The sequence below is a fragment of the Taurulus bubalis genome, assembly GCF_910589615.1.
Source record: "Taurulus bubalis genome assembly, chromosome: 15".
In the NCBI taxonomy this organism is placed as follows: Eukaryota; Metazoa; Chordata; class Actinopteri; order Perciformes; family Cottidae; genus Taurulus; species Taurulus bubalis.
The window spans coordinates 6,016,559-6,088,647 of record NC_136603.1 but is presented as its reverse complement, the minus strand read 5'-3'; the positions used below and the strand labels follow the sequence as shown (position 1 = coordinate 6,088,647).

General features: G+C 40.5%; 1 protein-coding gene across 1 annotated transcript; it reads right to left on the bottom strand.

Annotated features, from left to right (window-relative positions):
- Nucleotides 1-24,833: 24,833 nt before the first annotated feature.
- htr2aa (5-hydroxytryptamine (serotonin) receptor 2A-a) lies at nucleotides 24,834-69,912 on the bottom strand (the record flags this gene model as incomplete). Its single annotated transcript, XM_079231056.1, has 3 exons — nucleotides 24,834-25,696; nucleotides 46,441-46,641; nucleotides 69,453-69,912. The coding sequence occupies 3 exons, from the start codon at nucleotides 69,910-69,912 to the stop codon at nucleotides 24,834-24,836; spliced, it is 1,524 nt and encodes a 507-aa protein (XP_079087182.1).
- Nucleotides 69,913-72,089: the final 2,177 nt, after the last annotated feature.

Here is a 72,089-nt window from a genome sequence, read left to right as displayed (position 1 = left end):
GCTGGTCTGCTGTGGCCTTCAGGCGTCTCAGCATGCAGCCGTCAGAACTGCAGGGAAGTGATGCATTCATGACACGCTCTGCAGGCTCACCCAGGACAAAGGGACGAGCCCTGCTGTTTGTACCGGGCTATTAATGCTCATTCTATGACTGGTCTTCATAAAAATAATAAGCCTTTACTATGAGAAGAAATACATTAGATTATTTACTTTGTTTAATGTAGAAATGTTTTATTTGAAAATGAGAGAACATCAGAAGTGGAAGATTTTACTTTAAGTATTGGCATCAAAATAAACTTTGGCCAGCCAGGCTAGCTGTTTCCCACTTCTTCCAGTCTCTATGCTAAGCTAGGCTAACTTCCTGGTTTCTGACCTAGCACACAGACACACGTGAGGCATCGATCCGGTCATTAAACTCGTGTCAAGAAAGCGAAGAAGCAAATATTTCAGCTTTTTATTGACTTATCTCTTCCAAGAGCTGCAGGAATTTAACCCTCTTTGATCCGCTCACACCAGGATGCAACACGAGTCATTTGGCCACCTGGAGTCAGAGGAAGGAAGCACATGTGGGAGTCTGTCAAACTTGGATGAGTCAGAAAAAAACGGTTACAAAGGGTTTCTTTAATAAATACATAGTATTGTGCTAATATAAAACAGTTCGGTTGGCAACGAATAACTTTCCCAATCCTAGTGTTTTCACGTGGCATTATTGTCGGTGCCAGTGTAGCAAAGGTAACTGGAGCGCCTTTTGTTTTCTGCATAGCTACCCTCTTCTGCTATGCTTTCACCTGAGCCTTCATCTTTCAGGGAGATCAAGACCCAATGGCAGACAGAATTTTATATTGAAATGTAGGCTTCTTACGGTCATGGCAAACCTGGAAAAGCCCTTGAATTTTAAAATGGTTATTTCCAGGCCTTGAAAAAAATAAAATCCCCAAAGTTTTGTTAAAGTCATGGAAATGTGTTATATTCATGTGTTCATTTACGCTGAGTTTGAAATAATTAATATGCTTTTAAATGAAAGACGCTCAAAATATAAGCAGGCATACATACAGGCATCTATTTAAATGTTTATTCTTTTAATCAAACTATTGTCTCATTCACTTGTCATTTAAGGTATACTGTATGCTTTGTATTCTCATTGTTAGTTTAAATACTAAATGTTCTCATTTTTCATGTTTACACCCAGATTTCACTAAATGTTTGGTCATGGAAGTTTGGTTTAAAGTCATGAAAATGCATTGGTCAGAATGTGTATCAATCAACATCTACATCATAATGATACGTTAAAGATACTTGCTTATTGCCACCGTAATATAAATATTTTGATATATCCCCTGAGCTTAACTTTCCCGTCTGCTGTTGTCATTTTTACTTTCCGTGGAAGTGAAATCCGGAAGTCGGCGTTCCCCGTGGACAAGTTAACCCCGTGTTCAGCCTTCTGTGTGGACTCTTAACTGTTTTGTATTAAGTTGTTTGTGTGGGAGCGCTGCTTCCGTCCCCGTAATGACGTTAGCATCCGTTACAGCTGTAATTGTTTCCAAAGAATTCATCGGAGCCCCCCGGACACGACAGCTCCTTCAGCCCGTTACCATGGAGACCGCAGCTGCTGTGACATCACGGGGAAGGTGATCGGTTTCAAAATCGAGAGGAAATATTATAAACACTTTATCATTAATCAATTTATATCATCTCAAATAATACATATTTTGGTAGCACTTTATAATAAGTACACACTATTTAGCATTAGTAAAGCATGAATAAATACTTAATTCATCTTTTATAAAGCATTATTCCAACATGAATACTCATTAGTATGCAATTCATAAACAGTTTCATTCTTGATTAATAAGCTTGACTATTATGCGTTTCATGATTGGGTTTTCATACTTTATAAATGATGGATTCCCCATTTGTAAATGAAGTGTTAAGGACGTATAGATGATTAATAAGATAATTTATAAAGTGTTAGTAAATTATAACAATTAAATGTCATTTATTTATACATATAATGATTTAGATATGCACTTTATAAACGTGTGTTAATACTGCAACACATGATTAATTCAGGTAGTTACTACTCATTAGTTAAGTATGTTCTGTGGCCTCATCTAAAGTGAGGACTATCTATGCTGTCAAACACATTTATAAGCAGCGCCTCAAAGCTAACACATGTCTCAGTTATTTTCAACAGAAAAGGGACATTTTTCTTTTACATTTTTTTAATTTAAAATGTATTTAACCAGGAAAAGCCTCATTGAGATTAAAAATCTCCTTTACAAGAGTGTCCTGGCCAAGACAGCAGCACATTAAAACAAAGTTTCAGACATACAACATAAAACAGTGACAGAACATTTTTAGATCACAGCATGAGTAAAAACAAGTCTGCAGCAAATTCCAAGCCACAGGAGCAGAAAAGCCTAAAAAATTTCTGATAAATAGACACAACACAAAGTGATGAAGAACATTAATATGATGGTGATATACTATGGTTGCATACTAATGAGTATTCATGTTGGAACAATGCTTTATAAATGATTAAGTGTTTATTCATGCTTTACTAATGCTAAATAGTGTGTACTTATATTATAAAGTGTTACCAATATGTTTTACATTGGATATCATACTTTCCTCTCTGCTGTCAGGTAATGTTACATATCACTGTTGTACGCCATCAAACGGTTCAAGAGTCACAAGTGATGCATTTTATGGCAGTAGATATCAGAATAATCATTTCAGTGTTCCATGTCTTTAGAGGGAGATCGAGAGTTTTTACATAACTGAAAATCAGCAGAGTACAAACGGTGCCACTTTACTGTAAAAGTCACAAAAGGCAATCTGTCTAAATTGACCTTAAAACTTCCAACGCAGCACAAGCCTGAACTGAATGTCATCACATTAACAGAAAGGCTGCAGCAGCACGCGGTCAAACACAGACAGGGACGATAACTGTGGGTGTAGTTTCACCTTTTCAGAGCTCTCTATGAAGCGAGTCAGTTAATTATCAGTTTGTATGCACAACAATTAAAAATCAATTGAATAAATAATGAGGAGGAATACCATTCAAACTGTAGAAATCAGAATTTTTCTCCTCTCGTGTGTGGTGAGAAAAATTGTGTGAATTTTCACCAAAACACTTGAAACAATGTCAAAGGAAAGTGGACTTAAATACGGTCTGTTAGGCGGTTTTGCTCCCTCTGAATACTAGGAGTCTGTTCTTAAAAAAATATATGCAACACGTCACAGAAATAGGGCCCAGATACAAGCTTAATTTTGTAAGAATAATGTAAGAATTGCAGAGAAACAGAGCTTAGACTTGAAACGTAACATTTGCTGAAGAGATGACTCATTTTGAAACTGAACATTAAAGAAGACCTTGCAGGTGTGTCACCAGGAGCTGATTGAGGTGGAAAATGCCAAGAGTGCAATTATTTTTTTTACTGTAAACAAAACTTACAGGAGTTACTTATTACAAATTCAACTCAACAAATTAGTAATTGTGGCAGTTTCTGAGTAAATGCAGTGTTGTTTCTAGCTCAAACTTAAAAAATCTGTTGTTAAAAATAACACTTTTCTGAGAGCCTCTTATGAGGTCAATGACATACCTGCACACAGCAGGGATGCACCTGTACTTGAATGCAGCATCTCTTTTAATTGACTCGCCTGGCAAAACTAAAAGCTGGTCGGCTTTGTCTAAACTGTCACTGAGTCATTTAATCAATGGGACAGTTTAAAGGTTGACTGACATTTTATTCTGATTGTTTGTTGTTTCTCTACATCCAGAATGAGTCACCTGGCTGTTCGACAGGTGGGCATGAAAGGGTTGTGTTTCTGTGCATGAATGTGCAACCAAAGTAACAAACATATTTGTCTTTTAATGACTGCAGTGCTTTGTTCACTCTCAGCACTCAAGCTGTAAAAAGCAATGTTTTGCTCAGCAGCATTTAGCTGCTAAAGAGACATAGAGTGCCCTCAGGAGTGTGTTGAGACCAAAAACAGCTAAAATAGAGTGAATATTAGAGTATTCATTCTTCACGTTGACACATACACCGTTGTTTCTCAGTCTTAATATTGGTCACTTTTCATACTAAATTATAAGCAAGAGTATGATTTCCACTTAAAAAAAAAAAATCATGGTAATCATTTTTCTGAAATCTCTGAGCCCATCCTTACAAGTGGAGGTGTTTTGTACCCAAAAGGAGGAGCTGCAGACACTACCATCTAAAAACAGAACAAGGGACGGTGCTCTTTGTAGTTACCATAGGCAACAACATTATTTCATTATCAGGTCAGGACATTTTTTTATCGTAACATGTTCCATTTCAGACGCATTTCAGACTCTTTATTTGCGTAGATTACAACATTTACCCTAAGTGAACATTAAATAATATTTAATTTACATATCTATACATACAATTTCAGAATACTTAAAATATAAAATAAAAAAACATAACAAAAAAACAATTGTCTTAATGTATGAACTGGGGAAGTTTCTTGGTGATTTATTCACTTTGTTCACCTTTAATATCTTCCAAAATATAGTGAGTTATGCAATAATTTCTTTAAAGGTTAAAGAGTTTTTATCTTTTATCTCCACTTCAGGAGCACTTACATACACCCAACTTTCCATTTTCATTCATATCTTTATTCTGAAGATTTTTACATAGTTGTTTGTATATATCTCATTCAGTCTAAAAATATGCAGAAAATGTATTTTTCATGGCTGTTAATATGTTCTACTTCATGGAGTGATTCAAAGAGATATCCAAAATTACCAAAGTAAAACTCTTTTACTTTAGTATATCAACAAAATTGTTAATGCCTCATTTGCATATAGTAGCATTTCAGAAAACTGATAACACAAAAAATCATTAATCTACTGTGGACGTTTTTTTTTTTTACCCTATTCACCTGTAGTGTATACATTTAGTATATTAATAAAGTGGAAGTTTGAATAGCAGTGGTATGTATTTATTTTTTGATTCAAAGGCATATATTTGACTTCAGGAATGAGGGAACACAACGAAGAGGCTGATATGATTCTTTCAGTTCTATGATGATGATGATGAAATATATGCCTTTGAATCAGGTTTTTTTTTTTAATTACTAGTATCGACCTGTGCATAGTTATTGGATTCTTTTGCCTCTCCAATATGAATATATATCCATCACTCTCAAAAATCCAGTATCGGTTGGACGATCTCACGGATTTTACATCCAGGCTCGTGTGAAGAAATCAATCAAAGCAGCCAAACACAGATGCAACTTATTACAACATACACAAGTAAAACACGTGAACGTGACCTTATAGATAAGATAAGATAATCCTTTATTAGTCCCTCAGTGGGGAAATTACAGGAGTGTACAGGTGTAGAATAAATAGAAAGAACAACCCCAACATCAAGCCGACAGAGTGAGAGTCCTCATACTGTGAATCTGTCTCTTGACCTTTGTTGTATGTCATACTGTCTGTGAAGTGGCTGTTAATACAGACGGAAATAATGACGGGTTGGTCCCTTATCTTATATTTTAAAGATGTTTCGTTTGTAAATTTGTGTGGACAAATAATTAAACGCACCTTTTGATATAAAGCAGCACTAGCGGCAACATCCAAAATGACCTGTTTCTTTAACACTGATCAGAATTACTCAAAGTGGCTGCTCACTATTCTGCAGCACCGCCGTCTGACATCATCAATAGGACAAGGACTATATTCAGTATTGTTTTAATGTTTTTCCTTTCTCCAGCTGTTATATTTAGCAGTACACCTGTAGTCAGAGTGCACACAAACCCCCACTGAGAAACATTTATCTTCTCACTGCTCTGGTTTGTATCTCACAGCTTCCAGGTGTGCAAGATAATTAAACTGTCTGATTATACAACAGTAACAAATGGACTGAAAAGTTTACTCTAAAACCAAGGAAACAATTATAACATCAAATGAACGTCACCCAGCTACCCACATGTGTAGACCGCCTTTGCAGGAAACCTTTATTTGTCTGAATTTCGGCTTCGGAGGGAAGATTTCCTCTCATTTTACACAACAATCCTGGAGCTGATTGTTTGCCGAGGCTGATAAGATGGCTTCTTATTGGCTGTAAGGAACCCAGACTTCTGATGAGGTCGCTGCGCTGGCGAGTTGGTAAACACATCCATCAAAGCGTGGAGTCCTGACCCCATCATCAGAGCAGAACCTCCCCTCAGCTCTGACTGATACTCGGGGGTTAGGTCCGCGACACAAACACTCGATGTGTCACAATACGAATCTTCTTTATCATGGAGTTGTTGTCGGGGATATTGGTGCATGAATATGGGGAGAAGAGAGACGCATGATGAAGGATGTCTTGGCCACTCCACCAGCTGTGATGCACAGAGACATGATGGATGGATTTCCTGGTAAAGATTGAAGTGGCCTTTGAGATGATGGGATTTTACTGTTCCGTTACCAATGCTGGCTGTGTGTCTGTTGAGACACCACTTTGAGGAAACTGAAATATTGAAGAAACTATTTAATACACCGCCATGAGATTTTATACAGACATTCATGTTGCTAAAAGGATGAATCCGACCACATTTGCAGCAAAAGTACATATAAAATGGAAAAATAGATACAAAACAAGGTACAGACATATAATGGAATACATTATTACACTAGTGTAAACAAGGGTGAAGTATTATTTTTCTTTTTTGCGTCTTCTATGTAAGTTGCTTGCTACTGTGACAAACTAATTTCCCCTTGGGGATAAACAAAGTATCCATCTATCTAAATATACTTCCGCTTATACTTTCCTCAAGGTTCTTTCGCTCTTTCATTTTGTTTTCCGACTACAAGATTTAAATTCTTAAAAAAGAAGATACAATCTCTGCACAACTTTCTCTCTCTTTCTCACTGTATCCACCTGTCAGGGTTCGTTTAATAATAATTAGGTCCTCTTCCAATTACTCGTGTCTGAGGGCAAATCACAAAGTGTCCTTTTATGGCTGCGGGGCTGAATCCGTCGTGACCTCTGTCACTGAAGGTGAGACGTTGTTAATAAAGGTTAATTGACGGTGTAATTGTGTTCTTCACACATCAATTTTATTACCTGTTATGTTCTTAACGAGGTGAAGACATCATTGCACCAAAGTCATTTGCTTATCATTATTCATCAATTCCACTGCTTGTCAAAAACCAAGCGAGTCTATAACAATAACGGCGCAGGCCGTTAAACTCGGTGAGAGCATCGCCGGTTCTTTCGTCTCGCTGCTCGTGGAAGTTTTTTTTTCTCCATCGGTGTTAATTTATCTTTCCAAGCGTTGCGCCTCCTCGCTCCGATGACTGAAGAGAAGTCTGGATGCCAGGGGGTCTGACTTTAATAACGTACAGACACACCAGAGCTGAGGTGGAGCACCGTGGAAAATAACACTGGAGGGAAATGGAGCGTGAAAGTACTGTACTATTAACCAGGAAGGTGGCACACTTTTCTTTTTATATTTTGGAGGCGTGCGAATGGCTGAACGAAGCTTTGCTGGGAGGCACCTGGAGAGGACGCAGTTCCTGCTCTCTTCAAGAAGAGGAGGATGAAACTTGACTGCCACACAGAGTTCTGTTGTTAAATAAAGTAATGATCAAACCTCTTAAAGCAAACGATAACAAATTATCAAACAACTTTGGTACATTTGTCTTGTAGCTTGACATAAGACACCAACTTGAACACGAGAGACATGCAATATAAATATATAACAAAATAAGAAGAAAAATAATTTACATTTTAGGTAAGTATTTTCTTGAAAAAACAAGGCTAAGAGGCTGCAGTCTTAGCAGCTGAGATGAACGCAAACGTTGACCTTTCATAATAATCTAATTCCAAGTTTTAAATGTGGATATAAAGACAAACATGTGGCAGTTTTTGGACAACGTTAAAAATCTTGTTTAATAATTTAGTAATTGTGGATCTGCACATGGAATAATTGTGCAAAGTGTTCATAAATGTGAAAAAAACATTTTTCCCCAATCCACTTCAGTGTTATCATATTGTTATATATGTATTTATTTCTTATATAAATAACTGAATCAAGTAACTGAAAGAGTTGTATTGTACTCATTAGATTGTGGCCCATCGGCCAAAGCACCTTTTCCTTTCTCTTACTTTCATTTGGGGGATAATCATGATCTATATTTTGGAAATAGATTTCCCATAATTTTGAGAGTTTAAACAGGAAATATAAGAGTAAACAGGAAGAATATATATCTGTTTACATCAAGTCAAATTGTCCCCATTGCAAATATGCTGAATCAGCCATTAACAGTTCCTGTTTGCAGTGTAGCCGTGACTGTACAGAGAAACATCACCCGATTACTCCGATACTGAAGAACATAAAGTGTGATAAAGTTTTACAGCTACAAAGAATTTGTTTTTATTCATGTATTCAGAGCGATGAGTCCAAAATGAATTCTGACACAACAATCAGACGCTTAAAGGTTTTAAAGAACCCTGAATGACTCCAGGAACTGACAACACACCTGCTGACTGTGTTCCTGTCACCTGACCCAGTATCTGTGCCACAAAGCAATGCTGGCAGGTTGCTGATTTAAAGAGTTCACAGATTAAAGAACAATATGTCCCTTTGTATCATTTGCAGTCTGCAGGTTTGCTGTGAGATCAGAGTCCCGTTTGAAGCAGGACTCTGTGATGTGTCAGAGCACGTGTCCCGACGTTCGGTTGATGACAGAAAAAGACACGGATTGGCTTGCATCACAGAGCTGCTGTGCACAGCCCACAATGTTATGTAATTTGTGTTTTAATCCTACAGTGTTGAGAACCCACTTCATCCGTCATTGTTAGAAGATTTGCGGTGGAGGAATAAAACCATGAATATTTGCTCATGCGTTTGTACCAAGGGGAATTTTACACCATCTTTATTTAGTTGTAACGTGGGCGTTATGCGCAAATGAGCAATGTTCGGCTTCCCTCAGTGTTGCCAGCGTCTGGAGCTCCCGGCCCAGCCGCCAAACACTGCCATGACACAAAGCCTGTTTAAAATAGGTCATATTAAGTATAAGATCAAGGTATCGTATTTCAGTTTTACTTTATACTCCACAGCATCCCAGAGGCAAATATACTTTTTTACTCCACTGCACTTGTCTGACAGCTTTAGCTACTTCAAATTAAATGTTTTCATCGTGTATTTCTAGACGTGTTGGTTTTGAATGTTTGTGGTAAACCGAGGGATGAAGTGTTTCTTATGTGTTGAGAAAATTCTCTTACTTCTTAGGCACAAATAAACTATTTAAAAAGCCACTTTGATCAGCTGGAAAAGTGTCATTACAGATCTGAAAATGGCTCATAACCTCATGAAAAGTGGACTTTTATAGAGATCCTCGCAGGTAGAGCGATGCTGCAAACATCGTAGCATCAAGATGTTTGCAGCCTATCTTGTAGAATATGATGCATTGCTGTAGATTAAACTACTCAAAAGTATAAAAGGAGTTAAAATGAGCTCAACCTTAAACATCGACAGGAGTAAAATGCACACACATACACATTAATGCAGCAGTAATACAACTACTACTTTTATGTTTTGTACTTAAAGTACATTTTGTTTTCCACTCATCGACTTTCAGGGGCGAACCTGCTTTCAAAATGAAGTATTAGTACTTTTACTGAAGTAAAGAAACTCAATACCTCTACCACCACTGACAATGTGTTGCCTCTTTCTATACAAGAATCTGCATATTTCATATTGTAAATCAACAATAATGCATTTCTTGCAGATGAAAACCAAACGCAGCAGTAACTTGCGAACAGAAGACTTAAATGTGATAAAGAAGCTGTATCTTCATCCCGTTTTATCTCCTGATGTCCTCCACACGCTCTCCAGGCTTTGATTTAATCTCTTCTTTAAAACATCCCAAATATTGTACTTTTTCCTCTTCCGCTGTAGTTTTATCAGTCTTGTAATCTTCTGCTGCAGAAACGCCACGTTCTCCCCACTGGCATCATATCTTATCTGTCGCTCCGCAGATTGTTAATTCTACTCTCACTTTATATAGACATGCACCCGAAAAGAAACCAAGCCTGACTTATATTTTGCTTGTCATTATGCAAAAAAACGTCGAAGTTCGGAGGATGCTGCAATATTTGGTTATTGGAGAAGTTTCACTTTTATTGCATCTCCAAACTGAAGCCCGAGCAGCCAAGAAAACAGATTTTTTTTTTTTTTGGCTTCTTTAAAAAATAAAAAAAATAATCCCACATACTCTGTCCACATCTTTGTTCCAGACTTTAATGTCTTAACTCAGCACTGTTGTGCCTGATCACAGTCTCACGAAGCTGCTCGCGAATGTAGACTCTCATTTACCTCCAGTTCTGTTAATGAGGTTACATTTTCGGTCTCGTTGTTTGTTTTTTAGCGAACAAAACTACTTTGAAGAGTTACATTTGGTTAAATGAAAAGAATTGAGGTTTCATCAATGAAATAATTAAACATGTTTGGTTCAGAGCACAGACTGAGGAACGAAACCAGACTGAGGCTCTGACAGAGAGACAGGTCGGCTCCAGCTAAACAAGTTAACAGCCAGTAATGGCTCCAAAGATACAACCGCTACACCAACAGAGACAATCTGACAAAGTACAGTCGCTGTGAGGAGGATTGCTGATAAGCAGCTGAACGGGTCAGCAGGGAGACTCGGAGGAGGCGGCAGCAGGTGAGGAACACAGTCTGAACCATTTCAGAAAACCCACTGAAGCTGGGGAGAATCTGTCCCCTCTCTCTCTCTCTCTCTCTCTGTATATCCACTGAACTATGAAACAGCTAAAAGCGCTCGTGTCACTGTCTCATTTAGCACATCACATACTCAACGAAATGATTACCTTTACAGCTCTGTGTGTTGTGTCAAGAAACACAAACAGCCAAGAGGTTGAAAACAGAATATACGGTAAGGCAACACACACACACACACACACACACACACACACACACACACACACACACACACACACTTGCACTTCTATTCAGGTCTCCTGCTTTATTGTTACAATTAAGAGCATGCAAAACCATTAACACCAGTAAAATAAAATCTATATTTCACTTACTGAATAATAATTAAAAAGGTAATAAATTGAAACATTCTTTTTTTTGTCACTCATTAGTTTTCAGTCCCTGTGTGTTGAGTCTATTGAACCCAGTTTCAGCCTCTAAAAACAATAAATAGAGAAGAGACGATGTAGATTCATTGGCCTCCATCGATAACTCATCAGTAGGGAAGCTACCGAAATGGTTGAAAAGTACATGCAAATTATAATGAACTGTCCAAAATAAATCAAATAAAAAAAGGTTGCCCAGTTGAGAAACAAACCGCTGAAACCCAACGCAACCCTCGCTGCAACTGCGCTTCTCGCAGACGGCGCAGAGAGCGTGTTCTGCTCTCTGCCCACAGGGGGCAGCGATGAGCCCATTACAACCTGGTGCAGCAGAATGAGCTGAAAACAATAAACTCTGACACGCTGCACAAAAGGTAAAGATTCAGGCATTACTGGAAGTGTTTAACCACAGTACGTGTTGGTTTTATCGTCTCTCACGCTGCCGCAACGTTTGATACAGCAGCTTTATGTCCCGTACCCGTTTAATAAAACAAACAGAACCCTCTCTCTCTCGCTGAATGCGTTCTTCTTCTCTCGCCATCGCAGTGTTTCTTGTTGCCGTTTCTCTCTCGGCGCGTTGGCCTGATTCCCTGCAGGCCGACGCGTTTCCTCCCAACCAGTGATTTGCAACGTGAACTCACAACCTTTTAATATCTGAGTCAGACGGAGTAGAACATTGCTAGCATTGCTTCCTGAACCCGTGAGTCATGATTTACACACTGTGTCTTGCAGTGAATATTCATTCACAAATAAACAATGGCATCACATTTTAAAAAAACGGAGCTGGACTCGGAGAGAGATTCACAACGTGAAACGTTTGGTGAGCGGTTTGGAAATAATTAAATTAAAAGAAATCATAATTAGCAAATGCTTTGAAAAGAGGCTTTTGGGCATTGAATATGAATCAGCTAAAGTGCATCCAGAGCTGCTAGCATGTTGACTCAGTCTTGTGTCCTGCAGTAGATTCACACGTTGTTTACTGAAATATTATTAGAATAAGAGAGTAAAACTGAACTGCACCTGTGTGTGTGTGTGTGTGCGCTCTAAATTCTCAGCTGATGTTTTGTTTTGATACTCCTTTATTTACAGGGCCAATTATGCAGCGTTTCCCAGCATCCAGTGCAGCAGCAGAAGACTGAAGAACTGAATAAAGTCACCATGACAACCTCTCTCTCTCTCTCTCTCTCTCTCTCTCTCTCTCTCTCTCTCTCTTTTCTTTATGCAGAACCGGTCACATCACCTGCGTCCACAAACTTTTGCACCTCTCCAGTTCATTTAAACAGAGGCGTCTCCGTCGGTGGATTTCCTCTCGGCAGGAAAAGTGTTTTTTGTTTTGATTTCAACTCGCGCTGAACTTTTAAGATGCATTTTGGCTCCTGGCTCCTTCGGTTTCATTTCGTTATTTATTCTCTGTGGACGCGGGAGACGAAGAATTATTCTTTTGAGAAGGCTCTGAATAATGTTGTTCCTTTTCTTGTCAATTAAATGTCTGATGTTTTCTTTACTGTTTGTTTCTCTGCTTTCCTTTCCCCCTCCTTGATTAGTTCTCTATTGATTACTTTGAATCCTAAAAAAAATAAATGTAGTCTGTTTTTCTACAGTTTTAAGTGTTTGCCCTTCTTTCCTTTGCTTTTCTTTCTTCGTATCCTTCTCCTTTAGTCTTTCCTTTCGGCCTTCCTTCTTTCCTAATCGTTTCGTCTCCTCGTCTCTCATGCTGTCTCTCATATTGTCATACGCACAACAATTAGAGAAGCCGCCATTGGCAATACAAATCGTAGATCTCGATCCCCTCCAACAATGCCCATTAAAGCATATACATAATAGATATTTTTCTATCGTCCATGTTTTTCTTCCTCAAACATACATTATAATCGGCACAATGTGGGTTATCATGACTCATTGTGGGAATCTGTCAGACAGCATATGGGCATGTTGGGTTTTACAGGGCCTCATTCATCTGGACAGTGCCGGAGAGGCACAGGCGCATGGTAATGCTATGAATTGTGGGTAAACAGGCAGTAGCGATGGCTGGATTAACGTAATCTGGTGGTCAATCACAGCCGGGGCTCTGCAGGCAGCAGCAGGAGGAAGAGGAAGAGGCTCATCGTGTTGTTGGACGGAGAGATGAGATCTGAGAAAAACAGCGCAAGGTGAAAAGACAGAGGATCACCAAGGAGAGTACAGTTCATCATGAGGAGAACCTGAATGTATGTTAAAAAATTCATGACGAGTCATTCAATATTTGTTGAGATATTTTGGTTTGGACCATGCAAGGCTAAAAAGTTATATTTATTTAAACTAGGCGTCTAAAAACTCTATTTTTTTACCTCGAAATCACCAAAGAAGTGCAAAATGACAAATGTTACGTTTTTTTTTTCCAGATTGAAGCATGGGAGCAAGAAGTGGGTTCCTCTGGTTAGTTGTTGATGCGTAAAGATACAATTAATCAATCAGAAAGAATTGACGGAGACAGAGAACCGGCTTTGTTCTCATGTTGCGGGGTGGAAGTTAAAATAAACTCAAAGAAAGTCACCAACATGTCCTCACGCACACGGTGGGCGTGTGACTGTGGGTGTGAGAGATTCAGTTCAGCGAAGCAAGCTCTTTATTTTCTCTTTTCGTGAAGCTGCGTTGTTTTATTAAAGCATGTCAGTCTGTCTTCCTCCTCTTCCTCCCACCTCGTCCCGCTCCACCATTCTCTCTCCGCGGTTAATAAAAGTCGAGCTGTACGAAGAGGAGTTCTCTCCAGGGAAACGTGTTCACATGAAGAGATGAAGAGATGTTCTACATTTAAAAAAAAAAGAAGTGATAATCACCACTTAAAAAATGTCCTCGAGCTTCTTCCAGAAATCGCATTCCACTGAGGACCGTTTCCCAGTTTTAGATTTTAACATTTCATCAGAAGATTGAATAAGAGGGCTGAGCGGCTCTTCTGAGAGGAGGTTGCATGTTCTCCCCGTGTCACGGTAGTTTTCTCCGTGTTCTCCGGCTTTTTCCCACTTTCCCAAAACAGAGGTTAAGTTTAATGATGTCTCTTACTCTAAATTGCCCATGGGTGAGAGTGAATGGTTGTGATAGCCTAGAAACATGTCTAGGTGTACCCTGCTTTCACTGTTTTTTTTTTGCACGGACAAAAAATATGGATTTAACAGTGGCTAAACTTGACAAAAACACGACATATTTCGGCGCTGGATTGGTGTCGTTGATGCAAATACCGTGGGGATGAGCTGATTGCTCATACAAAATAGCTTTGCAGTGACTACTGTATTCATTAATTCACGGATCAATCCGCTGTGAGCGATGATGAGACTCCGGCCGATGTGTCGACGACATCACAATGATGAACAGCCGCGCAGCAACAACAACAAAAAAATCGAGCCAGTAAATCGTAGCCCTGCTAAGTGTAAACACTGTGTGAAAAATGGAGTAAAAGCAGCAGCAGATGCTGATCAATAAACCTGCAGAGCCCGAACGCTGAGGCAAATATAAAATATAATCCCCTGTTAGATGTCCGTGGGGAAAAGACAGCGAGGAAAGGATCTTGAGACAGTAAATGAGTCAAATGTTTGGGATCAATTTTGTGGTATCTTCTCCTGCCAACATGCCCTCGGGTTTAGTCTGATATCCACTCTTGTTATATTTGTTTACTCAGAAAAGTTTCCTTCGGGGGATTCAATATATAACCTTAAAAAGCTTTTGATAAACTCCCGATACTAGATACAGTCACAATTTATCTTTCTGCCGTGTTCACTGAAGTTAAATTCATTAGAGTTCGCCTGGAGGAGGATTGAAGTGGAAACAGGAGCTTTATAAGATGTTGAAACTAATCTCATGTCATCGATGTGAAGAACGCTGTTTGTTTCGTTTACAAAGAGCTGAGATAAGAGCCTGCAGGACGCGTATGGACATAAATGAAACAGAATAAAGGCTAAGAAGAAGAAAATAATCAAGAATCAAAGAGTAATCATCATCATCAGATGAGCCTGGTCTCCTAAAAATTACGTTTATATAACGAAACTGCTTCGTCAATTACTGTTTACCCATCACAAATATGTAGATGGATCTTTGAAAATACGGTATAGTTATGTGGGACAATATTTGAAGGACTTTAATGCCATTAACTTTAATGCCATTACCTCAAGGTTGTGGATGTCTTCCCCCAGAATTTAATCAATGTTATTTAGATTTGAGTTTTTACACATTTTGCATTCATTATAACCTCGTAGCCACAGAAATAGGACACAGCCGCTCTGAGAGGACGTGGAGCCGTGCTCTGCGCTGAATGCTAACATCAGCAGGTTAGTTTGCTTCCTCTTAAAAATAACCAGGAAAACAATCACTCGATTGATGCTTTTCTTGAACCAGTGGACACCCTCAGTTACTCCAGAAAGCACTCGGGTCAATGTGTGCCAATTATTTTGTGACAATATACATGAAATATGTGTGCATATAAGCGTAACGGGTGTGGTTAGGACCCAGACGCAGTACGACGGACACAGAATCGCTGAGCAAGCTTTATTATAGGCAGACAGATCAGGGTCAGAACCGGCAGAGCCGATACAGAAACTGCAGTAAGCAGAAGCTATTTCAGTGGTCGGGGACAGAAGGCTATATGGAGATTTACCGGGACGAAGGCAAGGTGGAGGAGTTCAAACAGGCCGGGTCGGCAACGGGGAAACAGTCGGAGGGTAAACGCGAGAAAGTCTGGCATAATGCGTAGACCGATCTGGCCCTAAATGTGTGTGTGAAGCTGGGGTTTATGTACCAAAGGGATTAGGAAAATGTTACATTTACATATACATTTATACAGGAATTATAATATTTTAGAGCTCCCCCTAAATTTCCGACCCTGGTCTCTTCTTCCCTCCTTGATCTTTCTCTTCTTCTTCATCTTCTCTCAACTTCCTGTTTCCTTTTGTATCCTCTCTTCTACCTCCTCCCATCTTTCCTCTCCTCTTTTCCTTCTTTTCTTGACCCCACTTCTCTTCTCTCTCCCCTTTCACCCTTGTCTCCTCTCTTTTAAGCCACCATATCATCCTCTCCTGTTGTTCCTCGTCCTTGAACTTTAAAAAAAACTTTTCCCATACATCTTGTCTTGTCAGGACCTTTTGCCTTTTTTTTTTTCAAACCCCTCTCTCATTTAATCTTTCTCTCCTCTCTTCCTATGTTCTCCCTCCTTCCCTTTCTCTGATTTGTAATTAATCCCCTCTTCTGCCTTCGCCTATCTCTGGAGGGATTTGTGAGGAATCCTTTAATTACCTTGTGCTTACTAAAACCACTTAAAAACTAAACTTTTTACCCCCGATAACCTCGCCTAAGATGACCGCACCTCAGAGGGAAGTCTGGAAGGACATTAGGATTTATGCACTTTGGACAAAATGTGTACCGTCTACTCAGTTGGCATTAGTAATCCCATGTTTGAAGGCTTCAAACTTTCCCAGGAAGTTAAGTATTTACTGATTTTGCCTCATCTGTGTTTTTTCAGTGAGTGAGCCGAAGAGGGGAAAATATTTAAGAGATCGCCCGTTTGAATAATTTATAGCTTGAGTGAAACACTTAAAAAGAAGAGGAAATGAGTGTGTTTTTAAAGGGTAATGGTTTGTGTGTGTGTGGAGCAGGTGCACCAATCAGAGCAGTCATGCTGACTGACATTTCACGACCATGATGGATTATGACCCTCCCAGAGGATTATACATTCACAGCCTTCATGATCTTCCAACACAAACAACACCCATCCATTAGTTCAGACACCAGGGAGGATTCCCATTGTGTGTGGGGCGAGGGGGGCAAGAGGAGGGGAACGAGCCGGCTCATGTCAGAAATACATCAACCTAATGAGAGTGCAGTCAGTTGGTTTCTGCAGGATTATTTATTATATTTTTATCTGCGCTCTCAGCATGCCGCTCTAATGACCGTTGGATGGACTGTCATGAAGGTTTGTACGGATATTCATGGTTCCCTGAAGAATTTATTGGTCCTTTTGAATTTTCCACTAGTACCAGCATAAATTGAATGTTTTTTATTGAAATATCTCAACAACTATTTAGGAAGATTGTGATTAAATGTGGTTTAGACATTCATTTCCCCCTCAGGATGAATTGTAATTATTATCAGGTCAATATTTAAAATTGTACAATTCTTTGATGTACAACCAAATACCTTGAAAGCTAACATTCCCATCAGCCTCAGCTGTACTTTGTGTTTACTGAAAATTAGCTAATGCATGCTAAAACTAAAATAAAAAAATACAATGGTAAAAATGAAACCTGCTCAACATCAGCATGTTCCTTTTTTCAAATGTTCTCAATTTCTAAAAATGCCTCAACTCCACAAATGTCCCCACCTTTTAAAATGTTAAAATGTCACGCACTTATTTTGAAAATTGTACCTCTTTTCAAATATCCTCTCTTTCTAAAATCTCTCCACTTTCATTGAAATGTCCCAACATTCCAGAAATGTTTGCACTTTCTTAAATGCCCCCACTTTCCACAAATGCCCTCACTTTATAAAAATGTCCTTACTTTCCAAAATGTCCTCTTAAGGCATTCAACCCAGTTTGGTCCTCACAAAGATACGATAACCCTGAGGAGCAAATGCAGATACACATGTTGCTTACATGAATGGATCAACAAATATTCATATTATTATCATTATTCAATCAGGCTCAGATGAAAGCTGACTTTGTAATTACTGTACTTTGTGTGTGTGTGTGTATGTGTGTGTGTGTGTGTGTGTGTGTGTGTGTGTGTGTGTGTGTGTGTGTGTGTGTGTGTGTGAACAGCTCGTGCCCTGTGCTATTTTAAACAGCAGAAGACAGATGGGGAAAAGATAAATTCTTCACAAAGACAAATTGGATGGTTGGACAGAACTCGCTGTGGGCGCATCAGATTAGTACGATATCGGACTCTCTCTCCTCCCAAAGTTCCAGCTTGTGCTCTGAATTTATTTCAGTCTGAAGATGAATCATTATAATGAAGCAAAAGGAGAAGTAGGTTATTATTATTATTATTGTTATTATAATAAAAAGCAGTGGTGTAGGGGGAGCGATGTTGTTAGGAGAGGACATTTTGTTGTTTGTGATGCAGAAAATAACTGAAAATAATATGCCTGAAAATAAAATGTAGACATTGTTACCGACTCAGTTTTCTCCGTGTACTGTTATTTGGCCCTTCAGGGTCTGAAAGTGGGCACTGTTTCAAGGCTTAAACTGGCATTAGTCCTTATGATGGTCACAGTGTAAGTACTGTAAAGTATCACAGGGTTGACTCTGGCTCATGAGCGAAACAGAGCTGATTCTTCTCATTTTGAGGAATATAAAGATGTTCATTTTACAAAATGTATTTCAAATGCATCAGGGTTTTTATGTTATCTTAAAAGGGCACTTCGCTGATTTTACAAGCAGCGCCATTGGTTGCATTATGGGCCAGACACAAGACGGGTCCCATTTCAACATGTCATATTGCGTCATATTATATTATATTCAGTTTATTTAGTATAGCCCAAAATTACAAATCTGTACACATACGTCATCCCTGTCCAAGGACCTCACATGTCTCACATGCATCACATTCTATGAAATCGTAACATATTGTTAAAGACCCTGTCCGGTGAGAACCACAAAAGTCAATATTTCATGAGCTCACAAAAACAGTTTTCAGCTCTGTGATGATGCATTTTCCAGGTGATCCAAAAGGCTTTTCAAATTGTTTATTTAGCTTAAGAAGTAGAAGGATCTTTTCAATATTTAAAGGAACACCAGTTTATCATAAAACACTCAAACTCAGCACATCTGTAACTGTATAACTGGGTAAAAATACCAATATTTCTCTTTGAGGTGTAGTGGATTAGAGGTATAAAGATGCATCAAATGAAAATACTCAAGTACAGCACAGGTACATCAAATGTATAGCCGAATATTGACTTTTGAGATTATGGACACTACCCTTTCTGGAGAAGAAGAAGAAGACGGAAGAAGGAATTTATTTCCGCCCCTGTAAACGGCAGGGCCAGTAATATGTTTAGAAAAGTAATAAAACATTAAACCAATAGGAAGGACCTTAAGTCCCACGAATGAGTTGAAAACTAACTGGTGCGCGAACGCTCGGTCTCTTTTAACCCGCCGAGCGAACTGTTCGGACCTGTGTCCGAAGTGCGCCGTGGATTTAAAGGGCCCGCGCGGGAGCATAAGCTGTCTATCATTTTTTTACTAAATATAATTTTACTATAACTACAACTGGATCCCGTACCTCATTTCCCACCACCTCCCAGGATCTGAACATACATAGTTTTCACAGTACAATACTTGAGTAAGTGTACTGTACATTCTGGTGACGATCCAATGAACAATGTTGGGGGTAACGAGTTACAAAGTAACGGATTACAGTAACGATATTAGACCTCAGGAACACGCTTTCCTGCGTTACCCAAGCCATTTTTACCAGTCCGAAAAGTTCTCTTTTCGTGGCGCGCGAGTCACACGACACTTCCTGCATGAACAATAGCAACAAGCTGCTAGCTAGCGCTGCTGCTGCTACTGCCCGCGACCCCTCTGCCCAAGTCGGGTGTCGAGCCTGGTCCCGCTATCTTCGGTGGTTTTCGGGGAGCTAGCGGAAGTTGACGGAGAGCTAGCGGAAGTTAGCGGGGAAGTGACGGAGCGCTAGCAGGAGCCCCAGCCGGCTACAGCGGGGAGCTAACGGGGACTCTGACCGAAGGTAGTAGCGGCTCGTAACCCAACGTTTACGGTAAATTGTTCATGCAGGAAGTGTCATGTGACGCGCGCAATTATTATTATTGGAAATTATATTAATAATAATACATTATTATTGAAAATTTAAAATAAAGTGATGAAAGGGCCATGATGTTTGTCCATGTATCTTTGCAGTTAATTTGGACATTTGCTTAAAAAAAAGTTAAGTAACTAGTAGTGAAGTTACTTTTCAAATGCAGTGACTAGTAAAGTAATCTAGTTACAATTTTCAGAAGTAACTAGTAACGTGTAACTAGTTACTTTTTCTGAGTAACTACCTCAACACTGCCAATGAAGTACAACAACATTTTAGCTAACTAGCTAACATCCGTCCACAAAAAAAATGTAGGGTGAATCTTCTCCTCCTGTTGTACGATCATCCGTGCCGATAGCTCTGGAGCTGCTTTTCCCTGTCGCAGATTACGGATTCCTTCAGAGTAAGTTATCGCAGAAGAAAAACACCCCTAAGACTGAGGCGTCATGCATTATTAATACTCTCTAAATATGAGCAGTTCTCGTTCAAAATCAAGGCAGGGAGAGTTGGATGAACAATGATGGTCAACACAGTTTTACTGAAACCGTGTATCTGCAGTATAGATGAAAACACGCTCTCTGATTTCCTGCCTCAGCCTGGTTTCTCCCAGTAACCCACTTTTATTTGGTGAATCAAAACAGAACCTGCTGCTGTCTCGGGGGAATCTGAAGTTATTTGGGTTCAGGGACTTCAAAGACCTCGGGGCTAAACCGGAGAACCGTGTTGTGTACAGCGGAGATTCCCAAATCACCAGAACCTGGCCTCGGGACATCTGCTGCGCAAAAAAAGAAAACGGCTGAATAATAATGATGTAACCGTATTATATGCTATATCTGCAGTTATTACCTTGAACTTGGCATTTTTTTCTGTGTTACTTCTCTGTTAATTGTTTGTTCTAAATGATTTAATTTGCCTTTATATGTAACATTTTCTTAACTTTGGTTTCGTTTAACATGACGACGAAGGTCCCATAACCTTTGACAAAGTGGTCATTTTAAACAAAACCTCAATGTAACCTAACCAAGTCATTGTGGGCCTAAACCTAAACTAGCATTTAGCATAGCGGTTTAAGATTCTAAATATATCAAATCTATATTATATATGTATATATACAGTATCTATGATATATTTAGTGATTAAATTTGGAGGACTTGGGACAAAATATGAAAAATAATAACACAGAAATGAAGCCTTGTGCTCTTGTTCTCTCTTTATCTACACAAACATGTATTCATCCACTAGAATAAATAAGTCTTAACACAAACGGAAAACGCTTCCTCCCCAGTTTGTCTTTTTACTTTGATTTGAAAACAATGAGAACAAAAACAACCTGTTCCACACAGTTGACATACAAAAGAAACATGAACGTAACCAGCAAACATCAATTTCCAAAATAGACACTATAGTTAAAAAAACAACAACCTCCAAACCAAACCAGAGTCAGGTTACGTCAGCAGAAAGGTGTCGATGGTCTTCACGTCACTGCAGCAGAACTACACACAGAGAGTAGCTACGTCTTCTCAGTGGGTCACGGTCCATTTAAAAAAACGGGGACCGGACCAGGATGAGCAACACAACAAAGCCAAACAAGATGGTTCTTCCTCTCTGCTGAACTCACACATATACAAAGATGGCCGACTCTGGATCCTTCAGCGTTCAAAGGAAAATTTAGCTTCTTTTTCTTTTTACGTCCTGGGTTTTATTTCCGTTGGTTTTGTTGAAAATGATAATCAGAATTCCTGGGGGCTCAAGACCAGGTGGTATCATTACAGTTTAGTCCAAAAGAGCAGGACGATGAACTGACGGCAAAGTCCAAAAGGTAGAAAAGTTGAAAAAACTGGTCCAAAATCTTAAATATACATTGAACAAAACATCTTGAACAAAAAAACGTATCAGAGTTCTGAGCCTACAACTTTCAAAGCCTACCATTTTCATAAACAAAAAGGCAAATATTGAAATTACATCCCAATCTGTGTCTTGTAAACATCAATTAGAATTATAACTTTAAGTGCAGTACAGATTTTCTCAGAAAAGGAGGGCTATTACCACAATGTTAGCTTTCAGTTACACCTCCAAGTAGTTTGAATAAAATTGATAAAACTGGTCACCACATTCCCATTACGGGAAAATAAAGTGAATTTCCTATTGAGAACCCGCCGTCCACAAGCAGCTGATCAGACAGAAGCTGATGAATCTGAATTTTCTGTTTCTATGTTAATGCGGGTTGTGACTCAGTATGAGAAGATGCATCACTGCTAAATGTTGCTGTTCCACTGCAAGCAGCCACCTGCTGGGTTATATTTCTCCTCATTCATTCCTGTTGTTAATGAGCAGCCTCAGAGTTCCTCTCTGGGCCACAGCACTTTACCTGCTGCTGTAAATAACAGCTGGTGTGATGATAAAGAACCTCCCTGCTGCTTCCTCTGGCTCTTTACTCCTTCAAATAACTTATAGTCCCTCTGTACGACATATAGTGCAACAATCCTCCTACTATCTCCATCTCTCCCTTAATAAACCCAGAGCAAGCTCCAGCCATCTCATTACACCTGAAGAGTTCTGCTCCAAAATGAAATACTCCAAAAAGTGAAGCTGATATGATTTGTTGTATAAAAAGTTTCTTCTTTTTTTTAAAGAAGATATTACCTTTTCCAAGCAAGGGTCCTGTAAATGGATAATTAACATTTTGGAAGTGAACTCTTCATTACATCCCACTTATCAAAGCCACGACAAACAGGAACCACCAGAGAACCATTTTGTTGAGTGAATATTCTTTACACCCTTTACATTCCACTTTTACTCCATATTCATTTCCAACTTTGTCTTGCCTTTGTTTTTTAAGGCCTCTGTTAATATATTCGCTGTGTGATCCATGGATGCATTAACAGAGCTACAAATCAGCAGCCGACTGCAGCACAAATATACCCTGGGCCCCAAAAAGCACTTTCTCTGTCGACTGCATTTATAAAAGCAGCCCAGTCTCACCCAAGGGTCCATAACGCCATTCTTGCTTTGCGTGTCATTTCATGACGTGTTGGTCTAAACCAGTGGTTCTCAAATGGCGGTACGTGAAGGCACTCCAGGGGGTACGTGAGATTTAAAATATATATATATATTTTTAAAATTAATATCCATTCAAAAATCCTTAAAAAATATCTATTTAATACATATTCAATAAAATATAAATGTAAGTTCATGAACAGAATTGTATATATTCTATATTAAATCAGACACTGATGGCACAGCGCTGTGTATTAAATTATTTATAACCAAAAATGCTTTGCGCTGGTTCAGGGGTAAAAATATTTCACTGAAAAAAGGTTGAGAACCACTGCTCCATACCAACTGCACTGTAAACACATACGTGTAAACATGTAGTGTACAAATAAATAAAGACTATTCATGGTGGGAGGTGGATGTGACTTTCAACCAGGAGAACAATGTTCCTGTCCCAGAGTGTTGTTGACTTATTGTGAACTTACGTTAGTAACGTGTTCTCCGTACTTATGTTGTTTATGTTTTAAGTGGTTTACATACTTATTTTAAACCCAGGAGACCGCTGTCTGTTGAAAAACGAGAAGTCAACGTCGAATGATTTGCCAAGAAGTGTTTTAGAAATCCAAGTCTACATCCAGGTCTGCGTGCACCTTGTCACTGCATCCATGGATCAGGACTACCTTCATGCATTGATGCAGCTTCTGTCCTTCCTGCACACGATGTCCTCTTCAGTCTCGTACATTAGATCCACATTTAAAACAATATTTAAACACGTGGAAACCGACTGCCCCGTGATGCGTCTGCAAAACAAATGCCACTTTCCTGCACTGGTAGTCGGAGAAGAACACATTGAAAAAGTGTGACTTTTACAGTGGAAATATTTGCAGTTAAATCCTCCTAATTTCCTGCCAATGTAATCTCATTTTACAATCTTCATACACATCTGTGGAAATAACCGTCGACCCATAATCGTCGACCCACTCAACAATCATTTACATTTATTCACATACATCTGCACAAAATACAAATATAGATTTATTCACGTTGTCTCTCTGTAACATCATTATCTTTTGAGGATTTGTTTTCAGACGTAATATTACATTGTTCCTTGTTATTTTCAACAGAAAATACAGAGGAAGCAGGAGCCTTTGCTTCCCCCTATTTGGCAGCTGTATCTGAACTCTCTGCAAAGGGTCTGGAGTCCCGCAGCGCTGGGCTCGTCCTGGATCTCCATCCCCCGACATCGGACGTTAGGTTGCAAGAAATACAGTCTAATCCCTGCTGATCCAACCAAAGGTATGATGGGAGGTAGAGGCAACCTGACTGGTAACAGGGAGCAGGCAAAATGGGAGCGGGGCCGAGGTCACTGCAGCTGAGCGTCCGTGAAAAATGAAATTATGTGAAGAATCTTTTTTTTTTTTACCCTTTTGTCCAAAGAGTTTGTCAGAATGGGTGAGTTATGACACCTTTTTTTGTACTCACCATATGTCACACATAATTTACTGTACATGTTCTGTTCGATATTGATTGACTCAATATCTTTGTAAAACATTAAGTGAAAAACATGTTTTCTGAGACTAATCTCATGTGCTGGCAGTGTGGAGGAGGCTCTAAAGGTTTTATACATTTTATTCCATGAAACAAGCACTTTCATGATTATTTTTAGGTTATCAAAAGGAGTTATGTCGATATAAAGAACTCCCTAACTTGATTCAGCTGATTCAGACCCTGGTGTTGATTAGTAAAAGAGAAAAGTTGAGACTATAATGTCTTGACGGGTTGGGGAACTCATGACCTCAGTGTTTCTAAAAATCCTGACTGGGAGGCACTTTGTCTTTGGCACTTTAAACCTCAAACCCTTCGCTTTATGTCAGTATGAAGTCAACGGTTTTATATAATCCGTGAGCTTCAAAGGATGAACCTTGAAGCAGGCTTTTATTCACACACAGCTCTCGTCCTTGCCTCCGTGACCTTTGTCCAGCATGAACTTCTCCGTTTCCTGTCCAGGCAAAGAGAAATCCTTCACTTCGCCACAAGAGTGAGTCGCTCCGTTTCGCAACTTCTCGATGTCGGCCAGGGGCAGCTGGGTGGAGCTGTAGGCCATCGGCGGGATGGTGTTGACCAGTATGAGCTGAAGAGGCTTCTTCTCCGGCTGGTACTGGCAGCGGACGTAGCGCAGGAATGCCGCTCGGTACGTTTTATTAAACAGCGTGTATACCAGCGGATTGACCGCCGAGGACAAGTATCCGACCCACACGAAAACGTTCAGCAGGCCTCCCATGAGCGCTGCGTCGCACACCGCCGGGTCACACACCACCACCAGCACGTTGGTGATGAAAAACGGGCACCACATGACCACGAAGAGAAAAAACACCACCCCGAGGACCTTGGACGCCTTCTGCTCGTTGCTGATCGACTGCATCGTGCGGCGGCTGAAGAGCGAACCAGAGATGCTCCCGCGGGCGCCTCCCAGGCCACTGCTGCTCCCTCTGCCACTGGTCTCGCGGCTTATCGAGCGTCTGAAGAGTTTCTCAGAGGACAGCGAGGTCTGCGGCAAGAAGCTCAAGGTGAATGTCGTGCTCCATTTGGGCCGCGGGACCAGCTGGTCCAGGCAGAGCGTGGCTTCGTTCTGCAGAGCGTTGATGGTCAGGAAGTAGGTGACGACCATGATGGTGAGGGGCACGAAGAAGGCCACGAAGGAGCCGACCAGCACAAAGTTGTTATCCGTCAGCAGGCAGCTGCCATCTTTGAAGACCTTGGAGTGGTCTCTGAGTCCCAGAACAGGGATCGGCATGGAGATCCCTGCAGACACGAAGGAAGCAGCACAGAGATGAAAAGAAAATTATAAACCCAGAACAATCAGTGTGATTCATGTACATGTGGTTGTCTGTGTGAGAGGAAAGCTGGATGTTATGCAGGGGTGGAAGGATTAGGGTTAGAAACACTCCTACATCGGAAAAAATAAACCTTTTCACTTTTTTTTTTTTTTACTTGGAAAAGACAAAAGCAATTGAAAAGAACAAATTAACCCAATTTAAAGTTTGAAGTACTTGAAGCATTTGAAGGACTTAATATTTAAGTGGTCCGAATCTAAAGGCCCCGATTGTGTTGCTGAAGTTTCAGCTGGCTAAGGATAAAAGATGAAAGCACTTTCACACTGATGCCAACAGACAAACTTAAAAACTCGACTCTGAACACAGGGCAGATAGAAAAGAAAGTTTTTACTGCTAAACAGGGTCCAAAAAAAGTCCAAAACGTCATGGGAAAGGCTGTAAATATACAGAAGCAAGGTCTAAATCACAATTGGAAGTCATTGGGAACAAAAGGCTGGAGGACGAACTGGAAACAAACAAGGTGATCGCAAAGTATAAATACACAGGGCAGGAAGGGTAATGAGGGATAGGTGAAACTAATCAGGACAAGGGAGGCAATACCACAGGCGGGAACCATACAAGGGCAGGAAGTGAATCATCTGAAACGAGAGACAACAAGTCTCCCAAAATGAAACTAATTAGAACTGAAAACTTGAAACGAGGAAAACAAAACCTCAAACAGGAGACTGGGATGTGACAGGTACCCATTATATGAATAATTCTACATGATGTGTGTATTAATATTCAACATTATTCATTTAAGTTGATCACATATAAGATTCTGAGGTTGTCTGATGTGTGTTGTTGTATGTTTAGTTTTTTGATGTGAAATTGTGGGCCTTTGTCTTGATGTTGTTGTTTTTTAAGTAGCGACAACAATGTAAAATTCCTCCATTAAAAGTAAAAGTCCTGCTGAGAGGATGGACGTGAACACAGATTATGATTATTTCGCTCCATAGTCATCAAAGTACATATTGAGTTTATGTCTTTACATGATGCCACTTATTTTACAAACATTTTGACGCTAAAAAGTAATTTTTCAGACTGGCAAATCCGGAGAAAATTAATTTAGATTGAGACCTTTTGCTGTTTTAGCAGCACACTGTCAACAAATCTGGAAACTGACGTTTCTGAATGACCAAGCTAACCAATTTTTGTAATGCTAAATATGCCTGTGTGGAAATCTAAAACGCTATGCGTTATTAATTTGCTGCCTTAACAATGTCCACAGATCGAAATCCACCAGAAGTACATAGATGTAATATAGTATGGCAATTAGAAAGGAAGGAATTAATACAACATTTATAAGTTACAACTGAAGACAAACAGTATAACTCTTAAAAACCACCTTTCCTGCCTCTGTGAGCAAATCCTCTTGTTATACACGTCAACATTTAATCAGTTCAGTAATGTCTCTGCATAAATCCTGCTCATTTACAAGCTGCAGACAAAAATCTGTGATTACAGACCTAAATAATGCAGGAAAATGTATTTCATACATCGAAGAAAACGGCTCTTATTTGAATGATTTAACAGTAACAGTAATACTGCTCAGAAGTTCTTTGTCGCAGCATATAGAGGTCCACTTTATGAGGATGTTGATGTTTTGTGTATTTGTTACAAATACAGAATCAATATATCAAACACCACCAAGAGTCTGCAGTCATGGTAGCAGCTCTGTGAGATGTCACAGAGCTGCTAGCATGCTAATGTTAGCATTTAGCTGAAACTGAATTTATGCACAGCGTTGCTTTCAGCTAAATGCTAACATTAGCATGCCAATATGATTACAATGACAAAGCTAACTTGCTAATGTTTGGCAGGTCTATTGTTTCACTAATCTAAAAAGTACAGCTATGTTTCACTTCATTAGCCATCTGGCTGAGCTGTTAAATTCTTGTATTTTCCCCCCGCATGCAGCAGCTAACAGCAGGCAGCGCAGGTACAGTCTGTCAAATATTTCACCAGAGAAGCACTGCCATTTGAAAGTCCCTGTTCCTTTTTAAATCTGTCAAATTCTCCATTAAGTCCGGGGCTGAAGCTTTTTTCCCTTTTCTTCCATTTGGCGGCCTGTCACATTGTGGGAGGAAAGTGCCGGTCGGCCTTCACCTCTGTCTGTCAACAGTCTCTCCTCTGTGGGTTGAGTCTCCGCCTCTCTCTGCGGTCAATACAGCAGTTCAACTTCTCTGTACCAATCTACCTTCTAAACTCTTTTCTCAAAAGCAAATAGGGCCACCTTTCAGTCTTAATCTCCCTGGGGAAATATGCTTATTTAGTTTCCTCGCCCTAAATTCTTATTTTTGTCGTTGCTGTTTTTCTTCAGTTTTCTTTTTTTTATAAACTGCCTCTTCGGTCACACGTTATTATAAAACTGCTGCAATTTAAAATTGGCCAAGAAAAGTTCTGGATAAGGGTATGATAGCTGTGCACACTCCATATCAGCGGGAACTGGCCAATCTTCCTCTCGCCATGTTCTCATATAACTCCTTGTAACAAATAGGAGGGAAGTGAGTGTGAGGTGAGGAGGAAGAGGAGGAAGAGGGCGAGGAGGTTGAGGAGGTTGGAGACTGACAAGACACAGCGAGGGTGGCCAGTAATGGTTGCAGCACGTTGGGAGCAGTGGGGTCAGTGACTAATAATCCTAATTAACTCTGGATGGTTTGACAGAAAAGCAGCTGGAGGGATTCAGTCGGACAGGTTTTTAGTTAAAAAATTTTCATTTTATAACTTACGCTTGTTTCATACTCTGCATGAAGACATCCTGAGTACTGACATGCTGAGGAGTCAAAAACAACAACAATGGGTTTACTACAATCCTGAAGCAAAAGACATCCTTTTGTTGCAGCGTCTGAAATGTAATGTTGGGACAGAGCCAGGCGAGCAGTTTCCACCTGTTTCAAGTCTTTATGCTAAGCTAACTGTCTCTAATCATTGACTTGCTCCTCAACCAGGCTGTTTACATATTTTTTCATTAACCAACAATACCAGCACACAGCATCCTCCAAACTGCAGACACTCAAACTGCTTCCACGGCACCTTTAAGAAAGACGACATCACAAAAGCTTTTTGATTGACAGGTGATCTGAGCACCGCGGCGATGAGACCCACCAGACCCTGAAGCTCAGGGACAAACACTTTTCTGGCATCTGCTGTTATTAAAACTCCTCAGTGACGATATTCAGGCTAAATGGGGAGCCGCCGCAGGCTCCTCATTACAAAATGAGATTTATAGGGTGAATACAGGCTGTCTGCTGTGAATATGAGGGTTTGTGTGTGTTTAAAAAAGGCAGGTGATTAGTTTTCAGACTAATCCCGGTCATATTATTCAGCATTGCAGTCTTTAAATGTTTCGTGTGACAGACTGAAGGTGAGAGCGAGAGAGGTGGAAACAGACTTTACATGAGTTATACACAGAGAGATAAAATGTCATTACTGTTTCATATCCAGCAGATCAAGTGTGATTTGTCGAGGTGACATCGTTGATTTGAGCGCCAGGATTCACCGTGTTCCTCGGATAACCTCCCCTTGAGCATCCTGCCCACACTTCTGCAGAATCACTTCTGCAGAATCCACAAATCAAAAGCTAGTTCTTTTCAGTTTCCTCCTTCCTCTCTTTCTCCCTGATGGCAACTCTCTGCTCTAAATACATGAAATCAGAGACACGCGATGGTGGAGAAAAAAACTTGACAGAAGTGGGAGAGAAGATGAAAGGGCGTCAAGTGAGAGAAAACAGAGGGGAGGGGGACACTTTAGACACAAAGGAGCTGATCGGGGAGATGGAGACTTTCAGGGTTTCATTTCATAACGCAACAATGGAAAAGAAACGCGGTTTGAAAACTTCATAATCAATCTTTACTCAAAACTCTTTATTCTGAGAAAATCGCTCTTTAAGTGCTTTCTATTGCACTGCAATCATGTTGTAAAAGCTATGATTTACTTCAGTTGTTTGTACCTGGTGTAACTGGGAGGTGAAATGTGACCATTCAACATGTATTTGGATTCAGAAAGACTAATCCTGTCCAAGGATGTCATTATCGTTGATATCCTTTATGAATAAACACAGAAAAATATACAGAGTATCATTAAAAAAAGTTTTTCCCAGTATCAAAGTAATCTAGTGATACTGGAGGAGAGCTGCAAATATCAAATTCTGCATACTTTTAATGGCGACAGTAGACAGCTGCAGGGATGACGCATTTCTTTTGGAGGCCGACAAAAAGCCAATGTATTTTTTTTTTCACTGGATTTTAGAATATTGCAGAAAATAAGCTTTGTGGCAAACAGACGTCTATGAAACTTAAATGTTTTGTTCAGCAATATGATCCCCCAAAACACCAGTGTTATGATTTTTGAAGTGTGAATACAATAGCTCAAGGTAAAAAACAACTGTTAGATCAACTACACAACCGTTGCATGAGTGCGAGTAGACACAGTGGGGTATTTACTGAAGCATTTTATATCGTAGAACAAAACATTCTCTAGCCGCCGACCTTATTTCAGCCATGAAACCAAAAACCCATTTAACAAAGCCATTGACTTCGACATGAGGGAACAGGAAGTGCAAAAACACTGACTAGTTTTTGGGTTTCAATAAGGACTCTATTTGACAAAATGGAAACAAATAAAAGGCTGAAAAAACATTGCAAAGGTGTTTTTCACCCCCAAAGCGGTATGCAAACTGTAGTTCCTAAACATAGAGCATGATTATAAATGGAAGTAAGATAAATAAGAGAAGTGTTGTGTACATCAACACGTAACTGAGAGAAAAACATCCGTATAGAAACCTGACTTCTACGAGACAGCGATGCATTTTGTGATTTAAAACGCATCTTATTGGTAATAACACAACTTGAGTGATTCATCACATTCAGAGTTAGTCGAGGCAACCTGCTTCCTGCTGCCGGGTTTCATCTGCAACTTGTGACCCCGCATCTCGACAGATGAGAGATTAGGGAGCGTGTTTATCCTGTTTGAGCTCGTTGTGTCGGTCCGCTGAGGCCTGAAGGGAAATCCAGCGTTCTGCTCTGCCGGGGTGGCAGTGATCGTGGATGAGATGAGGAGCAGTGATTCAGCTGAAAGATCCGGCCCCGAGGTGAAAAACTGTTGATAACAAAACTGCTGTACAGTTCTGACGGCTCCTACCTGCCGTGAAGCCGTCAGCGATTCAGTCTCTGCAGCGCACATGAAGACGTTTGTATAACTCTGAGGACCTACTGCAGTCCCCCAAAGGCGTAATCCCCACTGGAGTACCCCTTCACCTTTATATATATATATATATATATCAGATTAAATTCACACCATCAGCATATATGCAAATTGCCGATCTTAACGTCCAACAAGTGGTAGTGCAGCAAGTTGCTGATGTTTCTTTGGCCTTCATACAGGATTCCTTATTAGAATACCTGCAGATATTCACCAACGCAGGACTCCTCCTGAACTCTAGTTGTAAAACTAAAGAACTTTGAATAATTTATCTTTTATTCTTAAATTTGCAAGGAGTATAAGTGAACAATTTCTACTTTTTCAAGTCCAAAATGTCATGTTTGGTAGTTTAATTTTACAACTTTAAGACACCGAGTCTTGCAGGGGATCCTTTCAAATGAGCAAATATGACAAATACTCCTCTCTCAAGCAACCACAGATGCATCCTCACCTTGATCACATGCAGCCTTTGCAATGCTTTTAGTTCTTTTAGAGGGGTTTCTCCTGTTTATCTCTGTTTTATTTCTTTTGGTTATATTTCTTTTTTTCCTAGTTCTCCAAGTATCTTTCCTCTGAAGCTGTAAATAAACTCAACCATCACCATGTTCACAACCAGTCCCCTCCTCCTTCGGGCACACACACACACACACACTCTCACACTGAAAGAGAGCCATACAACGTCCAGCAACGTTCCTCATCTTTTGGTTACTGATAAACAAGAAGACATTATCCTTTATTAATCCCCGTGGGGAATTTGGTCTGTGCATTTAACCCATCCGTAGTAATCAAGGAGCAGTGTGCTGCCGCGAAGCACCCGGGGAGAAACTGGGGGTTCAGTGTCTTGCTCAAGGTCACTTCAACATGCAAACTATGGGGAGACCAAGAATCGAACCGGCTACCTTGTGGTTTCAGAACGACCACTCTCCCCATGAGCTACAGCCGCCCGAAATGATGAAGAGGAGATCGGTTTCTGGGTCATAAGAGGAGTGAAGGGAAGATGAGGGGAAAGGAAAAGAGCATCTAAACCCCACGGCAACACACACACACACACACCCACACACACACACACACACACACACTGGCCTTCTCTCTTCATACGGCACTTGATGCCAACCTCCAGCTCTGTTGTCTCTGCCAGGCGGTGTGATTATTAGACTGTGGGGGTTCAGATCTCAACAGCAGCTCTGGATGGATTCAAGTTTTAATTCCTGCTAAAAATGTGTTTGCTCTCCGCACTGACCGACACTTTGAACACAAGTGTTCAGAGAACCAGTGCTGGTCTCTTCTGTTGGCTTCTTTTTTTCAGTGTAAGAGTTGGCTTCATCTTTTTCAGATCAAATCCAGCCAAGACTCTTTGCGTTGTTGACTGTCCTCATACGCACAACTGTACATACACAGACTGCACTGTCAGACACGAATGTCTTGAAGCCCCAGATTATGTGCGATCATTTTGTGATGAATGCCGATGTTTTTTTTCTTGCTTTCGACAGTATCTGCATGGTGAAGGTCGGGGACAGATTGTTGTGGTAAATAAACTATGGTTCGACACATTGAGACATACGCTAATTTGGTGTCTGGGAGTTAAGCTCCTCATATTGATGCCACTCTCATGTCTGTGTGATAAATACGAAGCTACAGTCAGCAGCTAGCTTATCTTAGCATACAGACTGTACACGGTGGGAAACAGCTAGCAAGTTAAAGCTAAATGTAGTAAAAAAAACAAACATAATTTCTCTCCAAAATGCAGTGAAGTAGAAGTATCATAAAGCGTTAAACAAAAACTTGAATATTGTACTAACACTAAATGAGCAAATGTTTTCCACGTCTATTTACGTTGATAATTATTATAAAGCAAAAGTGTTTCCAGTCATTTTAATAAGTGAACATATTAACCATCTGTGTGTGAGTCAAAACAGGCAGACTGTGTGTGTGTGTGTGTGTGCGTGTGCATGCACATTGATCTATATCCTCAGACGAGGACAGTATTTATCCAATAATCTGTCTTTTCTAATGTCCGTGTGTGTGTGTGTGTGTGTGTGTGTGTGTGTGTGTGTGTGTGTGTGTGTGTGTGTGTGTGTGTGTGTGTGTGTGTGTTGGTCTCCCTCCAGTTTCTGCATGAACCACAGTAACACTCCCACTGGGAAACACCGAGCCATCTGTCTGTCTGCCCACACACACACACGCGCGCACACACACACACACACATGTACACGCACACGTCTGTTTAGGCTGCTGCTTCTAACACTGTTATACAGCAGCACACGCTATATAACACGATTTAACTCTGGACACGATTTGAAGAGTCTGAGTATTTATTGACAGTGGTGGAAGAGTATATATCATATTCTTAATTTATCTAAAAATACTCCATGATAAGCAAGATGTTACTCAGTCATTATCAGTAAAAAAGGGTTTTGCCCTTTCTTTCACAAGTTGTTATTGTAGAATATTAAATTCAGTTTTTATCACTAAAATATATGTAAGATTATTTTAATGTTGTAGTTCATCAATGTGGAAACAAGTCCAGACAATTTTCATTTGTGTACGTTACAGCTTTGTCTCATATGTTTGTCTTGAATACAAAGTGACTATAGATGTCAAATACATGTAGCGAAGTAAACGGTATAAAGTAGCAGAAAATGGAAATACTTAAATAAAGTATACTCCTGTAGTTTGTAGCAATTGAAGCTCGTAGATCACAACTAATCACAGATCTATGAATCCATTCTTCTGTGGTTCTTTACTACAGCCAGTGGCTGTAGTTGTGGTTTTATTCTAAGACAGATACTGCAGCAGTGGACAATAAAATGTCAGGTGTCCATACTACTGTAGAAATAAATAAAAATCATAATAAGCATTAATTAATGTTTATTTGCATCCACTACTGTTGCATGACTGTACGTTGTTTGGTAAACAGCTGGTGGAGCTAAATCTCCAGTCAGGGACTTTAATCCATCGAAGAAGAAGAGGAACCGAGATGAGGTCAATAAAAAGCTCAAACAATGAAAAACCATGTGGAAAATATGCTGGCAACATGACATGTCTGTCATTCATGAAGAAGATTACAGACTCCTCAGTCATATGCTGCAATAACATCATCATCTATTATAAGCCCGTTTCGGCTTTTCATCCTCAACGGTTTTGTTTCTGAATTTCTAGAATATCCACTCATGGACAGACACTTATTTGAAACAATTCTGATATCTTTGAAACAATTTTGCATCAGTTTCACATGCTCATAAAGTTGCCACAATGAAAAGACCCAATTAAGCAACATTTATGAGAACATAAGAGACAGTTGTAGAAACACAAAACATTAACCTTTTAAAAAACAATCCCCCCCTAGGGGGCGGGGAAACTGAGGGATGTTATATAAAACTGTAAATCATAGGTTGTTTTATGATTTTTTTTAATGAAAAGCCCCAAACTGCTGTATTTGGATGTATTAAACACCGTAAGTAATACACAAGTGAAATATATGGTTTGGTACATGAGAAAATTCAAATAGCCCCAATGAGTCCTCGTCTGAATTTTCTGAACTAAAACCCTCTCTAATTTTGTTCTGCTTCACTTTATCAAAGTCAACCTTTGCAGAGAGAATGTTCACATATTGTGCTATGATTTGGGTTAGAGTTGGACCTTACAGCTGCATCATTTCAAAGAAACAATCATCCTGAAAGTGATTTTTTTCTAGGCGGACCTGAAACCTTTTTTATTTTTGCTGTGTGCCATCTTAATTTACTCTTAACCAGTAACATATAGACTGATATTTACACATCTGAACAAAATATCACATGTGTAGCCTTTTATTATAACACCAACATTTTTCAAATAGCCCTAATGGTTGCAGAAATATACCTTTTTTAGTTTGGGTATGCAATTTTCGAGCAGAGGCCTAAAAATAGGTCGGTTTACACATAAATAATGTCTTGCAGTGTGGCATGAACTATTATAATAGCGATTAGTCCTGATGTGTACCAGCCGCATGGGGAAGTTTGTTAGCTTTATGGAGGAAAATAATGGGAATGATGACGATTTAAAAGCTGATTAAATGTAAGGATTTAAAGAACCAGTCTGTAGAATTTAGTACGGGTCTATTGGCAGATATATAATCTAATATTCATAACTATGTTTTCATTGGTGTACAATCATAGTTTAGATAGTTTAGAATGAGCATCTTCATATCTTCAAACCAAACATTTCCTCTTGAGAGGTCCTTTCTCAATAAATTATAATTTAAACCACCACCTACACGAGAGGGGTGAGAGTGGCTTTAACTCAAGTAAAATTCTCAGCGGGAGTACAAATAAAAAACAATACTTAATCACAGAGGGACGCAGATGTCTTCCTTCAGAGTTCACCAAGCGGGAAAGTGAAAACAAGCCTCGCAGGAAATGGTTCGTAATGAATGTGGTTTGTGTCAAAAGACGTTTCCACAGCAGTGAATCAATATTTGTCGTCTTCGTGCTCAACAAGCAACGCTGGAAATTCATAACCGTGTTTACACTTTGTTGTTTATCCTGCAGACGCAGATGGAGCCTCACATTTATACAGTTTCAAAGGCGAACATGCTGAGTTACAGACTCAGTTTATTACTGTTTTCTCCTCTCTTCCCGTTTTTCACCTCCTCTCTCTTCCGCGTCTGTCCAATCTCTTTTTATTTATTTATTGTTGCACAGCAGTTGCAGGACAAAGTAGGAAAGAGTTGCAAATATGAACTATAAATGAAGGCAAACAACTATACAAAATTTACAAAATGCCAAAAATATGACACAGGCCAACGGTTAAGATAATTTGGTCTTCATATCTCAAGTAGCTTATTGGTCAGTTGCATAATAGTGGTGTGTACAATAAATCTACAATGTAGACTTGTGTACAATAAGTATATTATAAGTAAATTTAAGTCAACATCTTTGATGTCAATTTTATTACGTGTCCCATTATTTCCTGTAATTCAGAAAGTTCTGATGATTATTATCCAAAAGATATTTAGCTCAACGCAACGCATAAACCTTCTTTCTGAGCATCGTGCTTCACCAACAACAACAAGCAAAACAGGCTCAACCTGCTATCAACCTGCTATCAACCTGCTATCTACCTGCTATCAACATGCTATCAACATGCTATCAACATGCTATCAACCGGCTATCAACATGCTATCAACATGCTATCAACCGGCTATCTATCTGCTATCGACCTGCTATCAACATGCTATCAACCTGCTATCTACCTGCTATCAACATGCTATCAACCGGCTATCTATCTGCTATCAACATGCTATCAACATGCTATCAACCTGCTATCTACCTGCTATCAACATGCTATCAACATGCTATCAACATGCTATCAACCGGCTATCTATCTGCTATCAACATGCTATCAACATGCTATCAACCTGCTATCTACCTGCTATCAACATGCTATCAACATGCTATCAACATGCTATCAACCGGCTATCAACATGCTATCAACATGCTATCAACCGGCTATCTATCTGCTATCGACCTGCTATCAACATGCTATCAACCGGCTATCAACATGCTATCAACATGCTATCAACCGGCTATCTATCTGCTATCGACCTGCTCTCTACCTGCTCTCTACCTGCTATCGACCTGCTATCGACCTGCTATCGACCTGCTATCGACCTGCTATCGACCTGCTCTCTACCTGCTCTCTACCTGCTCTCTACCTGCTCTCTACCTGCTCTCTATCTGCTATCGACCTGCTCTCTACCTGCTCTCTACCTGCTCTCTACCTGCTCTCTATCTGCTATCTACCTGCTATCGACCTGCTCTCTACCTGCTCTCTACCTGCTATCGACCTGCTCTCTACCTGCTATCGACCTGCTCTCTACCTGCTCTCTACCTGCTATCGACCTGCTCTCTACCTGCTCTCTACCTGCTCTCTACCCGGCTCGACAGGCAGCCGCCTCACAGGAGCAGAATCAAGCAGCAAACAAAGTCAGAAGATCTGAAGGACAGAAAAAAAGACTAATGTTGAGACTAGGGTTGGGTTCCAACACGTCCGGTACCTACCGGACGAAAAGCAACGCAGATTTCGGTGCTTCCTTCCGGTGCCTGAGTCGATTTAAATACTTTTTTTTTACACTACTCTGTAAAGTTGCACGGTATATAGATACTAAAAAGGTAGCGCGGTGCCCGCACGCTAAAAACGATTATTAAAATAGCGCGGATCAGAGCACACTCGCTGCTCTGCTCTCCGTCCGCCTGCATGCAGAGCGGGGCTCGAGGGGGCGGGGCTTCCTGCGCTCACACACACAGTGCGCGCACACAGAGATCGCTGCAGACACGAGCACGAGCTTTTGAACGTCCGTCCTCGGCTTGATGGAACAAATCTCTCCAGTTGATATTAATGATGACGTGTTGTCCAGTAAAGCAGCAGTTTTACGATCCAACAGAGTCTGAGTTCTGTTGCACACGGTCCCATCAGGCCACCTGATTGGACTGGTGTCTGTTCTTTTTTTAAATATATATTTTTATAGTTTGAAGTTAAAAGGTTTGAAGCTGTAGTTTGAAGTGTGTTTTGTATGTACTTATTTATTTATATCTATAGTATACTTTAAACAGTTAATAATATTGTTCAATTTGAAGAAAAAAAATTGCCTTGGCAATAAAAAAGTATCGGTTCAGGCACCGTTTAGGCACCGGTATCGTTTTAAAAGTATCGGTTTAGCACCGGTATCGGAAAAAACCCAAACGATACCCATCCCTAGTTGAGCTGGCCTTTACCAGAGCCCTGCAAGTTGTCAAAATAGACTCAAAATACAATGTATTTATAGTGTTGAACAACCTGATGACTATTTATGTGTTATAGGTCTTCACACATTCAAACCTTTTTCTACATTACACAAAAGAAGCCAGCATTATTTGTTTTTTCTATTTTAAAATAGGCAAAAATGCTGAAGTCATTCATTTTTTTGCATGGTTTTCTTAAGTTGCTGCTGTCGCATTAAACGATGCAAAAGGAAAATGCAGCAGGGAAGTGAAATGATATGTTGTGTGTGTCAGGCTGTTTGGTACAGAGAAATGCATTTGTGAAGAAACGCATGAACGTTTCAGGGCAGATTATGTAAAGACACACACACACACACACGCACACACCCCTGGACTCTTAACTTTGTGAGACATCTCATTGACATGATGCATTCCCTTGGCTCTTACCTTAGCCATCACAACTAAATGCCCAACCCCAACCTAACTAACTCTAACCTGAACTGTAAAACCAAATCTGAACCCTCAAAAAGGCCTTCGAAGTGAAGACAAATGTCCTCTATTTTCCTAAAATGTCCTCACTCTGAAGGTCTAAAACCTTAAATCCGTCCTCACAAAGATACAAACCCACGAAGTGAACCCTCACACACATTACCAGCGTGCATTCATGCGTGCCATTGTGTGCATGTACACCCCCTCTCCTCCTCCGTGCAATCAGATCAGAACGTCGCCACGACTCACCGCGGGAACAGGCTCGACTAAACGCCAGCCACCGCACTCCCACGAGGCCACATCAGCGCTCCTTCCTCCTCCTCCTCCTCTTCTTCCTCCTCACGACAAACCCGAGGAGGAAACCAAGGCTGTGTGTGTGTGTGAATCAAAATAAAAAATTAACCCATAACCTCGTTGGGCTCGTGGGTGGCACAGCGCATCGCGGCGCTGCGCGGAGGCCGGTTGTGACGCCGCCAGAGGCCTCCCTGCTGCCCGCCACGCTGACATCACATTATTAAACTCGTCCTCCTGTCGACTCTGTGGAACTTCAGCTCAGATGCAGTTTTTATTTTTTTTGCTTTAGCCTTCAGGTATTTACATATACGTGTTAAAAAAGAAACCACACAAAGAATCGGCCGTGAAACTGCGGTGGGGAGTCGAACAAAAACGCTCACAGCGAGAGTTAGATCACTGCTCGAGAGAGAGAAGGAGATCAAATGAACATGTTAGCAACCGGAGTCACTCTGATGGAATATGAAAATATCAAAACTCATCTAACTATGAACCTTCCTGCTGAAGCCAAAGAACTCTGGAACAGACTGAGCGCTAGGTGAGGAACACGCTGCTGTTTTTACCCATTATCTATGAACTATAGCATTATTACAGGCCCTCTTCACGGCGGAGAGTTTCACAAAGACAACCTTCACTTGTTAGATCCATGTCTTAGCTTCCAGGCCGTAATGTCCGAGCACAGAACACTCCTTTTTTAAATTGATATCATTGTGTCGTTGAACAGTTGTGATCAGGAACAGTTTTAAAAGAGAACTACACAGATTTTACACATTCAGATCAGTTTACTTGTTATGGTCAGCACTTTGAAAAAGTCGAAATACTCTGTGACAAGTTTTGCATGAGTAAAATAGACTGAAAGTAAAAAGAAGTTAGAGTATTGGCATGGACATAAACATATCCAAATCATTGTGTTATAGTATTATTATGATTGTTGATCACTTTAATGTTGCAGCTGTTAAGGATGCAGCTAAATTCAATAACTTCATTAGTAAGCCTATTTAAAAAAATGTTTTTCATGAAACAGTGATTAGGTCAGCAGTAGAAATGAAAGTAAATATATGTACAGTATGTGAAGAATGTTAATGTTGAACATTGAATTAAATGTAAAGATTTAAGAAAAGGTAAACATATTGGTGAGGTATTTTTCTCTTGTTATGTTTGACCTTTGTACTCAAGTTCTTCATTTGCACATGTAATAGTTACTTAATAGATTGGCAGGTTGAACTATGTAAATGAAATAGGAAAATACCACTTAGGCATGTTTTTCTCTGCTGACAAATAAATCTGTGCAGCATCTCCTTGTGGACTGTACCACAGTTCACCTGGAGCTGATCTCAGATCAGTTGCTCAGATGGAGACATGGCTCCTTGGTCAACATCTGCGTTTGAAATGTATTTATATTTATTTAACTGCTCTCTTGCTTGGATTAAAGAGTCAAATGCTTTGAATGTAAGACAGCGTAATAAATTCCTGGGGGTTGCATCGTCCATCGTAACATCACTTTTATCAAAATACTGAAGGTTTCTCTTCATGCACTGATCACAGTTATCCCAACATGCATGAATAAATGATGAGTTCTCAGCTGAATGCTAAACAGGCTGATGTTGCATCTCCAAAACAAACTGTTATGTCTCTGAGTCATTTCTTCTTGTAGCCTCTGAAGGCTGAACACATAACAGAAGTTGTTTTTTTTTCTTTCTGTGTGAGACGAAGCAGAAGTGGTGACACTTACAAAGCAACACAAATAAATACAGAGAGAAATAATCAAACTGCGGAAAAGGATCTGTCACAAAGAAAAAATAATCAAAGATTCAATTTTTCCTGCTTACATGACAAAATACAGAGGCATGACATCAGAACAAGGGATTGAAGGTTGCATGTTCACGGCACACCGCCTTGAATCTTGGATAACAAAAGTAGCTTTCTCCACCAACCGCTCACACACCGCATGTTCTCACTCCCAAGTCTTCAAGTATGGCCGCTTGGTCAGTGGCCCTATAGGCGCCAAACCATGACGCTGGCCAAAGTTATGGCGGGTAAGGGAGGAAGTCGGGTAACGTCATATAAAGAGAGAGAAAGGGAGGAAGTCAGATGACGCTGTATAAAGAAAGAGAAAGGTAGGAAGTCAGGTGACGCCGTATAAAGAGAGAGAAAGGGAGGAAGTCAGGTGACGCCGTATAAAGAGAGAAAGGGAGGAAGTCAGGTGACATCGTATAAAGAGAGAGAAAGGGAGGAAGTCAGGTGACATTGTATAAAGAGAGAGAAAGGGAGGAAGTCAGGTGACATTGTATAAAGAGAGAGAAAGGGAGGAGGTCAGGTGACGTTGTATAAAGAGAGAAAGGGAGGAAGTCAGGTGACGCCGTATAAAGAGAGAGAAAGGGAGGAAGTCAGGTGACGCCGTATAAAGAGAGAGAAAGGGAGGAAGTCAGGTGACGCCGTATAAAGAGAGAAAGGGAGGAAGTCAGGTGACGCCGTATAAAGAGAGAGAAAGGGAGGAAGTCAGGTGACGCCGTATAAAGAGAGAAAGGGAGGAAGTCAGGTGACATTGTATAAAGAGAGAAAGGGAGGAAGTCAGGTGACATTGTATAAAGAGAGAAAGGGAGGAAGTCAGGTGACATTGTATAAAGAGAGAAAGGGAGGAAGTCAGGTGACATTGTATAAAGAGAGAAAGGGAGGAAGTCAGGTGACATTGTATAAAGAGAGAAAGGGAGGAAGTCAGGTGACGTTGTATAAAGAGAGAAAGGGAGGAAGTCAGGTGACGCCGTATAAAGAGAGAAAGGGAGGAAGTCAGGTGACGCCGTATAAAGAGAGAAAGGGAGGAAGTCAGGTGACATTGTATAAAGAGAGAAAGGGAGGAAGTCAGGTGACGCCGTATAAAGAGAGAAAGGGAGGAAGTCAGGTGACGCCGTATAAAGAGAGAAAGGGAGGAAGTCAGGTGACGCCGTATAAAGAGAGAGAAAGGGAGGAGGTCAGGTGACATCGTATAAAGAGAGAGAAAGGGAGGAAGTCAGGTGACATTGTATAAAGAGAGAGAAAGGGAGGAAGTCAGGTGACATCGTATAAAGAGAGAAAGGGAGGAGGTCAGGTGACATCGTATAAAGAGAGAGAAAGGGATGAGGTCAGGTGACATTGTATAAAGAGATTATTTAAAAATAGAAATTAAAAATCAGATGATCACCAAAGTTATTACAACTCATCCCGAGGGGAACATTAAATGTCTGAACCACATTTCATCTCAATTTGTCCAATGGTTGTTTTTAAAACTTTATTTATCTCACAAGTATATTTGCAGCAGTTACAGTACAAATAGGAAAGACTGCAAATAAAATATAAAATATCAATAAGGTGGAAATTCAAAATAAGAACAGGTATTTAACCTTAAATATATCAATTTGAGTCTGGACCTGAGAATCACCTGTTTGTTTAAAGTAGATATCATTCAGCATGTCATTCGTATGTCTAGTTTTCCAGTAGGCGGTTGGATCTGCACAGAAGAGCTGAACGCCGTAAAACAGTGAAGCGTATCTCCAGATCTCAGAGGAATTACAATGCATTCATTTATCTGGAACAGAACGTAAATGACGAGCGAATCCCAGCTATCGTGATTTGGATCTGGACGAGGAAGGAAGACTAAATTAGCTCTCTGCAGCTCCGGCAGGACTCGGCCATTAGCACCCAGTGCAGAATGACAGCGCTAATGAAGTGGAGGCAACAGGAAGCTAACGCAGACCTCTGGGCCGCCGAGGAGCTCGCAGGCATTAAGGCGAGGCGGTCCACTCACTCAAAGTGAGTTAATGCCTTTTGTTTTTGGTCAAAAGTTGGGGAGAAAACACAATGAGTGTAAGGAGGGTTATTCGGTTTAATAAAAAAAAAGGAAGTGGAGGGGAGTCGTTTCTTCAAGCTCTCCCTCCACCCTCCTGCTCCACCTGCATTTCTTAAACGGTCACAATGGGAGGAGCTGCTGTTGAACTCGTTCACACCGGTGTGTCTTTGAAGCTGTTTAATTGGACTTATTGTCACGGCCATATCAACAGGCCTCAGTGGATTCATTATGATCCCACAGTTAGTTGTTACAATGTTCATTTGTTGGAATCAACAGAAGGCGTTTGCTTTTGAAACTGTGCCTCACAACCTTTGTTGTTGTTGACCCTGTACGTCTGTACAGATCTTGAGAAATACAAATAACCTTGCTTAGTTTGCTTATAAATGTCTTGCTCTTTAAGATGAATTAGAGCTGGAAAACAAACCTCAGGCTGGAATTGTATTTCTGCAAAAGATGCATGCAAACAAATGTGGAGACCAATGTGAAGAAAGGTGTTATGGGCAACAAGGACACACACACACACACACACACACACACACACACACACACACACACACACACACACACACACACACACACAGTCTGATCAAAGGCACAGCTGTTTTGGGAGAAGACTTTTTGAATTTACAACAAACCTCCCAATTTCTACTGTTTGTAAAATCTCCCTGCAAAAATATTCTCTTGACTTTATGACACCCACACAGCATAATTATGGCTGCTAACCACCCATAATGCAACACTTTCAGTAGGAGCTGGTGTTACTCTTATATAATTGTCCAACCGTACTTTTGTAATTTCCAGAACAAAATATCATCTTGTATTTGGTACAATATGCTTTTTATCATTGTGAGTGTAGCAGCACACTTAAGTTTCCTTCCTGAACGACCTTATAGGCTTTGCACCATTAATTTCCTCGTAGATAATTACACGTTAATACGTTTTTCCTTTTGACCATACGAAAGTCTGAACTGAGCTGCAGCATGACAGTCAGATCGAGGAGAAACATTAATGTAAAATATCAAAAATAACATGACCCGAGTGTCATTTGTTACGAGGATGATGCCACAACAAGCATCTCAATGGCAGTGTTTATAAATAGGCAGCTGACTTTTAGTTGAGAATAGAGAAGAAGAGGAAACAAAGAACAGCATTAATGTGCTTTCTCAGCTTTTCTCAGCGTTCTCCACTTCCACCATTAGGCGACTATTCAGCAGGACTAGGTCTTTCATGATGAGGCTTTTATGCAGGCAGATGATTTGTTATTTGTCCAAAAAAAAGTGACGTGACCCGTTAGTCCCGGACAGCTGTATCTTAACAGATCAATCACGTATTTCTATTGTCACATTTGTTGGTGTATTTCCAGCAGCCTTCAAGGAGAGAAAACATTCTCTTGATGTGGCAGACGAATCAAACTAAAATGACAGCAGTCACTGACGGATCCCTCAGCTCATGATGAGGTATTGATCAGGTCCAAAACTCGTACATAATTGTTGCAGCTTTCATAAATCACAAATCAATACATCTTAACATTTGAGCAAACAGTCTCTAGTGTCCTCCAGGACCTCCGTCATGCTATATCACAAAAAGGGACAGCCTTACTTTATGACTTCTTTTCACACAGAATTTCATTTTACATTTTGGAAAATGCTCCTATTCGCTTTCTTACTGAACATTCGATTCAAGGCAACTGTTGTAGGTTGTATTTCGTCTCTTTGTGGTCGTTTTGTGTCTCTCTCTGGTCATCTTGTGTATCTTTATGGTTGTTTTGTATTCATTTTGTGTTTCCATGTGGTTGCTTTATAGTTGTTTTCCATCTCGGCAGTTGTTTAATGTCTCTTTGTAGTCATTTTGCAGTTTATTTGTGTCTCTCTGGAGTCGTCTTATGTTTCTTTGATGTCATATTACAGCACATTATACAAAATAGCATATGAAACCATCAAAGAAAGCATGAGATGCTTCTTTTGTTTCTATTCTGTTGTTCTGATTTAAATTGCTTTAATCCTTCAGTATTTGAATGAAATGCAACTGTAGCTTCAGTATGCATGATTCAGAATGACCATGCAGAAACAATTATTGTTCTGGTTTTCTTTGACATGTGCGCAATATTAACCAACAAGGAATCTCAGTATTCTGTGACTTAGGAAACAAGTAAAGTTGACAGTTACTTTAAACAAGCTTGTTTCAGTAATCCAACCATACAAGTGGCGTTACATTTCTCAAGGTGACATGTATTCATACATCACGTTTCATCCTGTACATTTTTGACATTCGTGTCACTCTCCCGAAAAAAGCTGCTGCTTGTCTTTTATCTTCCAACATCAGATGACTCGGTTTGGTCGGCACTCTGAATCATTAGCAGCGTTGAAGTCGAGCTGCAATGTTCCTGCCATCCATTTATTGATAACAATCTAAGGGCTGGGCTCACTGCCCCCTGGATAAAAAGGAACATTTCCAACATTTCTCCTCTTAATTAGCTTATTGTGAGAGCATGTTGAGTAACAAACAAATCATTTAGGAGAGGAAAGGGGCAAAGCTTTTTTATCATTTAACTTCAATCAAACATAAACTGATGGTTTATTTTTTGCAGCTTGCTAACTGAAATGTTATCAACTGAAACACATTTTCATACCGTTCAGTTTTTTTCATCCTCCTGTGCGTGAATAATGACCGTGCAGAGCTAATGTGCACTCGGCTGCTCTTTCCTCCTACGACCTCCGTGGTCTGCAGCCCCATCATTACATTTCCTGCTAATCTACAGAACCATTGGCTTGAGCAGCTGGATACCAGCCAGGCAGGCAGAAGCCAAATATACCTGATTGTTCCCTCATCTCCATAAAAATTATATGGAGTCATAAACGTCACTTTTATCTCTTTCAGAGGGCCAAATTGCATTTAATGCGACTGCCCTCCTGTCCTCATTGTGAAGAAGAAGAATGCATTTTTTTTCAAAAGCATTTCTGGTTAATTTTGTCCTTCTGCAAAGCGGCGAGAGTCACAATGAACAAGGACGTATTCGTCAGAGATGGGCAGTTTCATCCTTGACCATGAAACACAAAAATAACAGTAATTTCAGAGCCACAAACGTCCTCTCAGTCCACCGTCCGTTCTAGACAACGTACTAAACCATGTGTTGTCCTATCTGTTGTGTTTATCTTTGTCCTGAACACATTTGACTTTTTTAACCAAATTCTTTTATTTTTTCCGATAAATTTCAGGTACAAGTACACGTAGTTGGGTATCACTGCTGTAAACTTAAAGGGTGGATCCATTATACATTGTTCCCAAATGTGTTTCTTATCTATACAAATCCGTACATTCAAATTGTGGCCTCTTATATATTTTAAAATCAAAATGCTATTTTCCCCGACCCTTTCTAAAGACATTTTTACACTTGATTTGACATAGGTTTATATATAAATATATTATATCCTTATCCATAGTCACTGTGTATTAGATGATGGTGACGCTCCCAGTTTGGAGAAGCAGACAGGAAGTACCGGGATGAGAGACAATTATTGTTCTGATGGGGAACAAAAGCCATGATATCCGTCTCTTCAAAGCCACAACACACAATTGACAAAAACAGTAATTTCATCTCGCAGAAACAATTTCTGGAATATCATGTGACATGACCAAAGCCTCAGTCTGAAAATGTAACTAACCTACAAGCTAATTAATGACAAGGCAGTAATGTTAGCGGGTCAGCTCTAAGGCTAGAAAGCTAAAATGACTATTTTCTTGAATATAAGATGATTATAAAATAGTCTTCTCTTTACCAACACTTGTTTACCCATTATCCAAACCCATCGGAAAATAGCTAGCCAACTCTAAAAGACACATTACAAACCGACTTGAGGGAACTTGGTGACCTGTGAAAATGAAGGCAACCCATAATGCAACATTCTCAGTAGGAGCTGTTGTCTCAAATGTGTCTCAAATTTAAAATCTGACTTTTGAATATGCAATTTTCTCTTCCTCGATGTCCGATCTTTTAAACACCACTTTCAGAACACTTTACTTTTGGTGTTGTAACACAGCTTCAACGGCCATAAACATATCATCTCATATTTGTACATTAAGCTAAAAACTTTGGGTAGATTTAAGGCGAATATCAGAGCTTAAACCTCTTACCCACTGAAATCGTCCACACCGCCATGATCTTGATGCGGGCCTTGGTGTGGGAGTTGAAGCGGCTGTGGTGGATCGGGTTGCGTATGCCGATGTACCGATCCAGAGAGATGGCGCAGAGGTGCATGATGGACGCCGTGGAGAACAGGACGTCCAGGTAGATCCAGATGGGACAAAGGTCCGAGGGCAGCGGCCACCCGTAGTCTGCAGAGAAAGGGACGAGTGGAGAGGTGGAAAGATTAAAAAAAGAAAGACAGAAGAATTTAAATATTGTTAGTGTCCGTTTCATGAGGGGGGCATAAAAGGTTGGCAACGTAATTTAAAAAAAGTTTCAGTTTTGCTTGGTTGAGATGGAAAAGTTGGTGTATTGAAAAACAAAATCTGACAAAGTGCAGTATTACAAATACATTAAAATTCTGACAATTCTTAAAAAAGCAAACCAGCAAACCTTTACCTTTGTGAAGTTGCAACATGAGATGTTTTTACGTGAAAATATTACTTAAATGAATTGAATGTTAGTGGAGTAACTGATGAATCACATAAGGTTTTATATGTTTTGTTTGCTAAAAGCTCAATCTGGAAAGTGACTGAAGCTGTCAGATGAATGAAGTGACGTAGAAGTAGAAAGTAACGTGAAGAGAACAAACTAAATGTACGTTGTTGCCGTCCACAGCTGGAAAAGTCAGTGTGAACACAAAACATACCAGAACTATCAGCCCGTCTGATAAATTAATCTAGTTACTTCCTGTCACATTTGTTTTGGCATTTGTGTTAATATAACCGGACTCTATTAAAAAGCATTGGCGGGACCACAGTGATCCTTTTCATGGACTCGTTGCCTCTGAAAAGCTAATAAAACACAGTGACCGGTCGATGATAAATGGAGTGAGTCATACAGATGGAACATGTCTGAAGGCCTCTAATGCTGAGCACACGCTGGAAACTACACACATGTTACCTTCACACACACACACACACACGTGTCCCTCATGGCCGCCCACAGCAGCCATCTCTATATTTAGTCCAGTAAATTGGTCTTTAAACCACTCAGCCGCAGATGGAAGTGACATTATGTACCATATGCGGGATATTAACGTGATTGGAGGCAGATTATATATTATTATATAGATCACAATGAGGCAAGTTCATTTGTAGAGGCAGTTCAACGACGCAGAGCATAAAATCAGATGGAGGACAAGAGCATTCATTTATCTACACAGCAGAACAATATGGATATAGACATCTTATTTAGGTCTCTGTCTCTAGATGGGTATATAAAAGCTAAGTTTATCCTGGAAGGATCACAAAAGGTGTATTCTCTCTCCAGTGGTAATTGTAGGACAGTCTTCATTGTCCTTGTTGGACTGTTGGTGGTGCCAGATAAAGTGTAAAAGCCGTCTGGGTAACAAGAACAGGTGGCAACATAGTCAAAGTGGCCATTAAAAGGCCATCTGTGGTTAAACTGCCTGATCTGTCTCATATTCTCTGTAAAATAATTATTTTACTGCGTCTTCTTCACCCCTTGTATGGATGGTTACAAAATCAATTAATTAATAAATCTTTATTCATCAGGTAGCCAAACTGTTAGATAATCAATTGATGATCAGTTTCCCTTATCACAGGTTGGTTGTATGATTGTGATGGTTAAACATCTTTCAGTTTCACTTGGTATGTTCATGTTTTATGTAATAAATAATGTTTTATGTTTTTTTTCACGGTGGCAGCAGCCTAAGCAACGTAGTCCAGACGTCCCTCTATCCAGCTCCTCCTGAGGGATGCTCAGGTGTTCCCAGGCCAGATGAGATATATAATCCCCCCAGGGTGCTCTGACTCCATCTTGGGGCCTCGTATCGGTTAAACATGCTCCGAAAACCTCCAAAAGAAGGTGTCCAGGAGGATCCTGACCAGACGTTGAACCACATCTGGCTCCTTTCGGCTCGACTCCCTCCGGATGCCTGAGCTCCTCTCATTGTTTCTGCGGCTGAGCTCAGCCCTCCTGCAGAGGAAACTCATTTCTGCCGCTCGTATCTGCGGTCTCATTCTCTCAATCGCTGGCCAAAGCTCATGGGATTTGGGAATAAGAAACCCATCTTTATTTTTCTTTGAAAGTAAAATACATGCACTTACTCCTACTCCTCCTCTTGACTGTCGTTACCTCCATGCGACAGGTGAGGCACATCCTGATGAAGGCTTTTATTATTCAGGAGATGACTCATCCATGTTGATCCATGTCACCATAGTCACCGGCAGACCCTCATCCTCCTCCTCATCATTCAGACGCATTCAGTCACAAACAGCCTTCCTCCATTTTTGTGCCCTCTATTTCTCCTGAATCAAACACATGGTCAAGAATAACCTCCCGAGATGGAGGCGTCCCTCCACCACCGCCTGCATGACCCAGGGCATGATGGGAAACGCCTGGCTGTCTCCAGATCAGAGAGCTGATTGGCTCTTAGATTGGACAACAAACACCACGTTGAGTAGAAAATCCTTATTTTCTGTGTAGTTGTAATACTTAACGCTAGATTGTTGGCTATTCGTCTCAGGATTAATCTAAAAACATATTTTGCGGGATTGATAATAATAACGCGTATTTATACAACACAGGAGCAAGAGCCAATTATTTCATGGAAGGATGCTTTCAGACTTGGAACACGTAAAAAAGGACAGATGTCTTAAATTGCTATCGTTAAAAAGGGGAGAAAAAGGTTAAAACTCTCCGTCACGCCCTCCAGCCACATTCCCACATTCCCCAAAACGTCCTCTTTGCTGTTCTCAGACTTTTCCACCTGCTCCAGACGCTCACATCCACCTGCTCACCTCCTCTTTCCCTCGCCATCTAACTCACTCATTCCCAGTCAGATTGTTGCCATGTGTTTCTCGTCTTTGCTTTCTTGTTTCTGTAAACCGTACCGGAAAATCTGGAACATGTAACCAGCCTGTTTTGAACCTCTGTCTGATCTTTTGGAAATTCCTTCCTGTCCATATGGAGAACATAAATTAAAATGTCATAGCATTTGTTAGTGTATTACTGTGAGGATTACAGTCTCCTCGTTGTTCCACAGATATTCAGTGACGTTCAAATCACATGCTTTATGTACGTCATCATTTATTCACTAAATTGTTTGCAGAATTTTTGGGAAATAGTTAGACTTTTATGTACATTAACAAGTTGATTAAAAAGACACAACACAATTATACATACCAGCTGCTGCATCATCATAATATATTACACATAACTATGAAGACAATTGAATTAACCGAGCAATAAAAACAGTTTAACTAATAAACGTGGCTGCATGGATGAGAGGAAATTCATTTAAAGTTAGAGGGGCAAAAACATGCATTAACACAAGTTTGGTACTTTCAACTCGCTGACTTGTGTTTGTTGTTTCTAGTCCAGCAGGGACGTTGCTCCGCGGTCCATCCTCTATTCTGAGTTCCCCGTTGAGAACCACAAAGAGAAAAGAGAATTCACCCTGAGGGACTGATAAGGTTTCACACTATTGTACCGGCTCCTCAGCCTCTGATGGTGATGACCTGGAAGCAGAGTGAATTATCCCTCGCAGAGAAATCCCACACAAAACAAAAACACACGAACAAAAAAAAAAAATCTGCCCAAAAAAAATCCCACAGGACCTGCTGGGATGTGACTTTTTGCTCCCGCGCCTGCTGCTGCAGACAGAGCCGTCCTTATGAAACCGCCGCTGTGGTTTCAAACCCAACATGTTCTGCCGTTGTCACCTCTGCCTTGTTCCTTTTCAAAGAGCCGAGAGCCGACGTCTCTGCTTCCCCGGCTTGTAAAACCTCAACACAGAAAAGGCTGCGACTGTGACATTATTCCTCAGTACCTGACACCAATTAGACCCAGACAGCTCTGCACCCGGACTCGATCCCGGGGAAAGAGACACCCATTTTTTCTTCCTGTACAAAGCAGCGTTAGAGAAATAAGATAAAGTTTCACGGAGAATAAATCATTTAAGTGATTATGATACAGACACCGCAGCGGATCACACGCTCCGAACAGCACACTGAAGTCGTGTAACTTTCAAATCTGCTGGAAATCAGAAAAAAAAAAATGTCGGGAACGTTTATTTTATTTATATCCTGCAGTGTCTGACAATGTGTTCTGGTGTAATTAAATGTTAAAGTCAAGTGTGTTTTCAGGGGCCTGCTTTCTTTGCTTCCATTTACATTCAAATAAAAAAAGACCTTCAGTCACTTTGTAACCAGCAAGCATCACAAACACTGGAGAAGAAACAATCAGCTGATTCATTCACTTTTTTTAATCAAAAATCCCAGAAGTTTCCCCGCCTTTATCACACGTAAAGATGGACTTGATGTTTTATAGACCGATGAGAAAGTAATAGATAGCTGCAGGCCTGTAAACATGTTTCCATCAAGAGTAAAGACAGAGGAGATTCTTGTACTGGAGTCCGTACATGTGGCTTAAAGTCTGGAACATAGCAACCTGCTGACTTTTTGTAAATAATCAGACTTCTTTCTCTCTGTTGTGTGCGAGTTGTTAGTGAAACCACGTATTAAAAAAAACCCACTGGATCTAAAACATCTGTGTTTTCATTGTGTAACAGTGAAGGTTGACAGCGGGTCATTCTTTCAAGTCTTCTCAAGTTCTTGACGCGGTTGAGCCCAGAGAGGAGAGCTGCAGGAGAACAGAGCGCACAGCATCGATCGTCTGACACGGGAAAGAGAGTCCATCGGGCCGGCCGGCTCTCGGGGAAGTAAATCTGCAGATTGTTAATCACAGTGGAGGCTTTTATGGGACGCGACCTGCTGCAGCCGACACGTTGGCTGCTGTCAGGTCGGAGGAACAACAACAAACTAAAGAGAAAGACCTTCTTTTTGTCGTTCCCATGTGTGTTGCTGTGGTTTTGAGTTAAAGAGGTTTTGAACCGGAACATGTGCCAACTGTTGGTTAACGTCTGAATTTTTTATACACGGTCCAAATTGCACGAAAAAAAAAAACTGCACTCGTGGCTTTTTGAAACTCGTTGAACTTGTGTCGCACTCTCGACCGGAACAAAGCAACTGACCAGGGAGTTGGACTCATAAAAATATTCACCAAGAAGGAAGAAATTAAGACTGAAAATGGGAGAAACACTTTTATTACGCTCCTGCAAGTCATAACCGGAGAGTAAATGTTGCAAAAATGATTCTTATGAAGTGTTCATTCAAAGATGCTCAACTGGAAATTGAAAAATCCTCTCAATTTTAACATATGCATGAACATGGACGTGCATTTTAATCTGTACTTTTGAGAGTCACAATTATTTGTGAAACAAGATGCTGGGACAATGAGCAATCTACGTGCAAGTAGTGCTTGAAAATCACTTTTGTGAAATATGCCCCGGGAGAATGAAACTGAAGCAGCTAAATGGAATTCTGCCATCATTGTTTCTATTATTTACATCTGTGATGTATAAAGATGTCTACCGTGAAAAAGGCCTATTATTGTGTCTCATCCATCGCATAATGCAAGCGAGTGAATGCACAACTGTTGCATCAACAAGACAGACCAACAAACACATTTGGAATGGCTGCCGAATCCAAAGGGTTTATCCCACCATCTCCACCGCCTGCTCATCAGAGTTTAATCAACCAGGCAATCGCATGCACCTGTGTTTGAATGCAGGGACTGATTATCTTCAGCAGAACCAAAAAGAAAATAATTCATGGAGCCTTCTCTTTGACTTTTGCCTTGAACAAAACACCAAACTGTACAAAAGCGCTGGTTTCAAACCCGCTTCATCAGACTTTTCACAGTCTGAATGGGTCTGCACAGCCAGAGACGATGGCGTCTGACGTCTGCAGCTGAGGGCTTTGTCATGTGACTATAGAAATCTGCTGAAACAGATTTCGGCCAATAAGTGAAGCTGTGTTAAGTTAAGACAGAGGAGAGGCAGGGGTTAAAGGCATTTGGTTACAAAGATCATGATTCCTGATTTAAAAAGAAAAGAGAACTCTGAGTGTTTACAGACCTTGTTTAGTCCGAGTGTGCATGCTGCTTTCAAAAGCAAAGAAATGTGAGGCAGAGAGAGTTTGTGGAGCAAAGATGAAGAACACACACACACACACACACACACACACACACACACACACATCAGATTTACAAAATCTCAAACCAGACTTGGCTCAGCTTGATCCTCCTGTCTCCCCAAATCCGACTTGTTTACCTCATCAGAAACTCTGCCAGATGTCAGATGAAGGCAGGAACACACACACGCTAACACTCATACACACACACACACACACACACACACACACGCACACGCACACACAAATACCTACAATCACTCCTCTCCGAACGTGTTTCTAGACCAACAGGATCAAAGCGTCCCTATAAATCTGGAGTGTCCTTGGAAGAAAAGCCGATTGAAGACCGAATAATGTTCACTGATGTATTTATTTTATCTATATAAAGATCAGAGACGCAGCGATCTAATACAATATTGGTTGAGCATCACTGATTTAGATTAAACAGTTTTCTCTTCTGCTATAGCACTCAGCTACTATTCTGAAAGCTGCCGCTGATATTTTGACACACGTACTTCACAATAAAAGCGTTTCAACCTAAAGACCGTGGCCTTTACTGTGAAATTGGAGCTGTGACGGTAACTTTCACGGTTACCAAACATTTACTCTGTATAATGTCAAATAAAAAGGACTATTTTAGACATTTATTTGTGAATTGAGTAAGTAATTGTGAACTCTTTTTGTCTGCTACAGCTGAGGCTCATGTTTGGGATCTTATTTTGACGAGTGAAAGAATGACCGGACGAAGAAAGTAACCGTATAGTTACCAGTGTTCATAAGCAATAACATTCATATTTCTTATTCTCATTAATAGTTGTATGGTGATGCTGGTGTGGTAGCTGTCTTCAAGTAGATTTCTACCTTTTAACAGCTTTATTTTTCCAAGCTGAACATGTTATGTCCAATCTGTTTTTCCACATTTTCTATACCTTTCAGTTCGGTTGTATTTTACGAAATGCTTTGTTCATGGACTGCATCTCTGTTAATAAAGTGGTTCCATTCAGTTGCGCGAGAGATCTGAAAATGTTTCTCCTTCAATTGGATTTGATCGAATGTACGAAGGATCCGTTGATCATGTGATGTGAGTGGATATTTACTGTGACGGGCTGCTGACTCAGCTGCAAAACAGCTTTTACATTCAGGTGCTTTTTTTTTTTGGAAGAAGAAAATCTATTTCCCAATTGTTCGCTCCCAGAGAACCACAGCACCCAGCGCAGCTGAAAGAAAGTCTCAGCTGGGTGACAAGTGCTGGTAAATAATGCTAACGTTCCATCCAAAGTATGTTTGCGATGATAAGATAAGTTGAACCGCGCTCGTTCTCCTGAGGCGGCGGGATGACGACGCTAGAGACGACAATAGACAACACAGACCAGAGTGTGAAGAGGGGGGTGCTGGGAAATAGTTCACATCCAGGTGGATCCAATATGAAGTCAGATTAAAATTGACAAATTATTATGGCAGCCACAAAAGGTAGAAACAATGAAGATTAAAAACTGAAATGTGTGAGTGATGAGAGAGCGAAGGGTGAGGGATCAAGGCAAAACACGATAAATAGATAAATTGGAAAGTGAAAAGAAATGCTAAATTGTTTCCTCTACCTCAGGAGCAGATATGACAGCACCAAAGTGACTGATGAAATAGCTTGTTGATAACAGATACATCTGGTGCTTTCTATATCTTTCTTATGATGAACAAATCCTGTGAAAAGACTAAAACCAACAATGTGTAAGTGTGTCTAACCTGCACCTTTTCAGCTCAAAGCCCAGTGGTTCCTACTGATGGCGTTCATATTTAAAACACCTCACAAATACCTAGTTTCATGCTTAAAAAAGGCTCAGTTATTTCCTAAAACAAATGATTGTTTTTATGAAACAAGCAGGAGGACATAGTGCATTTGTTAGGGACTATTTTCAGTGGTGGATTAATCCACATTTGACGTGAGTATTTTGGAAAGTTGGGACAAAGTCTCAGAAATATTCACCACATAAATACATACACATTTCTTTTGTCATTTCTTTTTCCCGTTACGAAATCAAAGTTAGGTTGAGGCAACAAAATCACGTAGTTAGGTTTAGGAAATCATCGTGGTTTGGCTTAAAACAACAATGTACAGTCAAGTTTAATCACCAAACCACTCGGATAGGTTGAGGCAACAAAACCCACAAAATACTTTGGGACATACGGTGTCTCGTGGTCCATATCCCCACCGACCTTAAGTGGTCTTTCTCAATATGTAATACTACGTCAATAGCTCTGTTGCATAGTCAAAACAAGTGTTTTCTTTCCATTGGCATTGTTTACGTCCTTAGTGACATGAAAAAAAGGTACATTTGTGTACCTTTGTGTCCATGAACATAACATTTCAGGACTTTCTCATCATGCCGTGATAATGGACTAGAAAGACATCTTTTTAAGGCCCCTCGCTTCCTCTAAAATGTTTTAGAAAGCACACAAGATTCAAGATTTGAGTGCAGAACTAAACTTTGAGATGGAAGGAAAAGCATGATTATTTTTGCACGCTTGCTAACGCTCACGGTTCGGTTTGACATTCGAGGATTTGTACTTGACATAAACAGCATGAGCTGATCAGACACATCATAGCTCCTTGACATTATTAATCCCTCAGTTCATCCTGATAAGCTTGTCAGACCTTTGTCGGTGGTCCATTGTGTTTTTGTAACCATTGTGTTGATGCCCTTCTGATTTATGTGACCCAACGTCTCTTTTTCTGTGCCAAGCTGCAAGAAATCTCTTTGTATCAAAAGTATTTTGTGGCTCATCTTTTCAAAACAAAGGCCAAGACTCGTGGAACTGTGTCATTGCTGAATGCAAACATATTCAGTACGTTAAAAACAAGCAAATGAAGGACTGTACTTACCCCTACAGTACCTCTTTGAAACAACATGTGTGTTTGTTGGACGTCTTTTTTGACTTCTTTAAATTTTTTCTTTAAGTTTCATTTAACAAGCTACGAGGATTAATTGAGCCAGTATTACAAATCCTCTTTTAAATTATGGCTGATTGTTTCTTCTGGCTTATATATTTTACGGATTTTTGTCAAGAATTGCTTTAATATAAAAACAGGGTTATTCCTTGTCAGATCCCGACAAAGAGTGATTTGATAAAGACAAACTGACTAAAATCTATCAGGCGAATTTATTTTGTTTCGGAAAAAAACTGATTTGGCTTAAAGCAACTGAATAGTTAGATTCGGGCAATGAAACCACAACAGTTTGGGACATGCTGTGTCCAACACCGGTCTCGTGATTGCAAGTCGGCAAGTCGAACATCGGCATTGTTCTCCTCCTGAACGACACGCAAAAGAAGTGTCAACGTACACAAAACCAGTACATTGCACATGTGACTCTTCCACTAACTCCTGTGGGACTGGGCTTCTCACGATCCTCTTCCTCAGTGCAGGGCGGTAATGTAACTGAAGCTGTTTGATGACAGACAAATAACGTTAGCGGTTTAGCAAAGGCAGTTTAGCTAGCTAGCGTACAAATATGAAACCTTCATGGGGCAAACTCGATTTAAAAATCAACTTCAGGAAGTCGAGTGGTGTTACAGGAGCTGACATCAACGAGTCACACCAGCTGCCTGAGTTTCAATGTGCCAGACAGGAGGTCAATGAGAGTATAGCATCTTAAAGAAGCTACAGCTAGTGAGCCAACTGCGTCCTGAATGCTAAACAATGCTCTCAAACTCATGAGGGCAAGATTCCCTTCCATGAAGGACAACCTGAGGCTGAATATGTGTGTGATGACTGGCATTCAAACACACATTCATACAAATATCTGTCATTAAAAGGTGCAATATGTATAGGATTCAGAGCAATACTATCGCAGCAAACAACTGTGAGCTAAGATGTAGTGGAGTAATGTTTCCCTGAGCAGAGAATGAAGCAGCTCTCTCTCTTCGTGTGTCGTTATTGGAGCTTCTCCTCGCTTTGTCGACATATCCAATACTTTTAGTGCATGTTCGTGAATGTGAGCGTGCACCACTCACTCTCAGATTGGTCCCAAAAAACGGACAATTTTTGCGTGTTTTCCTGTTTAAAAAAATCCTGCATACATGTGCTAATTTAGTTGGAAAAAGGAGCAGTTTAGTGAGAAAGCTTCGGCCTCATTTTCTTCTCTTCCTCATCATTTCTTTCTCCTTCTGAAGTTAAAAGTAGCTGCGTGGTAAAAGTTCACAGCCCACTCTCTAAGTGTTAATGAAATTGCACAAATAACAGCCCTGATGACTGTCATTACGTTGTCAGCTGTGGCAGCAGCTACAACAAAAACATGGCAACAGCGCTGTGATTAAAGTTTCCACCCACACGGACCACTTAATGTACACACTTAGCAGGAACACAACATGCACATCATCTGTTACCGAGAAACGTTTCGTAAGCCAAGTTTGATCTGAAATCTTGAACCTTATGGTTGAATATGAATGTAATGTCCTCTCGGTGGAGCAAGTGGTAGCCATACTAATTCTCATGTTTTCTCTCATTCGTTTCCATGAATAAAACACAATTTGTCTGTCTCATCTAATGCCATCAGTTTCCTTTGGCCTTGGAGTGGAGACAATGAAGACGTTTTTTTTAACACGCCCAGACTCTATAAGTCTAATCTTGCACTTTAATACAAAACAGTTACATACAGGATATAAACCAGGTAAATATGTATTTTTCTTCCATTCTAATAAAAAATAAATCTCTCCCCTTTATTGTTTATTCTCTTAAAAAAGTATATTTGGGGAAAATACTGGACTGCAGTGGTGGATAGTAATTAATTACATTTACTCAAGTACTGCACTTAAATTCTACGATGAGATACTTGAGTATTTCCATGCTGCTTCATATTGCACTAACCCTAAACAACAAATGGATTATTATTTATTATCAAATATTAAGATTAGACTTCATTGATCTGTCGAGTAAGATTCATTTTCTACCAATTAGTATATATTTATATACTAACTGGCGTTGTATGCCATCACCAAGCAGTCATGGTGCAGTTTACACCATGTCTGTCCAAACGGTCTTAATTTGATCTTATTAGGCATTCGTTTCAAATTGTCATGTTTAGCAATAATGAATGAGTTATTGAGGTCACAGACCTTTGACACACAAATTCTAATCAGTCCACCGTTGAGTGCATGTGGATATTTATGGCACGTTTGAAGAAAGCCCCGTCAGGTGTTCCTGAGATATTGCATATTCACGAGAATATATACGTACATGGACGGACAACCCCAAAACATAAAGCCTCCGGCCACGGATTACTACACAAGTAAGATTACTCCACCATCACCAGCTGCAACATTAAACACTTAATGCATCAATACGTGTAATCCAATAATATAATACATATTCTTAAATGGTATATTCCACATAACAAGTACTTTTGGGACTTTTATGCTAATACTTTTGCTCTAGGATTATCCCTTTTTATATTTACCTTTGTTTTCCTGTATTTGTTTTTATTGTGTGTTCATGCCTTAGCTCGGTCTGATCTGTGTGTTCATTGTCAAAGCTTTTCATGTGTTGAACAGATTCTCTGCTGGCTAATTAAAATCGGTTTCAATCTTTTCTGTTTAGCTCTGAACTGTTCTACAACAATTAAGACCTGATGCCAAAGTTCCCTGCAGCTCTGCACACAAACACAGGAAGGTAGACGAGGAATTTCTCGCTTTCTCAAATCCTTTTTGTTGCTGTTGCACCAGTATTAATGCATCCAAGATGTCTAAGAGAACTGGCAAAACAAGCGTTTCATCTACAGCTCAGTCCAAGAGAGTTTCAAAGTGACTTATGTGAAATTTAACTAAAAATAAATAGAACATACGAAAGAAAACTGGAGAACAAAACAGGAGAAGAACATGTTTACGTCAGCACACTGTGCCAATTGCACACAAAAAGCTGGAAAAGGTTTAAAAGAGTCAGATGTCTTGAGCCAAAGAGCCGTTTCTTAATGAGGTAAAACTGTGACGCTGCGCTGCAACTAAACACAAGGAATCAACTAAACACAAGGAAAGAAATAAACCGATATGGAAGATCTTTTAGTGAAGTAAAAGTATAAATAATATAATGTAATGTTCTCTGTGACAAGTGAAAATTACACATTACAAATCTTACGTAGGTTGCTTAATTAAACTGAAGTTATATTACTGAAAGTCATATTTGGATACATGAAGGGTAAAGTAGAGAGCAACATGGAAACAGACTGAACCTGATGTTGTTTTTCTCTTTTCTTTCATGACTGAAGCAGCATTATTTCAGGCAGAGCCCTGAAGTCACAGCAGCTGATTGGCATCAGCTGTTTTCAATAATGCTTCACAATCATTGGCTTTCTCACTGCTGCAGGTGGCTGCTCTGCTGATTGGCTGCTGCAGCTCCCCAAACATCGCCCTTATTATTCTTGATTTAACGATGATTTATGTCGCTGTAATTGGGATTAGCTCGGCCAGCAGAATCCTCATTGCTGTTCAGATTCTAAAACTATTTGCTATGAATATGGGCTGCAGCTCGTGCTTCATTATCGATTAACCTTCTGTATGTTGTCTCCGTTAATCTTTTAGTCTATAACAGTGGTTCCCAAACCTTTTTTCTGGGGAATCTTTGTAAAGATGAAAAAATATCCAGATCCAATTCCCAGGAGGTCTTATCTGTAAATTGTGAGAAGACGTAAATGGACACCAACCATTTCAAAGAGATAGATTTAATAAATCACAATGTACATATGTTAAATACTTTATTAATGAGACCAAATAAATGATTTTAGGTTCTTAACAGGCTTTTGTTTTTTCCTCTCATCAGTAAAACAAACAGACTGCACTCTAGTCAGTACAACTAGTACGGCTTAATATATATAAATACTGTACATCAATATATTTATTGATCCAAGATAACGGGAGGAATTCTTTGGCAGCCCAAATCAAATCTGCTGCCATGCACCTGTTGGGAGTTTTTGGGAATGACCGAGAAATCAGAGGATAGTGAAAAATGGCCAATCTTGGACATCTTTAAATGTCTTGTTTTGTCTCAACAACAATCCAAAATCCAAATATATTCAGTTCATTATGAAATAATTGGGGGAAAAGCAGCACATATTAAAAATGAAGGAGAAGGACAAGTAAACCATCACCATGACCGTCTTGAACAACAGCCCATCATCCATTCCACCGGTTGACCGTAACCGTGAGCCAGTTCACTCAAAACTTTATGGGATGTTTCCCCGAATGCATTTCTGATGATCATTACTTCAAGAGGATAAAAGTCACACAATCCTATCTTTTTAATTTGATTTATTTGTTTAGTTTTCTTGCAACGAGACAAAAGCACTTTCCCTCAAAAACAGAGACATGTACAGACACTGTGGTCGCATTAAAATAAATAAAGTCTGAGAACTGTTCACTGAATATTAATGAGTGGCTGCTTGCTGTTTTGAAAGTTTTTTTATACAAACAAGCTCCCTCCTTATCTGCTCAGCTCTTTGCCTTCTTTCTTCCGTGGCTCCGTCACTGTAAACAAAGTGCAGCGGTCAACATGGCGCTTCATCTATTAAGCTGAGCTCATTTATCAAGTGAAGCAACTCTGAGCTCCAAGATATTGAATGTTACATTATGAAACCAGCCATAAACAGTTCACTCTAAAAGGGCATGCAGTCCTTATATAAGCAGCAATTACTTTATCTGTTATTGAGTCCAGGCTCTCCACTAAATAACCCATTAATCAGCACCAATTAAAAAGGAAACATATAAACAGTGTGACCTATGTTTTTAGGCAAAGGAGACATAAGTGCAGTCATGATCACCAACAATAAAACACAACATATACTCATTTATGCACAAAGAAAAGAAAAGACAGAAGGTGCAGAGGTTAAGTCCCTAAAATAAATGATGTCATTGTTGAGCAATTAGATGAATAACAGCAGCAGCAAAGGGCAATTAGAATATTAAAGTCAATATTTATTAGAGCAGAAGAGAAGTGACGCCAAAGAGGAGCTCGGGGGAAGATGTTTGAAGCAACTGAGTCAATGCAGTCGCCTGTTCCAGAAGCAAAACACAAAAACAAAAACACAAGTCATCAGGGAGGTACATGACTGGGCAGCAGAGACCAATATAACTACATGATTAGTGAATTCCAGTGAATAAAAATGGCACGGTAAACCGTGGCAGTGTGAGGGCGAGTACATTCAACCCTGCTGGAAACACAGAAGCTGCTCAAGGCCTCAGAAAATAACACAAGGAATGAATACACCCAGTTTAATCCACACGTCTGCATGCTATCACCACATTTAAACACCCTTAAACTTGTTGTTCCAGGCGGTCGGACACGTGAGGAGCTGTGACGGACGTCGTCCGTGGACTTGGATTGAAAAGCGAGCGTCGTCCCCCGAGAGGGAACCGGAGGTGCTCGATCCAAACGACAGCGTGCCAGAGCAGCGTGTCATCATAACCCCCAATTATTCAACGTTAATTACATGCCGCTCTCAGGAGTAAGTAGAAAAGTTTCCACGAGGTGAACATCTTCACCCATGGACAGCCACAAGAGAGAGAAAGTCTGTCCTTCTACTTTCACAACAAACCTGGCAACCCCACCACGAGGACGGGGCTCATTATGAGAGGCCAAATGGAGAAAGAGTGTAGGTCCAGAGATTAAAGAGAAAGGGAATCAAGAGGAGAGTATATGTTGGAAGAACTAAGTAAATCATGCTCAAACAAAAGTCTAAAGGGACTGGCCTGCTCAAATGTATAATCATTTACAGTAAATTGTCACAGTTTTGGCCCCGATACTGGTATTATACCCATATTTAGTCTAAACTTTTGAGTCAGAAAATACAGGACGCTGCTGTATGTCAAACATTAAACATACTTTGTTTTTGTTGATTCCAGAAAGGCTTTTAACGTCGTGAAGAGTTTTTAAATGTCACAAATGCACAGCCATTATATATCAAGGGTTTTTGATTGCTGATTCCAATTTTCTTTATTCAAATTCTGCTTTTTTTTCTCCAGCAAAAATAGGTCAAATATGAATATTAGTAATATCCATCCTGGGAGAATAGTGAATGTTTGGAACAAGCATATATATATATATGCTTGTTCCAAACATTCGCATCTACCTAATTTCAGTAAAATTCACACAACGAGCAAAATTTCTATCCTGACAAAAGGTTTAATTCTTCATTTTTACTATTTCCATATATAACACATGTTTTTGTAAATAATAATTATGTCTTTATGAACTTTATCAAGTTCTGTTTTTAATCATACTAAACCATGTTTTGCCTGGATAACAGTCAGTAAAAATGTCACAATAGGACTTTATATCACTGAAACAGCACTTTCCTCCTTTCAACATATTTAACCAGTGTGTTATATAAGAAGCTATTGTCTTGCTTTAAAACCACCCTGGAGCTGCACTCATCTCTCTGGTGTCTCTGGGTGTCCGTCTGATAACCTGCTGCTCGTTCCTGCCCTCCTCCACACTCTTATTTTGACATTTTCCTTCCACATCTTGACCTTTTGCCCCTGCTCTCTCACATCTGGCCAGCAGAGCCCGATGATGGTTCTGCCCTTCTGTTTGCATCTCTTTGGTTTTGTTCCGTCTGGTCATGCGAGAGAGGAGAAGGCTGATGATTTGAACGCCTGCCTGCCTGCTGCTGCAGCTCTATGTGTTTTTTTTTTTTTTGTTAAGGCCGCTTTGTGCTTCGCTCTGCAGCTCAGAGACGCACAAAAAGACAAAATCTCCTCTATCATGCAGTTGCACACAATTGGATGAGCACAACACTGGCTATTTCCCACTTGGGATGCTCTATCTCACTTCCCTTCCTCATCCTTTCGTCTATCGAGCGAGGAATTAGAGGCTATTTTTGCTCAGGGCGACTGCCTCATCAAGGCGGCCGCGAAACCAGCGTCTGAGGACTTTTCCACTGTTATATAAGACTTGCTACACCCGCCCTACTTCTCAGAGTAAAACGTGAGCTCAGATTATTAAAGCCTAAACTGTGCCCAGAGCCTTTCAGGGGGCTTTATCTCTAATGGAAATGGCCTTCACAGCAACATAACTTCCTCAGACACGTTTGATCTATTTAACCTTTTCTGTCTGTGTCGTTTGTTTGTTGGCATTTGTTCTCTGTTGGAGATTCATAAATTCAACTATTGTGCCATCATGTAATCATTTTATCTATAATTGCCCTTCTGGTAGCAGGTCTTGTGAGGGCGATGTCGACTTTGTATGCAACCTGCAATACACCATTTAAACCACCGGAGGCAAAAACAAGAGGGTTAAAGTTGCTCTTTAAGGGTGTTTAAATAAAGAACATTATTAGACAAACAACTCATTGCTATGTAAATATATAGTGGAGTAATGTCCACCTGAGCAGAACATGGAGTCGCTCCACCTTTTGTGTATTTTAATCAGAGTCAGGATTACAGTACGACATTACGACATTTAGAGTAAATACATTTGCTTAATATATTTTGGAGGATCCAGTTTGCAGAGTTGTTAAATTATATGTGTTTGTCAGTCAAGAGTTTCAATACTTTAAGACCTTCATAGCTATCGTATTAGACTGCATTAGTTTTATCTTGGAGTACCTAATAAACTGGACACTGTGCATTTCCTGAAGTGAAAATTATACACGAGTCATATTAGTCATCTTCTTTAAGTAGCAGATGGTGTGACTTAAATTTTCATGTAAGTTTTCAGAAATTCTTTTAGATACTAAAATGTTGATTACTAATTGCGTGTTATTCTGCTAGTTTGGAGCTCTTTTTTTTTTTTTTTTTACGTAGTCATGCTTTAACGGTCTCCTTAACCTTTATTCTGATCGAGGTGAGCCCCTGCCAATCAACACATCAATCAGAATCAGCACAATTAACGCTTTCACAGAATGTATATAGTACTTTTATATCTAGAAGATATAAAGTGAATCCAGGGAAGAAACAGAGTAAATTTCATCCTGCTGCTGCCCGTCCAAAGAACGACTCCAGAACCTGAAAGCTGTTTGCCCTCGGTCTGTCATACTATACACCCCCACATGGGTGAACAGGGAGAATAAAGCAGGAGTGATGGATAGATGGTGGAGTCTTCAAAGTAAAAAAAGAGAGAGGGAGGAAATAAATCCGAAATTCAGAAAAGAATTAATATGACGATTTTATTTTTGTGCCTCTAAAGACTGAAACAGAAACGGGGATCTGCGCTGGCAGAGCGGTTGACTCGGCAAGCTTCCACCGAGCTCAGGCTGGAATACTCCCATCGGTCCTCTGTTTTCCACTGTTGCCTATAGTGACCAAAGGACCGAAGGCTGAGAGAGACTTTACCACGAGAGGCATTGATTACCGAGCGACCGAATTACAAAAGCCCTGTTCTGAGTGGGAAGAGGGGAGTGAGAGTGGAGGTTGTTTCATGCTGAAAGCAAACTATTCGAGTGTGTGACAAGGTTTGCAAAGTGCACATCAAACAGATGCACGTATGTCCAGCTCACTTATCGCCACTTAAGGTGTAAGATACCAATCAGTCGGGCCGACTGCCGCTGTGTCATGTAAAATACTGAAGGTCCCTGAAGAACAAGTAAGATATTTAAACGGCTTCAGCAGTCATCTGATGGGATTTCAGAATTTAGACTAAGACTAATTAAAAATATGTCAATCTTTTTTTTCATCTACATCAAATTACTGTGCAACCCTTCATGCATTCATCCGTCGGTTGTTGAGATGTTTCAGTCTGGACCAAAGTGGCGGTGATGGTTAGGTCATCGCCTCCGTCCCTGGAGCCGAGCGGCGACCTTGGTGAGCGGCGAGGTGGCTGCAGCGACACGTACTGATACCACAATATGTCACATGTACATGTACAAATGCTGCATAGCGGGAAAATACAAGTTCTCACTTGTTTCGTGGCGCTAAACGGACAGCACTTCTGGGAAGTCACTTTACAGACATTTATTTATTTATTTGCTGCATCTGCTTGTAGTTTGTTGTAATGGTGTTAATACGATGAAAACAATTGTTTACTTATTTGATTTGACCAACTTGTATTAACTTGAGATAAAGGTTGGAGTACATTTACATTGGAAGCATGTTATGAAGATATCTGTAATGTCCATTATGGACAGGAGGAATGATTACAGCAAACACACTCCGTTCCAAGACAGACTTGAAACAGTGTGACCATGTTCTTGTAATTTAATATTGACAATGCCACACATCTCTCTGGTAATTGTGTGCCATCGCTCTAAATGTCTTTATTTTGTACTGGGCTTGTTTCCGTTGGTTTTTCACATTGCAGCGGAAACATATAATTAAAGTGATTTCAAGCCGATTTTTGGAGGAGTTACATTTTATCCGACATTCAAACACAATAAATAAAGCACAGCATCGCCACTATTTCTATTTGTGAGTTCCCTGTTTACAATTCAAGTTTTGCCAATTAGCGAAGGTTTCTCTCCGGGAGGGACTCTGCCAGTTCTGTGGTTCCTAAACTTTTCACACTGCAGTGCATTTAACTTTAATAATTCTTTTCTTCCCGAAGCAACTCAGCCACTGACAAATGTTGACATTTGCTAATAACAAATGAGATGAAATGCGAAAAATCCTCTTAGGGTTTAAATCGTCTGTATGCAGACTTGAGAGTCACAGTAAGTGCCTTCACCTTAAAAATTAACAAGTGTTTCTAAGTGCCATCGATCTCTTCGGGGAAAATAAATGTGCCTCTTGAAATCGCCAAAATATGCAGAAGCCATCTGTTAAAAGCAGCCAATCACAATATTTATCTGTGTTTTAGATGGTAGATGATTCAACTAGAAGCTCTCAACTGTACGTCGTCAACTATCATGGGTGCAAACTCTAGTCAAGTGAAACCCCAAAGTTATTCAAGCTCTGTGCGCCAGTGAGAAGAGAGTCGGGAGGATTGTTTAAGGTGAGAAAGCGCATCAGTCTGTCAAGTTTATTTTGACAGCTCCTCCTCGGGGAATGCATCACAAAAACAAGAGCGAGGACGCGAAGAAGCAAACTCCACAGAATGAAATGATATTTGCCTTTTGGTATTTTCATGTATAACATAGGAATCAAGCTCTTTGTCCACACAGCCTCTGTGGTGAGGCTAATCCCAAATTTCCCAAGACAATTGAAACGTTTGCTTTCGTTAAATAGATAGAACTTGATCTCCTTAATCCTCTCTGGGCCACCTGACAAGATAAACACGTCAGCCAAAACAGTATTTGGCTGGTGAGCTGACAAGCATGTCACATGCTCAATATGCTACCTCATATCAAATGTATAACTGTACTCCAGCGCTGGACAAAAGACCAGTGACTCAGAGGAGAATAATCCTGGCAACAACGCTCAAAATGAACAGAACGCTCATAATGTGTCCCAAAGTGAGATTCAGAGGGTGATGATGACACATTCTGGAAGGATAGAAGTTGTTGTTAATGTTTTAATGTTGGACATTTTATCATTAGCCTCTAGGCAAAAACATGACGAACACTCACATGTTGCATCCAATGCCGCTGTCATCTTTTTGTTCAAGGTTCTTTGAGGATTGCGCTACTGTCACGCTTTCCGTTAATAGGCAACCAAAATCCGCGTGCCGCGACGACGATGAAGTTGCGGTGATTTAACGCTTGCCGATTGGCATTAAAACACACAAAGTACCGCTGAGGAGGATGGGAGTTGTTGGAGCTAGATTTTTTTTTTAAAAGTCCACAGGTTCGCAGAGATTATGAGGAACCATTGTTGTGATAATTGTGAATTTATGGACCACATTTTCTCCCAATCCATGTAAAAGATATTGAGATATTTCACTGAACATCCATCCGATGGTTGTTGAGATATCACAGTCTGGACCGTGGTGGTGGTGGACGGACGGACGGACGGACGGACAGACAGACAGACAGACAGACAGACAGACAGACAGACTTTTTCTCCAAACAGAACATTTTGTTCTTGGGCACTCAATGAAGATGTGATGGCAGGTAAGTGCAGCTCTCAAAGGGCTCAGTGTCACATGCTTTCATGAGCTGACAAGACCCTTCACCTCTGTTTCTCTGAACAACTAGTCCTGGCTGTGTTGTTCCTTTGATACCATGACTTACTTTGAGAGTGCAGCCCTCTACTTAAGTAGGTATTCAAAGAAACCGCAACTCCTACTGCTCTGTAAGACATACATATTGGGGTTTGATTCAGAGTGCACAAAAGCATGTTGTATCCATGGGAAATTGCCAGAAAAGTGCTGAAAATGTCTTGTTTACAACTGAAGCTGCCTTTCCACCTCATGTACAAGCAAAGAGTGCGGGGGTTGAAACGTAAAGTATCGCACACGCCGAGCTCATCGTAGACCAGAGCAGTCGACTCAGCTGTTGGTTGTTGTTTCCCTTTGAGGAAGTACATGTCCCATTCAATTTCTTCATGGGCAGCATTGCTTGACTCAGTCGGTTAGAACATATCGGGCTCTTAAATAAATGTGTAGCATAGTTGCATCAGTTATATCAGAGTATTTATATTTGAAAGAGACACTCAAGATGTTTTCACTCTTCCTCTGACTTGCTTTTCTGCGTCTAGAGGGCGCTAAGTCTCTCGTGCTACATTGACGTAATTTGCAGTTGCTTTTACCTCATTTATCGTATTCATACTATAACGAGTAATAACTGGTCTGATATATGATAGCGGTACTGAAAGGACCACCTGTGATTCCACCTGTTGTTTCATGCATGAGTGCTCCTGACCTTAGTTTATGACCCCATTAATATTCTAATCCTCACAGCCATGACCATCAACCACAAACCAATCTTTGCCCTCATTAATACCCATTCACATCCTCTGGATTTCCCACCCATACTCGTCTTCATGACATGAATAATAACCGATCCCATGGCCAGCGGCTGCCTTTGTGATATCCTCGGCGTGCCCTCTCACCCTGAAACAATGCTGTGTTTGCTCTCCGAGTCGGTAAATGAAAGTGAGGAGCGACATGAGAAAATAACTGCGGCGTGTGTTTGTGTTTGGCGTCGGCGAGGCTAATGACTTCTTTTGTCTTCTCATTAAAGAGCGAGGAAGGCGAGTAATAAGCACCGGGGGTCGTCCTTTTAGAAGCGCTCTTCCTTCTGACTAATTTACCGTCGCTCCTTCTCATGCAAATGAATTTGCTACTTAGGGCTTAAAGCCCCTCATGTGAGCAGCGGCTCGTGACATTTCCAGAGACACAGGGGAAGCTCAGGGAGGCAGAAGTGCGAGGATCAGCTGGAAATGGGCATCAGTGAAGGGCAGTGGAAGGTGTGTGTGTGTGTGTGTGTGTGTGTGTGAGACAGATAAACAGAAAAAATGAGGGCGAGCAGAGAGGAAACATGCCGCTTCCTGAAGCTGACCCAGGGAAGCATTATTCAGAGGCCACCTGCACCACCAGCAGTGCTCACATACAAGAGGCCGGTTCTGAAGTTATTGTTCCAGACTTTAAAGATTTATTCGTCATGCTTTTAGGGATGGCAATGTCAGTCTAACGGTCTATCCACCACTTTGGTTCAGACTAAAATATCTCAACAACTATTAGATGGATTGGCATAAAATTTGCTGCAGATATTGAAATTGTAAAAAAAAAGGGATTGGCACCAAATATTAAACTATTAATATCTAACTGACTGGCAACAATAAGGTGAACATTTTTTCTTTCTCGTCAATTGTCTCAACAGCTATTGTCTGTTTTGCTCTATAAATTGAATAATGGGATTAAGATTTTATATAATATGTTGGCGGAAAGTCCATTCATTTGGGTTATGACGACGTAACTAATGCCATTGCCATCAGCTTCAGCACGCTAACATGTACAACTTAAAATGGCAACTATAATACATACTAAACACTCACTTTCCTTCTCAAATTTGAAACACGTTACCCCTCGGCTAAATACTGAACTTCCACTACTTTGTATCTCATGCTTGCACTTTACACCATGTGGCATACAACTGTAAAACTATCTTAAAAGTCAGTTGAACTTTTGCTCTTTAGACCGAGTTACATTTAATTCTGTTGCACCAAAACTTTAAACTCCAATTTAAATGTGAGGTCAGGTATGTCATACCAAAGAGCAGTTCATCTCCGTCCGATTTCCTGATAACAATTATATTTATTACGTTTTTGTGTTCTTATGCAAACGCAGAGTGCAAAACATGTTCATGCCCACACAGCACACAACAAACTTCTGGTTCCTGGGACGGGGGTCCTGCATATTGAACAGATTTAGCAGGCGTGTCGTTCAGAGGGGCCTCGAGTCTGAAGACCTGAGCATAAAGATGTATTCTTGTAATTTGACAAAATAATCCCAACTCCAGGTCCACTACCTATAGCTTTAATCATTTATGACCGCCTGTTGTCATGTGATGAACCAAGTCCTAAAATCAAATGATCATGAACTAACACCCTTCCACTCGTGCTACACTCGTGTTACTCCAGCAGATGAGTTGTGGTTGGTCTCTGGCAGTCTGCTGTGTGCACTGAATGGGAACCAGGAGGCGAATGCACATTTAAAACCAGGTGGTAGGTGGTCAACATAGACACGACAACCTTTTCATTCATCTCTGCAGATTCACAGGTTTTGCAGCTTTCTGTGTGCATTGAAACGACACTCAAAATAAACCCGTCACTGTCAACAACAACACTGAACACCGCCATCACTGCTCTTAAGAGTCACGCGTGTCACCGCAGACACAAGACTAAAAACAAAGCATTAAAAGGGAAATGTCAGACTTCTTGTCGTTTTCTTTCTTCACGCTGTCTTTTAAATAGTATTTGGGCCACTTCCTCCTGCGGAGCGAGCGAAGCCTTAAACATGCAGGAGGCAGGTGCAGTTTGTTTTGTCAGATAACAATTCGCACACTTTGGGGGGATAAAAATGACTGCGTGTGCCTGTTGGACTCGAGTCAGCAACACACCAAATGTCAACTTAATCAAGCCCAATATCCGTGTCACTCAAAGCTTACCGTAGAGAATGGTCACCATGGAGACCGGCATGACCAGGATGCCGAGGAGCATGTCGGCGACCGCCAGAGACATCAAGAAATAGTTGGTGGCGTTTTGCAGCTTCTTCTCCAGGGACACAGCCAGGATCACCAGGATGTTGCCCATGACCGTGACGGCGATGACGACTAAAATCAAAAGCGCTGCCCAGTTTTTCTCCACCGCCATCTCTTGTTGAGGACAGTGAGACCCGTAAATCCTACCGCCCTCCTCGCCATGAACTCCTCCGGCGCTGCGGTGAGACAAGTTCCCTAAGTGCACGTCGATGCCATTCCCGTGACACCCCCCCGAGTTTGTCACATTATTGATTCGCAGGGTGCTCTCCTCGAATCCACGTGGAGACCAGGTGTTGGACTCCAGAGTGGCCACGGCTCTGACGGTGTTGGAGATCAACTGTGACACGTTGCCACCGCGCAGGTTCATGGCGGCGGCTCGATAACGGCGTCACAGCCAGAGACGGAAACGCCTCAGGACTGCTGCCTGGAAAATGGGTCAGAGTGGAGAAAGAAATAGGAAAGTCTTGTCATCATTTACTCACTCTCCAGTTCCGTTCCCCAGACAAACGCCATAAATATAACACCATATATCACTTGAATAATGAATTGTATTTCAATGTGGGCCGTCACTTTATTGCCTCCATCATCTCGGAGGAAACTCTGAAGCCTCGAATCGTCTGTCAAAGGATCAACAGATGACGATCTTCTCCGCACCGGCAAACAAAAATAGCTGCTTAATTCAGCAGAACAAAAAGCGCAGCTGTTCAAGCTCAAAGGACATTGTTGAACGGATAGAAATGAAATTGTTTGGTTAATACCGTGACCGTGCGCAGCCCCCGTCCCGCAGCACTGGAAAAACAAACAGGGAAGAAGTGTTCCACTTGGGCTCTGCTCGAAATATTCCAGACCAAACTCACATGTTTTCAGTAATTTTTCTTTTTAAAAACTCTTCTCATCTTCCGATTATAGAATCCATTTGAAGCCGGAGCGATGGGGGACACAGTTGCAGGTTTCTCATCCTTGAAGTCTGGGCTCGTCAAAGCTGCACTCATGATAAAAACATCAGGCCCATCTGAAGCCCCAAGATCTTACACATCCGAAAGGCACCTCCTACAAGTCTGTCTCGTTTCAAACAGATGAAGCGTGACCTTTAGTCTTTGATTTCCACGATGCAAAATCACCGATCTTTTCATTTTCATCCTTAGATGACTGAATTAACACTTTATTTCAGCTTGAAGACGATCTTAAGACGTATCCTTCGTCAGGGTGGGTTCCCCCTCCACTACACACCTGCACGGATGTAATTACTGCGTGTGTGTGTGTTCGGGAATGTGTGTGGAAATCCTCTAGTGTCCTTGCCGCCTTGTCTCAACTCATCCCCGCACCTGTGTGAGTGCGTCGGCAGCCGACAGAGATTGATGATGAACATGATGATATTTGACGTGTGTGTGTGTGTGTGTGTGTGTGCTATCCGAAGACACTGAGCTAACTTTCTCCTCTCTCTTGTCTCTAAACAGACACTTAGTTCGCCGATAAAAAAAAAAAAAGTCCTGACAGGAATAAATATCCCTGCTTTCCAAAAAAAAACAGAGATCTTAAATATTTTAATTTGTCCTCCTCCTGCGTTCATAAGCCCTCAGTTGAGAGCGTCAGTCACTCTTCAAATCCTCCAACGCAGATCTGGTTCGGTATTCCTTCAGCTCCCAAAAAAAATCTTCAGGTTCTAAAAACCTTCATCCTTCCCTTTCAGGGTATTTCCACATCTCTTTCCAAAAAGGAAAAACAAATAGAAGAAGAAGAAGGAAGTCTCTTGTTCCTTTTTTTTTAGACCATCAGCACGCAGAAGAAGCTTTCGAGCAGATTTCAGGATTCCAGGGAGAGTCGCTAAGTTGTTGAGTCGTCCTCAGTGATGATCGGGAGCTGAATGATTTTCTGCTTTCACTCTCTTCACGCTGCTTCCCTTATTCAGCCCCTCACTCTCTCCGCAGCTCTCTCACTGCACTCTCTCTCTCCCCCTCTCTCTCTCTCTTTACCCAGGGTCTCTCTCCCTTGTATCGTATTGTCTCTCTCTCTCTCTCTTAAGCGTCTCTAATTCTCTCTAACATTCATTGCATCCTTTTCTCTCTTTTGCTGAGTCTGAAAATCTTGCGCTCTCTGTTCTTTCTCACTCAACTGAACCTCCCTGTGTTTCTCTCTGCCTCTATTACTTTATATTTACAGTATATATATAAATATACATAATACTAATTAATTGAGAGGCTCAGTCATCCCTCATCCCTGTCGTCTCATTAGTCAGGTTTCAATGGAGCTTTTCCCCTGTCTTTATTCAAGAGCGTGGTCTATAAATTTGAGAGCATGACTCATTCATTTCACTTCAGATGTTGTCATGCTTTCCCTCAGAACCTTGTCCTCACTCTCACATAGCCTCTGCTTGCACTTGGATTTTGGATCACTTAGATATTTTATTGCCTGCACAGATTTCCTGTTCTTCAGCTTCAGCTATTCTCCTCACACAAAGGCTGCTTCTGTGCTCATAACACATCGCCTGATTATTCCCCTGCTCTCTGGTTTTTATTTTGTGTGCAATAACGCAAAATTACCCAA